General features: G+C 34.6%; 3 protein-coding genes and 2 pseudogenes across 6 annotated transcripts; 3 read left to right on the forward strand and 2 right to left on the reverse strand.

Annotated features, from left to right (window-relative positions):
• The first annotated feature begins 10,690 nt into the window (after positions 1–10,690).
• LOC114299675 (kinesin-like protein KIN-14L) lies at positions 10,691–18,097 on the forward strand. 2 transcript variants are annotated; one of them, XM_082890857.1, is made up of 20 exons: positions 10,691–10,896; positions 11,034–11,119; positions 11,315–11,472; positions 11,795–11,941; positions 12,049–12,304; positions 12,851–12,942; positions 13,035–13,106; positions 13,237–13,344; positions 13,729–13,803; positions 14,169–14,250; positions 14,436–14,531; positions 14,670–14,843; positions 14,934–15,040; positions 15,210–15,374; positions 15,523–15,689; positions 15,767–16,017; positions 16,199–16,362; positions 16,654–17,291; positions 17,572–17,726; positions 17,844–18,097. In XM_082890857.1, exons 2-20 carry the CDS (start codon positions 11,053–11,055, stop codon positions 17,918–17,920), a joined length of 3,051 nt encoding a protein of 1,016 aa, XP_082746983.1. In that variant the 5' UTR covers positions 10,691–10,896; positions 11,034–11,052; the 3' UTR covers positions 17,921–18,097. The 2 variants fall into 2 exon arrangements, with proteins under 2 accessions (XP_082746983.1, XP_082746984.1); XM_082890858.1 differs by having other exon boundaries at positions 17,572–17,708.
• Positions 18,098–22,072: 3,975 nt separating this feature from the next.
• Positions 22,073–24,402, reverse strand: LOC114292259 (xylan glycosyltransferase MUCI21 pseudogene; annotated as a pseudogene).
• Positions 24,403–31,487: 7,085 nt separating this feature from the next.
• LOC145800959 (kinesin-like protein KIN-14L) lies at positions 31,488–38,919 on the forward strand. Of its 2 annotated transcripts, none has more exons than XM_082890859.1 (20): positions 31,488–31,711; positions 31,849–31,933; positions 32,129–32,286; positions 32,599–32,745; positions 32,853–33,108; positions 33,654–33,745; positions 33,838–33,909; positions 34,040–34,147; positions 34,530–34,604; positions 34,971–35,052; positions 35,238–35,333; positions 35,472–35,645; positions 35,735–35,841; positions 36,009–36,173; positions 36,322–36,488; positions 36,566–36,816; positions 37,000–37,163; positions 37,501–38,138; positions 38,403–38,557; positions 38,663–38,919. In XM_082890859.1, exons 2-20 carry the CDS (start codon positions 31,867–31,869, stop codon positions 38,746–38,748), a joined length of 3,060 nt encoding a protein of 1,019 aa, XP_082746985.1. In that variant the 5' UTR covers positions 31,488–31,711; positions 31,849–31,866; the 3' UTR covers positions 38,749–38,919. The 2 variants fall into 2 exon arrangements, with proteins under 2 accessions (XP_082746985.1, XP_082746986.1); XM_082890860.1 differs by having other exon boundaries at positions 38,403–38,539.
• Positions 38,920–51,060: 12,141 nt separating this feature from the next.
• LOC114299671 (kinesin-like protein KIN-14L) lies at positions 51,061–58,690 on the forward strand. 2 transcript variants are annotated; one of them, XM_082890861.1, is made up of 20 exons: positions 51,061–51,363; positions 51,501–51,586; positions 51,782–51,939; positions 52,259–52,405; positions 52,513–52,768; positions 53,315–53,406; positions 53,499–53,570; positions 53,701–53,808; positions 54,191–54,265; positions 54,631–54,712; positions 54,898–54,993; positions 55,132–55,305; positions 55,398–55,504; positions 55,664–55,828; positions 55,977–56,143; positions 56,221–56,471; positions 56,655–56,818; positions 57,161–57,798; positions 58,088–58,242; positions 58,348–58,690. In XM_082890861.1, exons 2-20 carry the CDS (start codon positions 51,520–51,522, stop codon positions 58,422–58,424), a joined length of 3,051 nt encoding a protein of 1,016 aa, XP_082746987.1. In that variant the 5' UTR covers positions 51,061–51,363; positions 51,501–51,519; the 3' UTR covers positions 58,425–58,690. The 2 variants fall into 2 exon arrangements, with proteins under 2 accessions (XP_082746987.1, XP_082746988.1); XM_082890862.1 differs by having other exon boundaries at positions 58,088–58,224.
• Positions 58,691–66,060: 7,370 nt separating this feature from the next.
• On the reverse strand, positions 66,061–68,391 carry LOC114299670 (xylan glycosyltransferase MUCI21 pseudogene; annotated as a pseudogene).
• Between the last annotated feature and the right edge of the window lie 3,698 nt (positions 68,392–72,089).

A 72,089-nucleotide genomic window follows, 5' to 3' on the forward strand; every position in this document is an offset into this window, starting at 1 on the left:
GGTCAATCTAAGAGCATTTTTCTCATTTGCTGATTTTAAAAAGGAGTGTAGTATCAGAGGGGTTAAGGACGTGATCGCCAAAGATGAGGGGGTAAAGTTGCAGTGTTAACATTCAAGTCGGTCGATCATATGAAGGAATGGAAAGTAAAACTAGAGGAATGGATATATGAGTGGTGCATATCAATGGAGGAATGGGAGAAAGGAAAAGTGATTGAAAGTGAAAGGTGTGTTTGGTTATACTGCTTTGGAATTCCTCTTAATTTGTGGAACACAAAAACTTTCAATGACATTGGGAGAGTTTGGGGCGAAGTAGTTCAACATGATTAAGACACCATTAACCAAGTCTCATTTCAATGGGGTAAAGTAAGGATAATAACCACAAGTAGAGAGTTTATTAATACAATGGTAACCCTTGAGTGCAAAGGGACACAATATCCAGTTAGAGTGTGTGAAGAGGTAAGCTTCCCAGTAGGGTCAACCACAAGGCTGGGTAGTTATCCGCTAAATGAGAAAAAGAATTCAAGCTTTGGCAGTTGGCAGAATATGCTTTCAGGTACCATTGAAGGCAGGAAGGAAGAAGCAAAGGAAGATGAAGGTGGTGATGAGGTGTCATTCAATGATGAAGTGGCAAGCAAGGTTAAGAACATAGTGGAGGGTGGTACAGTCGAGTTGGACAGAAGGGAAAAGAGGGTGGCAATATCATCATTGAGGCATGCCGATGGAGGCTTGGGAAACTCAACAGGTGGGGGCTCTGCCAACAGTGGCATGATGAAGACTGTGGAAAGTCCAAGAAAAGAGGTGGTTGAGAGCATGCAAAAGATTGATGATAATATATACTCACCAAGGTTCATGCAGAGTTTGAGTGGGCCCGAGATGGACAAGCCCAATATTAATTTAGAAGTAGTGTTGCAGGAAGCCCATGTTGAAGCTAACCATAGCAGGCCCAATGGGCACATTCATTATCAAACTTGAGTGACTGTGTAGACCAGACTCAACTCCAACAAGTAAGCCCACAATCAGCCCAAAAGATTGGAGCAGCTAGCTGCACGAAGATTAAAAGAAAGGTTGACAGCAAAAAGAAAAGAAACAAGGGGAGAGATAGAGGATTTGTGCTGAAAGGTAAGTTGTTACTATCACAGAGAGGAAGAGTGTTTCCAAAAAGTTTCAATAGAGGTGTTATTTTTAGAGTTGCAGCAGCAACTATATCAAATTCATTGTCAATTAACAGTAAGTCCAGTAGAAGCAATAGAAGGTTGATTATGGAAGCTAGGGCAATAGTCCAAATGGGGAAATCATTGGGCATAAATTTTGAAGGAAAAGAAGATGAAGCTATAGAGAAAATTCTTCAAATGGAAAGCAAGGATTTGGAAAGGATTGAAGGCAGTGAAATGACTGTTGAAGCCTAAGGAATAAACACAGGGGTACAGGTGCAATATATGGTTTCCTATGAAGATAATGACATGGAACGTTAGAGGTCTAAGAAGACCAGAAAATATGAGGAAAATAAGAAGTGTGATAAAAGAGGGAGGAGTGGATGTAGTGTTATTGCAAGAGACAAAAAGGAGTTCATTAGAGGAAGAGCTTATAAAATTGATGTGGCCATACAATAAGATGGATTTCATGGGGGTTGATGCAGAAGGTAGTACAGGAGGTTTGCTATGTATTTGGAATCCAGATAGCTTTAATCTGAGGGAGTGTTGTAGTTCAAGGCATTTTGTTTTGCTGTTAGGTACTGCTGGAGTGGCCTTTCAGTGTACTAGACTTAATGTTTATGCTCTGAATGATATAGTTAAGAGGAGGCAGTTATGGGATTCACTGGGTAGACTGAAAACACTTTATTCTAATCCTTGGTGCATAGGTGGAGATTTTAATGAAATCAGGGTCATCGGTGAAAGAAAAGGATGTTCAAGAAGAGAGAGAGAGACATGAATGATTTTAATGGGTTAATAGATCAGTTAAATTTAGTGGATTTGCCTATGATGGTGAGAATTTTTACATGGTGTAATGCTCTAGATGGGGAGAGATGGAGCAGGATAAATAGGTTTCTATTGAAGAATATGTGGCTTGAGGAGTACTCATTTAAGTAATGGGGGATTCCAAGAAGTATTTCGGATCATTACCCAGTATTATTAAAGGAAGATAATAGAAATTGGGGTCCAAAACCCTTTAGGTTTATTAATGCATTGTTTCTTCATCCGAAGTTCAAAGTAGAAGTAAAGAAGTCATGGGATGGTGCAGTTGAACCTGGATGGGCTGGCTTCAGGCTCATGAGGAAGTTAGCTAATCTTAGAAAATGGAATTCGGAGGTTTTTGGCAATGTGGATATTCAGTTAAAGAAGGCAGAGGAGGAACAACATGAACTTGATTTGGCAGCTGAAGTAAGGAATCTATCAAAAGCAGATCTGATCAAAAGGAGGGAAGTTAGAAGTCAAGTGTTGAGTCTGAATAGGAGAAAAGAGAGTTTATGGTATCAAAAATCTAGAATGGTGTGGGCTAAATGTGGTGATAAGAATACAAGGTTTTTCCATTCGATGGCAAGTGCTAGGCAAAGGAAAAATATGTTGGATTCAGTGTTGAGGGATGGGGAGAGGTTGGTGGATCTATCTAGAGTAAAGCAGGCAGTCCGTAATCATTTTGAAAGAGTATTTGCTGAGGAGTAGTGCTCCAGGCCTAAACTCTCTGGCCCTTTTTTATCCCTTAATTCTTTACAGAAGGATAGTTTGGAAGCAGCATTTACAGAGCAAGAGATTTGGGCAATAATACAAGACTGTGATGGTAATAAGGCTCCGAGGCCAGGTGGGTTTAATTTGGCATGCATTCAAAAGTGCTGGAAGATAATGAAGAAAGAGTTTCTACAATTCATGAGTGAGTTCCATGAAAATGGGAAGTTGGCCTCAGGTCTGAATTGTTCTTTTATCACTTTGATACCAAAAAAAGAGAACTTAAGTGGCTTAGGGGATTACAGGCCAATAAGCTTAGTTAATTCAATTTATAAAGTTCTAGCAAAAGTGTTGTCTAGAAGATTAAAAAAGGTAATGCCAACAATTATAAGTGAAGTCTAGACTGCATTCTTGGGGGGGAGATCCATTCTGGATGGTGTATTGATTGCTAATGAAGTGGTGGATTGGTGGAAATTATCTAAAAGGAAAGGAATCATTCTAAAATTGGATTTTCAAAAAGCTTATGATTCAGTAAATTGGGAGTTCCTTTTTTCAATGATGAAGAATTTTGGCTTTGGAGATAAGTGGGTGAGGTGGATCAAGACATGCACATCTTCAGCCAAGATATCTGTTCTGGTTAATGGATTCCCATCTGCTGAATTTTCACCCCAAAAAGGGCTTAGGTAAGGTGACCCGTTATCACCATTCTTGTTCAATATTGTTGTTGAAGGATTAAATATACTACTTGAAAGGGCAAATGAGTTGGATTTATTAAAAGGTGCCACTGTAAGGCCCAATGAGTTTAAGGTTTCTTACTTGCAATTTGCAAATGATACTATAATTTTCTGTGAAGCTGACAGGGTGGAATTGGTCACTATAAAGAGAATTTTGAGGTGTTTTGAGTTAGTGTCTGGTTTAAAAATCAATTTCCACAAGAGTGTGGTGTGTGGGGTTGGTGTTAATGACGGGAAATTGATGACTTTGTCTCAATCCTGCACTGCCATAGCCAAAAACTTCCCATTACTTATCTGGGTATACCTCTTGGGGCAAATCCTAGAAGAAAAAGCACTTGGAATCCAGTGATCGAGAAAGTTAAGAAAAAATTGGCTTCATGGAAAAGGAAGTTGCTCTCATTTGCTGGTAGATTAACATTAGTGAAGTCAGTTCTGTCTAGTTTACCTTCATATTTCCTATCAATCTTTAAACTACCTGTGGGTATGGCAAATTAGTTAGATAGGATTCAGGCAGCATTTCTGTGGGGTGATTCTGAAACAAAGAAGAAACTTTACATGGTAAATTGGAAGGTGGTATCAGCAAACATTGATCAAGGGAGATTGGAGGTTAGAAATCTTGGAGAAGCTAATGTCTGTATTCTGCTCAAATGGTGGTGGAGGTTTGGGATAGAGGATACCGCTCTGTAGAAAAATATTGTGTAGTAAGTATGGTGTGGTTGGGGGCAGGTGGGTTCCAAGTAATCCAGAGAATGTTGCAGTGTCCAGGATTTGGGGTGATATCCTTCAACTTGGTACACATAGCCCTGCTCTAGTTGATTTTTATTTATCTAATCTAAAACTGATAGTAAGAAATTGGGGTAGAGTTCAATTTTGGGCAGACAAGTGGTTAAATAATATTGGTTTGAATGAAGAATTCCCTAGACTATATAGCTTATTTGAGGAGAAATGTAGCACTGTGCAGTAGATATATCAGAGGAGGGGTCAATCAAATGAGTGGAATTTATGTTTCAGAAGATCATTGTTAGCTTAGGAGGAAGAGGAGACCATCCGATTGCATTATTTGCTAAGGGAAGCTCCTAGTCTTTCTATGGAGACTGAGGATTCGTGTAAATGGATGGACAATTCATGTGGATCATTTACAGTAGCAGCAGCATGAAAGTGGTGGATGTCTTCAAAAAGTCCTTCTCTTAATGTTACTAAGGAGGTATGGAATAATGTTGCTCCACCCAAGGTAAAGTTTTGTGGGTGGTTAACATGGAGAGGTAGACTTAAAACTGCAGCTGTCTTGAAGAGTTTTGGAGTGTTAAATAAGGAATCAAATGCACTATGTTTGTTCTGTAAAACAAAGGAGGAGTCAGTTTAGCATCTTTTGTTATTTTGCCCATTAGCTTGGAAACTATGGACTGATATGATAAAGTGATGGGATCTGGTATGGGTTCTGCCTGGTTTAGTTGAGAATTTGTTGCTTTGGTGGTCAGGAATTAAATTCAGCAAGGTGGTTCTTAGATTGTGGAAAGTGGTTCCCTTAGCAGTTATCTGGTCACTTTGGAAAGCAAGGAATGAATGTTTTTGTTAGTGGCAAACCAGTGGATTGGAATGAACTGTCAGAATTGGTGAAAGTAAGGGTAACACTTTGGGGTAAATCGAATATTAAGGGAATGCAGCATTCAGTGCAAGAAATAGTCATGAATCTTCAACAGATCAACGCATGTGTATGTAGACGAAGGCTGCATCTAGGTTGATGTTAGGAGAATGTGGTAGTTAGCAGTTGGGACTGTGGCCAAGGTTGTTAAGATCGCGATCCAGATCGTAGGATCGTACGATCCTATGATCCAATATACATCATTCGATCCGACTCGTGCTTTGGATCGACCCTAGATCAGGATCGTGGTGGGATCGTGAAAGGATCGTTGGGATCGGTGGGATCGTATCTGGATCACGACTCCATGCTATCCAGGTTTGAAGGGTTTTTTATCAACTTGAAAGCAAAATCAGAAGCAAAAAAAAGAGAGAGGCAGAGAAACAAAGGAAGCAGACTTGCGATTAGGGCAATACAACTTGGGGAAAGAGAAATTCAATATCAAATTTCAGATTTTGTAGCCACAAACCAGGTACGCTGTTCTTCTTCTTCTTCTTCGCATCTTCCTCTCACTTCGCTGTTCTTCTTCGTCTTCGAATCTTCCTCTCTTTTCGATCTTCTCTTCTTTTTCTTTCTTCACTGCGCAGCTCTATTTTGTATCTTCCTCGCATCTTCCTCTCACAAACCAGGTACGTTATTTTGTATATTATATATATATATACTGAATTCGTTGTTTGTTTTTATTTTTTTGTTTTTTTTGTTTTGTTTTTTTTTTGCTCTTATTATTATTATTATTATTATTATTATTATTATTATTATTATTATTATTATTATTATTATTATTATATATACTGAATTCGTTGCTTGTTTTTATTTTATTTTTGCTCTTATTATTATTATTATTACTATTATTATTATTATTATTATTATTATTATTATTATGTATACTCTTATTATTATTTTTTTTTCTTTTTTTTTTGTTTCTGTAAATTTGTATATGATATATATATATATATATATATTTTGTATAAATGATGTGTTGATCACTTGAACATTTGGATTTCAATTCAAATTTTTTTGAGACTAATTCTATATATATATATTGATAGTATTACTTAGTCATATAAAAATTGTTGCATTTTTTTATCATTTTAGTAGGATCTTACGATCCTCGATCCGATCCTACGATCCGATCCGACAGACCCCCAAAACGATCCTGAGTAGGATCCCGATCTTAACAACCTTGACTGTGGCTGATATTACTGATATGGGTCAGTTTTTTGGAGTGGGGTGGAGAGCAAGACAGACTCTACTGTCTGATCACTTTACCAAGGCCAATGGTAAGGTCTGATCTGGATGTGGTGGTGTCTTGGTGTTGTTGCTGTTGTTGGGTTTGTCTGGTGTGGTGTACTGGTTTGGTTTGGTGTAATTGGGCTTTTAAAAAGGCTTTTCAGATATCAGTGCTTTGTGTTGCTGGAGTTGCATTCATCTTGTTATTTCCATAGGCAATCCCATTGGCTTCTTTCTTAGTCTATATGATGGTTAAGGTTTGAGTGTGTGTTTAAAAGGAAGTAATCTAGAATGGTGGAGTTGACTGAATTGGTAAAGATTAGAATTACAGTCTGGTGTAAATCTGATTCTATAGAATGTTCTTATTCAATGCTTGAGCTAGTGTATAATCTGCAGTAGCTATATAGGTGCTTGGGTTAGTTGGAGCCCGGTCCTCTGTTTGATTATGGTGGATTTCGAGATCATGGTGGTGTTGAACTCTTTGCAATTTGTTTTGATCTGCTTCCTACTGCTGTGTCACAGGGTTGATGTTTTGATCTGCTATCTGCTGTTGTGGGTGATGCTTTGCTCCCTCTGGTTTTTTTGTAATGCTGTTGTAGGTTTTTCTATGTGGTAGTTTTTGTTTTTGGTGCTGTGTGGTCCTTCTGCTTTCTTTGTTTTTCTATCGGTTGGCATCTCACCAATTTTGGGTCTTGTGCTGGCATATAATTGGGCTTCCTTTGCAGTACCAACCTAGTTGGGATTGTTTTGTTTAGTTTTGATGCTTTTTGCACAACCCTGCTTTGTTGATTTTAGTCTTGTTTTGTATCTTGATCTTTCACCAATAAAGCTTTTTTTGCTGATAAAAAAAAATAAAAATAAATAAATAGAGAAAGATGAGAGATAGGGGAAGAAAGATCCAACCCTCTATTTGTTTTGACAGAAATATTTTTAGAAAATATATTTTTGTATTTTTTTGTGTTTGGTACAACGAAAAACAAGCATATTTTTGTAGAATATAACTTTCATTTTTAAAAGGTAGAAAATACTTTTTGAACTAAACTTTTACCAATGTCACCACATTGTCATCACCACCATTACCTCCACCGCCACACAACCACCACCACCATCACCGCCATTGCCGTCACCACACCATCACCTCAACCCTATCACTATTATCACCACTACCACTCCCACCACCTCCATATCTACCAACACTTTCTCCTCTACTCCGTTGCCATTACTAATGTAACTATCAGTGCACTAGTTTCGAAAATGTAACCAAACATAAAAAAAAATACTTTTTCTACAGGAAACATTTTCTGGAAAAAAAAATTCTGTAGAAAATATTTTTGTTTGAAAAATGTTTTCCGTCAAAATAAAAGGAGCATAAAATAAAAGATTTGTTTTTAGAATTTTGTTTTTAACTTTTAGGTAATACTAGATTAGAACATCCGAAAAATAGAAGAAAACTTTTATAAGAGAAAATTTGAAAAAAGTGTACTACCCTTAATGAACTTATTTTCAATTTTTTTACTTTTTAAATCTTTTTAAGGTAATTTGGAAATTAATTTTTTTAATGATTTTTTTTTTGACTTTTTAAAAAAGACATACAAAAATAATAATAAAGAGAATAATTTGACAAATTTATAGGGCATGTTTGGTTTTGTCTCTCAAAACATGTTTTTGGAGAAAAAAAATTTCAAAAACATGTTTGTATTACTTTTCTCTCTACTACATATCAATCAATCACATTTTTTCTCTCATCTCTCATTCTCAATCACTTTTTTTCTAACACTCATCTATTCAATTACAAAAAAAAAAATTATCAAATTATCGTAAATTTCAAGGGAAAATCGGTCTAGGGTCCCTCTCACACTTTTCGTAATGGAAAAGATCCACAAAATTATTTTTTGATGTCTGAGGTCCCTAAACATTTCTCTACCCGAAACAACCTCTCGACCTCAATCTGAAGCAGCTTCTGGACCTCACCTCTCTTCATCATCTCCTTCAAATTCGTCTTCATCACCAAATGCCTCTCTCTCGGCATGTTCTTCGTCTTCTCTCTGTCCAATCTCAGGCGTTCGATCTTCTGGCAGATCGCACTCAGCTCCTCCGCTAAGGACACATCGATCGACTCGATCTTCGCCGGAGCGGCGTTGACCAGATGAGGATTCTCCTTATTCGAATCGTTTATCGGTGAGATCATGCCGAAGCTATTCCAAAGTCGCCGCTGCCACACCCTCCTCTACGACCTCTTCCTCAACACCTTCTCCTCCGACTCCTCCCTCCGATTTGCCACCGTCGTAGACTTCCGCGCCGCCCGGATCCGTGACCCGAAAGTTCTTCATCAGATTCTTCAACTTCTTCACTGGATTCAACAGCAGGACTTTCTTTTTGTTTAACAAATAAATCAGAAATAAAAGTAGGCACATCAACATTTTCTAAAATTCTCATTGCCTTCAATGTGGTTTGTGTATGCCATAGTCCTGGCAAGTATATACCAGCACGTGAGGCAATTATGTAACCACAACTTGCAAATAAACTTCTGCTATGATCTGCACAAACCACACCCAATAAACTTCTGCTTTGCAAACCTGTCAGAAATTCTCTGTGAACTGTGAAGTCCAGATTAAATTGGACCAGAGAAAATCTCTGTAAACTAGAATTTCTCTGTGAAGTCCATTAAGCATTCCAGGTTCCAAATTGTGAATTGAATTTTTTTTTCATTTGAAGTTGAAACCAGAGAAATTCTCTCGTTTTTTAACTGAATTTTCTCCGAGTTGAAACCAAAGAAATTCTCTGGTTTTTTAACTAAATTTTCTTTGGGTTGGTCCAGAGAAATTCTTCCCAGAATTTTCTCTGGACCAATTTTTTCTGGGACTAAAATTTCTCTGGACCAAGTTTAAACATGAGTAATTGCAACATTCATTCTATATTTTGAAGGGCATGGTAATAAAGTTCCTATATCGAAGCTTATTCTCTCGGGAGCAACATATGCAGATGTGTCTGAAGCCTTTCTATATGTTGAAACCAGTTCCCTATCCTTCTTGGACATGTCCAACTCTTCTCTTGGCAGATTTTGCTTTTTGTCTCATATGAATGCACTGGAACATTTGGATCTCAGCTCTAGTTTGATTGACGATAATTTTGTGTATGCTCAGTTTTCAAATACCCTTACATTGGATGTGAGTTTACTGTTATGATCGTTTATTTTCCCTTCCTTCCTTAAATCAGAGAAATTCTGAATCTAGACTTTCCAAAGAAATTTGGGCCAGAGAAATTTAAAATTTCTCTGGTCCAGAATTTCTCTGGACCAATTTTCTCTGGACTGAAATTTCTCTGGATCAAGGTTGAGGGACCTTAGACATTATGAAAATTTTGTTGAAGGACCTTAGACATTATGAAAATATTGAATGTCCTTTATGCTATACAACCTTAATATCAGGGACCTTAAAAAAAAAACCCCAAATTTCAAAACTATTTTTAAAATATACAATCAAACAAATTTTTTAATTTTTTAATCTCTCTCCAAAAAATTATTTTTTAAATAATATTTCAAAATACAAACCAAACAAAGTCATAATGACTTTTTTTTTTTTCCCCTAAAATCTCACTTTCCCAAACAAAGCTTAAAAATGCATGAAAACAAAAAACAATGGCATAAATTTAATTTATTTAACTAAAGACAAAAAAAAAATTCCAAAAACAAAATATGATTTTATTTGACTTGGGGCCAATTTTGAATTATATCATTTTTTTATTTTGTTACATAATTTTTAAAAAACTTTCTTTGAAAAAAAAACCTTTGTCAACGAGATCAACCCAAGAAAAAGTCAAGTCATTTTCAAGTAAGGGAAAAGAAATCCCATAAAAATGGTTACAACTACAACTATTTTCCATTCCATATGCACAGCACACTATGAATCAAAACCCAAACCCACGCGCGATTTAAGTACATGCCCAAGTACAACCCAAGCCTCGCACCGAATCTGATCCGTCGGCAGAAATCTTCTAGTATGGAGAGTTGGACGGCTGAGATATGTAGACCCTACCACTTTGAATTCAAAAACAGCACAAAGTTACTAACGTTATAATTTCGTAGCCTCAGCTTCGGCTCCGAACCTAAAGCTACACAATCAAATCAAATAAAAAAAATAAAAAATTGCCAAAACCAATAAAAAACATATGGGCAAATTACATATACACCCCTCCAGGTTTGACAAAATTACAGATACCCCTGAGGTTTGAGAAATTACGAATTCCCCCCTGAATGCTATATTTGCATAAGAAATTAGGGGGTAATTTGTTATGAAATATAAACCTCAGGGGGTAAATTGTTATGAAAATACAAACCTCAGGGGGCGGGATGTAATTTCCGAAACCTCAGGGGTATCTGTAATTTAACCAAACCTGGAGGGGTGTATATGTAATTTGCCCTTAACATATCTAACTTGATTGTCTTGTATCAACTGAAAGAGAATCGACTCATATAGCAAGTACATCAACACTCTGAGATTCACACAATCTCTCTCTTATTGATTGTCTTGTATCAACTGAAAAAGAATCGACTCATATAGCAAGTACATCAACACTCTGAGATTCACACAATCTCTCTCTCTCTAAGAACAGTAAAGATTTGCAGGAAAGAGAAGTATGTTCTTGAATTATTATTCTGTTTCTCTCTCTAAATCTATACCATATATATGTGTGTAATGTGTATAAATTGATGCATTGACGTGTTTGTATATGTTAGGGTTTCTAATATTCTGTTTCTTGATCGAATTACAGAGTAAAATTGGGGGCATTAATGGAGGATACAATAAGAAGCGGGAGGCATGACTCGAAGTTGGCTTCAAGAAAAGCCGAAGAAGCAGGTTCTCATTCGACTTTTTTCTTTTCTCTTACTGTTTGGTTGCTGAGAAAATGTAGGAAGAAAGTAATGTGCATTTTGAATCTTGACGCTTTCTCATTACTCAGAGCAAATATGAAGTTTCTTGGCTACCAAATAGAACTCATTTATGTTGTCCTGTTCGAGAATTCATTCGATTGATTTGTGTTTAATTCTTCAGCTTGGAGGCGTTTCGAAGCAACTCAGTGGCTAGATAGCTTAGTTGGACCACTAGGCATATCAACTCAACCATCAGAGAGAGAGTTCATTTCTTGCTTGGGAAATGGTTTGGTCCTCTGCAATGCCATTAACAAGATCCAACCAGGATCAATCCCAAAGGTAATCATATTACCATTTCATATATATTGATAACTCAGTATCTGGCCCATTGGACCAACTAATCCGGGAACCAATCCCACCGTTCACTTGCGGGGTCTCAATTAAGGAATGGGCAAAAGCCCTGTTTGGACTAGCCCCAAGAAATTGTTTGCAAAAGTTTTGAACTTTAGGTGTGTTTGTATACAAAATTACTTAATTAAGGATATGAATTCAAATGGAATCAATTGAAGAAAATGCCCTTTTGTACCTATCTGTATTTTTGTCTATGATTTTGGTTTAATTTCAATTTTTCTGATTATTGTGGTTTGGGAATTATTGTAAGGTCGTGGAGAGTAACGCACGCTCACAATTCCTGACATGGGATTCTCAACCATTGCCCGCTTATCAGTACTTTGAAAATGTTCGAAACTTTTTGGTAGCAGTTGAAGAATTGAAGCTACCTACATTTGAAGCATCTGATCTTGAAAGAGTAAATTAAGAACCCTGTTGTTAATTTCTATTATGCACAAATAGCTTAATGTGTTTGTGCATGTATACAATCCTTAAATTGAGTTTTCTGTCATTTAATATCTTTAGGATAACTTGGAAGTTGGGTCATCGGCGAAGGTGGTTGATTGCATTCTAGCTCTGAGAGGATACCATGACTGGAAGCAATTGAGTGGAGGAAATGGATTCTTTAAGCCCCCGAGATCTCCTCTGCTTATGCATTCTGCAAATAGGGTTCACTCACGAGCTTCGGAAGCAATCTTCTCAGACACTTGCCAACAATTAGACATGTCCAAAGCCTGTGACGACATTCCACTCACCGAGAGTGGAGTTCAAAAACTTGAAGGTTTTAAGGATTTTTCTTTCCTATGTTTCAGTACATATGCATACTTGCACAAGGCATTTGTCACACATATATAGGAAATATTTAAGTATTACTCCAAATGATGATTACTAAATTTAATGGACTTTGTTATGCATAATCAATTAAGGAAAGGTGGTAAGGAATTGTCTTACATAGCTGAATTCATAATATTCTAAGTACATTAAATATTTGTCTCAAATAGTGACTTAAATATTTCGGCTAGAATTATAATTAATTCTATGTTTGTTGATTGAAGCTCCTAAGTTTGAAACAATGAACCATAATTTGATGAGTCTTTCTTAGTCTGATACTGGTATAATATTTTTATTTGCTATAGTTTATAAACTATTTTATATGGATAAGTTTTATCATAGGAATAATAGGAAATTATTATTTTATTTAATGAAGTCATATTTGAAGTTGTCACTTGCACATGTAGCAGCCTGCAGATATACATATACCTTTTTGGTTTGAATTATTATTATATTTATTTTTAGACTTACTTTTTTTCATCCATTTGATTTGTAGATTTGATTGCCAAGGCCATTGTTGAATGTATGATTGACAAAAAGGAAAACATAGATAATAATCTTATTGCTTCCTTTCGTAGTGGCAATCTGGTAATTGTTAATCCTATTGATACGCAAACTTTCCTTTCATTTCACATTAAACAAATTGAACAATAGCTAGAGCTGAAGTAGTTATTTTACAGGATCCGGGCAAGTTATTCGGCAACATCATGTCTACTTGTTTGGAGGAACAACTCCAAAACAAGCTCCCTGAGGTGAGTAAGCTTAAAGTACCTTTGTAGTACATTATGATCATCACTTAGCTTGGTGGTCTCACTTTCTTTCTTGTTTATGTGTCTCTAAAGTATTAATGACTTACATTAACATCCTTTTGCCCAAATACAGTTGAAATCGATCTTCAAAGATCTCCTTGGAGGAGGTAGCTCACTTGCTCATCCAATATCACCACCACCTCTAGAGCCTCTAGAGAATTTATCTATCAGAAATCCGAAGGTATGTTTTATATTTTAATCATATTAAGTATGTCTTCTATAAGGTAGGTACCATTTTAACTCTAAAATAATGAATTTGATTAACTGATTTCAAAACCTCACTATGTTTTTCAAAGTCTGATCTTGTTTAGAGCACTATCTTTCTTAAAATAATGAGTGCAAAAGCACCTTTTAAGCTTCACTTTATCAATATAACTGAAGTATATCAACATTAAACCTCAGAAAAGGCACATATAGAGTTTAATGAATTGATGAAATGTAAGGATCTCTCTCTCTCTCTCTCTATATATATATATATATATCATGCATGCACACACACAAACAAACAAATATATTTGTTTTGTGAATAATATGTTTTGTGTCATGAATACATTCTTTCTTACAGTGTTGCAGAGCTTGCTTGAAAAAGGGTAGCTGCAACCACTGGTATCTATTTCAAGTGCAAGAAAAAGAACTATCAGTAAGCTTTCTGTGAACCCATCTATGTCATATGTGTGTACAACTTATTGAATGTTGATTTTGTTAGACAATCAATACACCAGTCCTTTTTTCTTCCACTACAGTGTGCGTTTTGTTTCAGTTACCATTCAGTATTTCATCTGTCTTCCTGTACATGCTAAGTACATGATTCAAAAGTTACATCAAATGAGCAAATTAATCAACTAAATTCTATTTACGAACACCATACAATACTTGAGGAAAAAGGGGAATGCTTGATGATGTCCCTTTTTAATGTTCTTGGCTTTACATTGCCAATTTCATTTATTTTGGTGACACGTGTCTGGGTAAGAATGTCTTCCTGAATTTTCTGTGTTTGACATGCAGAATCTCAAGGAATTGCTGTCCAGAACAAAGAGGGAATTCAAAGACTTACAATCTCAATTGCAAAGCGATTTGAAACATTTGGGTAAGTCAGCTATTTAAGAAATTTTCAGCAATATCATCCCCAGAAATCAATTAATCAATCTCTATTCTACTATTAAAAGAAAGGTCAATCAAAAGCTTGTTTTGTGGGATTTGATAAGCATATGCATCCTAGTATGTTTTGCAAGTTCGTAAATGCTAACTAGTTTTAATTTTGCACGAGTTCAGGGAGTCAGGTACAGGAGATGTCTACTGCTGCTCTTGGGTATCACAAGGTTGTGAAAGAGAACAGGAACCTATACAACATGGTTCAGGATTTAAAAGGTTAGTTAATTTCTGAATAACAACCATTTACTGTTTTGATGAAATTATCAGTCTTGCTTATTTTGTTTCTTTAAAAGATTAACTACAAAGCACATAACCAAGTGTGTTTACTCTATCATGGTTGAAAATTTTCTTCAGGGAATATTCGAGTTTATTGCAGAATTAGACCTGCCTTCAGTGCCAAAGCAAGAAATGTGATAGATTTTATTGGAGAAGATGGGTCATTAGTGGTTCTTGACCCATTGAAACCCCAAAAAGATGGGAGGAAAGTTTTTCAATTCAATCATGTGTTTAGACAAACTGCTACTCAAGGTAATACACAGATTCTTCTGTTTTACAAATTTTGTGAATTATCTTCACTTGGCATAATAATCATTCCCGCCCCCCCCAACACACACACAGATGAGATATTTAAGGACACTCAACCAGTAATTAGGTCTGTAATGGATGGATACAATGTATGCATTTTTGCTTATGGTCAAACTGGATCTGGAAAAACACATACTATGGTAAGGTTCTTTTCTGATTTGGCTTCAGATGCAAGTAATTTTTTTTTTTTTTTTTTTTTTCCGCTTTTCCTGCATGATTTACTGTTGATTGTCAAATATATGGTCTCTGTTAATTTATTTTATTTTCAAACCAAGATTTTCTCACTGCATATGTCTTCCTCTGTGACAGTGTGGATCAACTAGGGACCAGGGAATCAATTATCTAGCTCTCAGTGATCTCTTTCGGCTGTCTAATACAAGGAAGAACATCATGAAATATGATATTCATGTCCAAATGGTTGAGATATATAACGAGCAAGTCCGAGATCTTCTTGCCGAAGATTCTAAAAACACAAAATATCCTTTTGCAGTTGCATTTCTGCCACTTGGCACATAAATTTTCTGCCTCTTGGCAGTTAAATTGCTTTCTTTGTTTGAAAGCTGTACTTTTCGTTCCACTTTAATTATTCATTTGCCAAATTTTTGTATTCTTGACTATCAGCAAATTAGAAATTCGAAGCTGTACTAGTGAAAATGGCTTGAGTATTCCTGATGCTTCCATGCATTATGTGGAATCCACCAATGATGTTCTTAGCCTGATGAAACGAGGTGATCTCAATCGTGTTGTCAGTTCCACTGCCATCAACAACCAAAGTAGTCGTTCCCACAGGTCCAACATTTATTTTATTTTTTTCATCTGTTAAATTTGATGAAAAAGTCGATTTACATTAATTGTTTATTTTGCAGTGTCTTGACAGTACATGTGCACGGTAAAGATGTATCTGGAAGTATTCTTCGCAGTTGCCTCCATTTGGTGGACCTTGCAGGAAGTGAACGGGTTGAAAAGTCAGAAGTTAACGGTGATGGCCTCAAGGAGGCACAATACATAAATAAATCTCTTTCCTGTTTGGGAGATGTGATCTCGGCCTTGGCTCAGAAGAGTTCTCACATTCCTTACCGAAACAGCAAGCTTACGCTACTCTTGCAGAACGCATTAGGTTGTAATATGCAATATAAATGTACCTGTCTTTTAAAACTCTTCATTTAATTAGCTTATTATTGCAAATTTTTGCCAAAATCACCTATTCTAAATGTGAAGGGTCACTTCTGATTGTGGAGTGGTAGGCCTTCTCTGTATGAAATTCATGCATGCTTATTGACAGTTTTAATACCGTGCAGGAGGACACGCAAAAACATTGATGTTCGCTCATGTGAGTCCTGAAGCAGATTCTTTTGGGGAGACAATCAGTACTTTGAAGTTTGCTCAGAGGGTCTCGACAGTTGAACTTGGTGTATCTCATATGAACAAAGAGAGCAGTGAGGTTATGGAACTCAAGCAACAAGTAAATGCATCTTCTTACATCACTATTGCATGGCATGTTCACACGTTGCATATCTTAACAGCTTAAGCTTTTGGGACTATGGTAATCTAACATTGCATCAAAGCTTAGGTCTCCGTTAGCATTATTTTTTCTTTGTATGTATGAATATTTGCATCTCCATGTGCAAGACGGGATTGCACATGAGGGAGGGTGATGGAGAGCTTGATTGTTATACATTGTTGAACCCATTTTTTAAAATCTTAAGATTTTGGGACTAGTGGTGATCTAACATGAACTGTTTACACGTTGTAGATTGAGAGCCTCAAGAAGGCATTGGCTAACAAGGAAGCACGGACTGTTCAACCTACTAAACCAAAGGAGCCAAGATCACCACTTGAGAAACCACCGCATGCAATGACTGAACGTACTCCTCCACGCTCCCAAAGGTTGAGCATTGAAAATTCCAACAAAACGGAAATGAAGAGAGCAATCAATTCTGTTGACAAAAGGGGACCTAAAAGCCCTTCTATGCCAACTCACTCACGGAGATTAAGTTTAGAAGGTTCAAGAACTGTTCCCAAGGATCCAGTGCAGATCAAACTATCTGAAACTGTGAGCAATCTCCTACCATCCGAAGCAGTGTTGGTACAGAAATATACCCAATTTCAAGATCCTGAAGCAGCCACAAAGCCATATGGACATGTCAGTAATGGTGAATCCATGATCGACATATATCGTCCAAGGGCTCCTCGGAGTCCAACTCTTCAACCCAAGACACCTGAGCCACCAAAACTTGTTAGAAATGAGGTTCATATCATGATGCACGGTGAGTCTAACTTTTCTACGGAGCCTCGAACCCCTGGCTTGACTAGTAATGCAAATGGAAAAGGATCTCACATAAGGAAATCGCTTCGGACAATTGGGAAGCTGATTAAAGGCTCTGAGAAAAGGTAGTTAAAACCATGAATTGGTGTTATCCTTGGCTCCCTTTGTCTGTTATTTTAGTGCATAACTCGTTAAATGGTGAAATTGGGAGGAATTTAAGGTTGTGTTTGGATCTTGGATTTGGAAAAAGGATTTGTGGTTGAGGGAAAAGTGAATGAAAAATAAGCTAGATTTTTGTCACTTTTCCCTTCTCTTTTCCTTTCCGTCCCCAAATCGTAGTACCAAACATGGTCTAAATGTTCCAAGTTTAGACCACTCTGAAAATCTCAATGCTAAAAATTGCAGGAATCAACAAAAAATGGTTGAAGCATCCCCAGTAAATGGCATGCGCAAGATTCATGATGCAAGGTCACCAGTTTCGTCTAATGCATCCCCACTAACGGGCGTCGTTCAAACATCAAACAGGAGATCTTCTCTTGGAGGTAAATCAACAGACTCTTGTAAGTTAAACTAGCAGAACCCTCATTTGCATACCTTTTTGCTTTGTAGTCTACAACGGGGTATATTTGCTTATATTTGATGATTCCATATTATCAATTGCTTATATTTGTGTGAAGGTACAAATGAAACTAGAAATTCGAAGACACCGCCTCCGGTCCACATATCGGCCAAGGCAACGAATCAGTGGATGTAGATCATTTAGCAATAAGCAAAAGAGGATAATAGTGGTGTGGTGCTTCGGCTCCATACTCAATGCTGAGATTTGATTTAGGACACACTTTTTAATTTAGAGTAGCCATGACTTCTGTTTACAACAAACTATTTGTTGACATTTTGCCAGATTAATAATTCATTCATATGATTTCAGCTTCCTCTTTTTCTTTTTTCCATTTTTCTTTTTTTTTTTTCCCCCTGGGGCCAAGGTTGAACTGCATTTGGCACCATATTGAAGTTCATATTGCCTTTTGGAATGACACATTTCAATTCTTGCCAACAAAATTTGTATATAGTGTTTGGTCGTGGTTTTTAAAAATTAATTCCATACTCACTTTTAAAAACTCAGTCGAAGGCGGGAAAATTTGGGCTAACCGGTCGTCCCACCAATCATCCGGCCGGTTGACCGGAACAGTGCAATATATATATATATGTATGTTGCAATTGACACATGTTAATTTTTCTATATTTAATAAAAAATATTTTCTGAATTTTTTTAAAAAATTTATGTGTTTTAATAGAATTTTGAATTGCGTGTTTAGTTATGAGTTGTAAGTTTTTGTATCAAATATCATATGTCACATCAAAAATTTCTCACTTAATTCAAAACTTTTTTCAAAATTCATTCACCAAACAAATTTTTCACGCTCAAATTATAATTTTAAAACTTACAAACTTAAAATACAACTTTAGTTTCAAATCATGTTTAGAAAATTCTATCAAACGTAACTTTTTATTCTCTCCTCACTTTCTTCTCGCTGGTACTTAAAGTGAGGAGAGAAAAAAAGATGTTGAAATAAAATGAAGAAAAAAAAAAAATTCTCTCCTCTCCTTTCTTTTAACCAAAGAAGAAATGATTTTCCTTTCCAAAAACTATGCAAAGAAACTATGCAAAGAAACCTTCACTTGAAAATTTTTCAGGTGGTTTGTTCAAAAAATACACTTTGTAGGGGAAATGTGGAAGGGGTGAGGATTTGGGTTCTGGTCTATTTTTTCCCCCTTAATTCAGCAAATTTCATATGTTTGTCTATATTTTTCTAATTTTCATGTCCTTTTACAATTATTTTTTATACCCCCTGTAAATTTATTTCTTTTTTTCCAATATTTTCCCCCTCAAAACACGTCTCAAAATCCAAACCAAGAGCAATTCACATTGGCCTTTTCTGAGTTAAAATTTAAAGGCAAAAAAAGAGTGAACATGAAACAACGGTTAGGATTTGGCCCCACAGTATTTAATACAATGGAACTTGAAGGTCAGAGGATAAAATGATAGGGCATTCACAAAGCATATCCCCAACAGATATCAGTACAATGTCCTTCCTAAGCCCCTAGGGCTTTGCCATGCTCAGTTACAATATACTTTACAACTGAAACTTCATTTTCGTGGAAGCCAAACTGTCCCAACGGTCATCCAGTTGGTGTTCAATATGAGAAAAAAGCCAAATCTAATTAAGTGCTGAAAATTTTTCCAGGCCAAAATAGTTTTGGACACTTTCACATCAATGAAACAGCTCCAAATTATGTTCACCTTGGAATGTTTTTGATTGAACCACTTTGTGCCAATAATTTGACACACAAAATCCAACTACAAAAATGTAAGTAGCCCAATGTGAGTGAAGCAGCTTCTTTAGTTATGAGCTTACTATTTGATTTTTATGTTTGCCGTTATTATTTGTGATTGGTTCTATAATCAATATATGACATGAATTAAAGTAGACAAGCAAAGAGATAGAAAGATTTGAGGAAATCAATATAAGAAATTAATTGTATGGTTTGAAAATGTGAGTGAGTGGGTTGGATTGGACCGATTAGATAATAAAAACAAAAATGTTAGAGGTCCCAAAAATTCTACCAAAAGTTTTATCAAATGTCTCACATGGGTGTGGGACCCACATGGGACCCACATTGTGTGAGTCCCACACCCATGTGAGACATTTGGTAAAACTTTTGGTAGAATATTTGGGGTCTCTAGCATTACTCTAATAAAAATTGATGGATTAGTTGGCTTACTACGGGTTAAAATTTGTTAACCTACATACAAACTGACTTGCCCCATCTGCATGTATACGCAAAACTATTTCTAACTCACCCAATTGGCTTAAACCATCGGCAATTTTAAAGATAGGTGAGTTGCCGACAAATTGAAATTTTTTTAATTGTGGACTGTTAATTGATGATTTTCCTTCAAAACCAATCCAAATTGACACCCCTAGCTTTAACAGTTTGTTTTACCCCCCCCCCCAAAAAAAAAAAAAAACAGTTTGACATTTAAAACAATGTGATTAATCATTAATTGTATTGAATTTGATTGATGGTGATTATTTACTGGTTTTGAAATGATTGAACAACCGAGAATAATTTATTTACAAATACTTACATAGCGTTTGGTATCATATATTTTTTTATTTAAGTTTACAAAAATTTTATAAACGTGTTTGGTTTGAACAAAATGTTTAAAAATTTTTAAAAACATAAACTAAAAAATATGTTTATTCAGACCTAAAATATTTATATTTATTTTTTGTTATTTATGACAATGGATAATTTTTAAAAAGTTAGTTTAAAAAAAATTATTTGAAAAAAAATTAATTGGGAAACAAATTAATTGAAAAAAAAAATTGTTTGAAAAAAAAATTTATTTGAAAAAAAAAATTTGTTAGTCAAATTTTTAAATTTCTATTTAAAAATCAGCGTAAACTCATTTTTTAAGTTTACATTTTTTTCTCAAATTTACAAACTGAGACAAACATTTTAAACTAAAAAAATTATCAAACAAGTTTTTATGACAACTTTTAAAATTGTTATAAATATAAATTAAAAACTAAAAACGAAATAATTACTAAATGGTGTTTTGGAAAGTCAGTAAAAAGTTGACTTTTTAATTTTTTTAGTCTATTTTATTTTTTAGTGGATAAAAAATGTGAGAGGTGATGTAACTCAAAATGGATAAAAAGCCAAAACCTCTTTGCCAAAGCATCCCCAAACAAGCATTACATTTTATTTGGAAACCTAGAGCAATTTATCTTTTCTTTTTAAACGGGCTGTTAATAACTTATTGTTAAGTTGACATTCATAGCAAATCATGGTATAGTTGGTATTAAGGTGAGGGTTTAAAGAAAAAATAGAAGAAACTCATTTAACTGGATAGGAATTCAAAAAAGTGAGAGAGCCAAAGAAGAAAAAAAAATAAGGTACTAATGGATGCCCTCTTTAGTTGCAATCTTAAAATTATTAAGTTAGTAATTATGTAAGTGATTGTAATGGTGGGATGTTAGAGATGGAGGTGGTAGGGGGTGGCGACAACGATGACAAGTAAAGATAGTGGTAGTAATAATAATTAGTGGTGGGAGGTGATGGTGATAGTGGTGATAAGATGAGTTGAAAAGCATTTTTCACATTAGGAAAGTAAAAAACTTTTTTATACAAATAATAATTTTTCTATGGACTTCAATTTTTCATCACATCAAACTTCATAAAATGTTAAAAATATTTTATCTAAACAAACAACACACATGTTGAAAATGTTTTTTTGTTTGTTGTCATTTGTTTCTGTCTTTATTTTTGGGCAAATTTCACTTCAAATTCTAAATTCAAACTCAAAACAGTTGAACATTTAGAACATTGTAATTAAAATGACAACAAACAAAAACAAATATTTTTGTTTGTTGTCATTTATATTTTTTATTTTTTGTCTTTTTATTTTTCGGCAAATTTCACTTTAAATTCTAAATTCAAACCCAAACAGTTGAACATTTAGAGCATTGTTATTAAAATGACGTCAAACAAAACAAACAGTTGTGAGAAACCATCATTATTGAACCTTCACAACATTGTTTTATTTGATTTGAGTTTAATCCTATATTTCACAAGTATAAATTGAATCCACTACAACAAAATAAGCCAAATTTACAAGAAAAAACTAATAATAAAACAATAGAATTTTTATTTCAAAAGTGTATATTTACCAGAAGGAAGCATATTTGCTTGTGGTTAAGAATCTACAACTTTCAATGAGCTCAAACAAAAAGAGTGGAGAATGATGTTTCGTTTGTTTGAGTAGAAAGTATTTTTTCTCTGAAAATCATGTTTTTTTATAAAAAAAAAAATATTTTCCGCCAAAACAAAAAGTGTGTTAATGTGATTGTAGATAAAAATCCCGGTTCTTCTTAGCAAATGAGTAGTCGTATGCCCGAAGTAACCGCTTTTGAAACCTCACAAGATTCAACCTCACATTTTGATGATCAAGATAGATCTTCTTAGTGAATTCCCACCATTTCTTCCCCACATTGCTCGGATTAGTTAGAACCGGATCATTCTCGTCATACTCATCGAACAATGAGCTCTCCCTCGGAAGAATTTTGTAGCCAATGTACTTCAAACCGAGCTTTGTCGATGGTTCCCCCAAGGAAGTCTCTGAAGCCCATTCTGTTCCAAGTGGGATCACTTGGATCAACACCAACCCTGGTTTCATAAACAAAAAATGTGTCAAAGCCGCACCGTGGACACCAATTGTAACATCGCTTGAATTAAGCTCCCGGTAAATTCTCTCCAGCTCAAAAGTACAGACAGGCCTCAAAACCTCCACTTCAAATCCAATTTGTTCTGCCATTTTCACCAACAAATCCTCGTTAGCTATCGCTCTAGACTTTTGTCGCAATAAGATAACTAGTTTCGGTTTCTTCAATTCCGTCCTTATTTCAAGTAACTTTTGTGATGAAGACGATGAAGAGAGATTATTCAATTTCGCTTCACGTTCCTCATCCTCAATTAGACCTTTGATTCGAGGCCAATAAGCATGGTCTAAAATGTCACGAAAATCTTTAGTAGTCTTACCCCCTTCCATCAACAAAAGATCGATAGTTAGATCATTGTGGATTCTCAAACCAGCCATGGCTTCAGGGAAACAATGGGTTCTATTATCTCCACTAAAATCAATTGGTGGATAATCCGATAGAATCGAAAGGATATCACCATACTTAGTAAACCACCATTCATGATAATCAAGAATAACAAACACAACCCTCTTGTTGAAATGTTGTGAGGTGATTTACAAAGGCACAATCCCATCATTGAATTCATGGTAAATATTGTCGGTATATCCCCTAGTGGAGAAGAACACCGCGGGAACATCGTGCCATGCATCGCAATGACGGTGGGACCCGATTTTTCACTTTGAAACAAGGTGTAATTCACTAACAGTGTCCACAGTACTTTTCTCCCATTTTCGAGTGTAGGGCTTAATGTTTTCATGTTGGAGTTCTTGTTCATCGTCTTCTTCGCCATCATAGGTGAGGTCAGGAACATAATCTATGAAGCCATTGGCGTTTGTTGAGGAGTAGAGCTAGATTGAAGAGGAGAGAGAGTCTGTTCTCACATTCCCTTTTATGATAAATATCGGATCGAATACTGTTTCTATCACAACATATTGTTCCTGAATTTAAAACATTAACAAAAATTTCCAAATTAGAACACAATGTTGAAAATGTAAAAACATTGCCAAAAAAAATACCCATTTCATTTCAGCTTGATTGAAAGCAAAAATACATGATACAAAAAAACAAAAACTTAAGTCTCAGGAACAAAAGGGTATTGGCTATATCCATACCGCCATGATTAGAAGTTAAATCCCAAAAACAAATAAAAACAAAAGGAAAGGAAAAGAATCATTGGAGATTAATCAAATGACAAAATAAATAAATAAAAAATATATTGAGATTGAAGAAAAAAAATGGTATTTTTCATGGATATTTTACATCAAGACAAAAGAAAAAATGAAAGAAAAATCATTGGAGATTGAAACAAGGAGGGTCATTTTTTTTTTTTAATCCATCACACTGTTACTTCACATTGTAGCACAAAAACTAATCATCTGAGATTGAGATCGGGGTATCTTTCATATGCATCTCACTATGTCTAAAAATATTTGAACTACCAAAAATAATAACCAATAAGTAATTAAAAATAAATAAACAGAGATTAATACCCGTCTCAACATAATTGCATGTTGAAAATGTTGCCAAAATTGAAAATAATAATACAGATAGAGAAAGAAAGAACCAACCATTAGGTATTGAAGAGCAAAGTGGGGTATTTGCATTCATCTCAAAAAGAAGGCTTTGATCTTCATGTCCAAATGAATCTGCAAAAACCCAGAAGAGAGAGGGCATTAAGACCCAAAACAGGAAGAAATCAATGGAAGTAAAGGGAAACCATGAGAGAGAATGAAAGAGCTTTACATAAGAGAGAGAAGTCGGGGGGAAAGTTGAGGAACTGAGAGGCCAAAATCAAGCTGCAGGAGATTAGAGAGAGAATGAAGACAGAGAGAAGCCCGGGTCTCGTTCTCTTGTTGTATAAAATAGAGTTTCCACAGATTAAACCCACAAAGCTACTCTGTGACTCCTTATCTACAACAACTAACTCTAGACCCTTATTCAGTGGATGATATCTCTGATACTGCACCATTGATAGAGACAAAATATTAACAAATAAAGAGAGAGATTCAGAATCAAATTAAGTATGAACAGAGAGAGAAGGAAATGAGCAAGTGAGTATTTGTGGTTTGTTTGAAAGGTGTTTTTGGGGTTGCTCTGTTTCTTCTTCGATGGATGTGTATATTGAGAGAGAGAGAGAGAGTGTGTGTGTGTGACTAGCAGTCAAATTGCGTGTACTATTAAGCTGAGCAAAGCAGAGGATCCAGACTCAAGCAGAGCATAGCAAACCAGAGATGTGAGAGAGAGAGAGAGAATGAGAGGAGAAGTGGTAGCAAGTTAGAAGGCCATCTGGCATTTGCTTAGGTTTGGTGAGAGAGACACCTCGGCGTAGGACCCAACTGAAGGTTCGGTTGGAGAGAGAGAGAGAGTAGCAACCTACACGCGCCTTTGTGCAGAGCTCACTGGGGCCAGCTCAGAGGAGCTGACATTTTAGATTTTTAACCAAAGAGTTTTTCGGTATTTTGGTAAGCGATCGTGTTACGTAGCTCGAAAACGGGGAGCTCAAATGGCTCGATTTTTTTTTTTTCGCAGAAGAAGAACGAAGACCAGGAAGAAGAAGGAAGAAAGGAGGAGGAAGAGGAGGAAGGAGGGAGAAGGAGGAGGAGGAGGAGGACTGGAGGGGGCATAATATTCGGGGGAGGAGGAGGCGGAGGCGGTCGGAGGCTGCGGCGGGGCTGGACTGGGCGACGATCGGCGAATCGGCGGATGGGAGGGGCGACGATCGGCGGCTGGCTGGGGCGACGATCGTTTTCTCTCTCTCTCTCTCTTCCTCTCTGCTTCTCTCTTTCTCTCCCTCTGCTTTTCTCTGCGTCTTCTCCCTCGAGCCATTCGGGGCAAAATGTTTCGAGCTACAAAACATTTTCCTTTGGTAAGATTTTGAATGGTAAGTTCTGAGATCTCTAAACCCAGCGGTCGTGGCATTGTGGTAAGGCCTTGGGGTTTAAGCCCTAAGGTCACAAGTTTAATTTTTTTGGGGGGCCAATCTCCTGGACGAAGTACTGTTGGTTAAGAGATAGGACTTCAAAGATGCCTAATCAGCTACTTGGAAGCACTGTTAGTTAGGAGGTTGGACCTCAAAGATGTCTAATCAGCTACTTGGTGTGGGTTTAATGTTCCCTGCTGTGCGAGTCCTGACTTAAACCAATATTAGATAATTGATTCTAAAATTAACAAAAGACATGTTTGAAAATTTACTTGTTAACCAAAAAAAAATACATTTTAGATTTTCACCATCTGTTGGAAGACTGATTTGACTTTTATACTATAATTTTATTTTTATAAAATTAAACAAAAATATAAAACATTAAAAAAAAGTTAATAATTTAATTGGGATATATATATATATATATATAATTTATTCTCGTTCTGCAACATTCATCTGTGCATTTGAATTTTCCTTTGAAATATTGTCGAATTACGTTGCATAAAATTATGAATATTGTGTAATTAAGGCCTATTTTAGTAAAGAAAAAAAATTAATTTATTAGCTTATTAGCTTATTTAAGTTACATTATTTTTCTATTTTTTTTATATATATTTTTTTAAAAAAAATTAAAAAGTTAACTTTTTTCTTCCTTACCAGAATAGACCTAAGCAATGTGCTTATTAAAATAAAATTATTATATGAAATTTTATAAGTATTAATAACTATTATGTAAAATTAAGTCAATATTATGAGTATTGTGTACTATGTTAAAATTTCATTATATAAAAAATAACTTTGTTATTTTTTATAAAGTGAGGGTATAATAATCTTTAGAAAAATGTTTGGTAGTTCGAATTTGTGTGATCTAAATGGCTCAAATATATCAAAACGACGCCATTTTGAGACATTTAAGCCATTCAGACTATGAAAATTTGAGTTATCAAGTATTGTTGTAATCTTTAATTATTCTATGTCCCACCTCTTTTATGGGAATGGTGAAATTTGTGAGCTCATGGACCATGAAATTACTAGGCCAAACACACAGCCTTGGTATTGATATATATATATATATTTGACAAATGCATTTTAAAAAATAATAACAGATATGAACCTAATTTTTTTAAATATTTTAAACATGAGAAAAATATAGTAAAAAATTTAAAATTAAGAAAATAACAACTTCGTAAATTATAAAATTGGAGAAATGGTATTATTGTAAATATACGATAAACAAAATTTATTGCTCAAAATTAACAAATGTCAAAATTCGACAATAGCTATACTTCTTGTTAGATAGATGGTAATCATCGACTAATTAAAATAGAATTGAAATTACATAATAAGCCTTCGTTTGAGATATGAGTTAGCTTTTTGGCTATTTGATTTTTTGGTTATTTTAATCTGGGGCTAAAAAGTCTCATTTAGGATGAGTTTTTTTGGTTTTTTTAACTTTTATAAGAGAAAAAATAAAATGATTATAGTTTGAATGTTACATTTTATCATATTGACTTTTTAGTCTATTTTATCTTTTTGTAACTAAAATAACTCCAACCCAAACCAAACCTTCATGCCAAATAAATCCTAAGTCAAGTATAGTTAGTTAAGTGAAGTCTGAGATTAGACCCATTCCACTTGTTTTGATTAATTCTCTTCATGGATAAACTATTTAGCTTGTTTGGTTTTAGTTTTTTGAAAATTGAATTTTTTATTTTTCGTATTTTTTGTTTTTAATAAATTTTTTAAAATTTTAAACATTTTTTTTTTACTTTTTTAGATATACCTTAGATATATCTAAATAGAATAATATTTATGAAAAAATATTTTAAAAAATTAATAAATATACAAAAATACAAAAAATGTATAGAATTTTCATTTTTTTAAAAATATTTTTGGTATTTAGTGAATTTTTTAAAGATCTTTTTCACAAATATAATACTTTTTAAATGTATTTATGTTAAGTGTGTTTAAAAATTTTAAAAATTACGTAAAATATTTTTAAAATTCAGTGAAAACAAAAAAATACAAAAATGAAAGTAGCATGTAATGCTGAATTTGTTTAGTGTTTTTCCATTTTTTCCCTCAGTTTTCTTGGTAGCCAAACGGAATCTAAAACGAAATTCACCCATATTTGTAGGAAGTAACTAGATAATCGGCATGTAATGCTGGATTTTTAGTTTTTTTTTCCCATATTTTAACTTAATTTTCTTGGTAAATTACAACCTCAAACACTAAATTTTATCATAAATTACACATTATGTTTGAAATTTATCATAAATTATAGCCCCAAACACTACGTTTTGAATAAACCCTAAAGCAACAATGTGAAAATAGGGGGAAACAAAGCAAGGGGGATAGAGAGAGAGAGAAAGAGAGAGAGCGAGAAAGAGCGAGAGAGACACAGAGACAGAGAGAGACTGTGCGTGAGAGAGCTCAAGAGAGAGAGAGACGCCTGCAATACGTGTACAAATCATTATATACACACACACACATATATTAAACATCATCTTTCAGATTTTTAATAAATTAAAAGCACATACATTCAAATTTGAATAAACCCTAAACCAACAATGTCAGAAGAGGGACAAGCAGAGTATAGAAGAGAGAGAGAGACTGTGTGAGAGAGCTCAAGTGACAGAGAGAGAGAGACGCACGGACAAACCGTGAGTGAGACCGATAGCGCGAGAGATACAGAGAGAGAGAGAAAGAGAGAGGTACCTGCGATGTGCGACTATGACAGTGGTGAGTTGTGACGGTGGTGATTTGTGCGGGGGGCGGTGGCCGTTGTAATGTCAACCGTACGGTGGGCTACGGTGAAAGGGATGGTTTTTGTGAGGTTTGGTGAAGGACGGTATGTGTGTGTGTTACAAAGTGTGATGTTGTATAACAAAGAAAAGAGCGCAGGCAGAAGGGTTGAAAATTGAACATTTAACAACTAATTTCTGTATTAGTCGGCAAAGAAATAGATCTGCCGAGTAAATTTTTTTGTAGCCAAAAGATTAATGAACAGAGACGAAAATATTAGTCGCCAAAAGTACTATTTGGCGACTAATTTTAATTTTAGTCGGGAAAAACCAATATTGCAGATTAATTTATTTTTTTGGGCCTAAAATTTGGACTAACAGCGACTGATCAAATTTTAAGTCGTTGAAAGTGGAGTTTTTACTGACTAAATTAAAATTTAGTCGCCAATAAGTAATATTTACTGACTAAAATATTTTAGTAGCGATATCTTGAACCAACGTCGACAAATTTAAATTTTAATCGCCAAAAGGTGTACTTTCGGTGACTAAAATTTGTTTAATCGCCAAAAATGATCGCCAAATTGTGTGATTTATTGTAGTGTAAATAAACTTTGAAATGGAAACTTCTTGTAGAATCATTTAGCTTTTCTTAGAATATATATAAATGTATGTATGTATGTATGCAAGAAATGTCCAAATGCACCACGAAATTATTGAAATTGTTGCATCAAACATCTTACCTTTCTTTTCCTTTTTGTCCTTTATTAATTTTTTTATTTTATTTTGCTTGTTTTAGTAAAGTTATTTCTTGCGGAAACATGACTATACTGCCATTAAACCTTAAAGTATGCCATTTTTATTTCGATATGTCCCATTTAGTTTATTTTCTTTCTTTTTTTATTTTTTTAACAAGGTTATTCCTTTTGTAGTATATATCACGATCAAACTTGTCAGTCAACTATCTCATTAAAGTTAATATGGTCGGTTGAATTGCCATAATATTGCACCAAAAGGCTGGAATTTGAACCACATCGGTACCAAATTTGCCTAAATAACATTTGTATCGCTCTATTTTCAGTAAATCCCAACAAAGATAAGTAACTAAAAAAATAAAACATCTATCTTGATGAAGATAACTGAATTAACGGTTTTCTTCTTCTTCTTTTTTTTCCCCTGTTAAATGTCAGAATTTCCAATATTGCAAGTTGCCCCTAATTCTGAACTCTTTCGGCATATTTGTGCATGATGGGTTTCTCCTTTTATTTCAATGATTAGAAAATTTAACCAAAATAAGCAGTCTGATATTGAGAATATATAGAAAGCAGCTTTGGTAAATAACTGAAAATATAAAAAGGAAATCAGATCCGTTTCGGAAGTGGGTTGGCTTTTTGATTTTTTTTGACTATTTTAGCCTAGGCTAAAAAACTTGGTTTAGGAAGGGCTTTTTAGATTTTTGGCTTTTTTGATTTTTTTTTTGTGAGAGAAGAGTGTAATGATTATGGGTTGGATGTGATGTTTTGTTTGTTGTGGTTAAAATAGCCTATTTTGTCTTTTGTGGCTAAAATAGCCAAAAAAGCTCTTGCCAACGGAAGTATCCCAAATATTATTTATATATTAAAAATAAAAGGTTAAAATACAAATTTACCCTTGAAGTTTATGAAAAATGCAATTAAATATTCTGAAAATTACATCTTACTCCTCAAGTTTCAAATTAATCGCATTACAATTTCTCTCACTCATCACCTCCAGTTAAAGTAACAAATTTTGATAATGTTAACATTAAAATCAAAATACCAATTTTAACCTTAATAATCCAAACCAAATTCCTCACCCTCATAACTCACTCAAACATGGTCGCAACCCTAAAAATAAGAAATATTGTGAAGCAATAAATAGAGAAAGATGAGAGATAGGGGATCAAAGCTCCCAACCCTCTATTTGTTTTGACATAAATATTTTTAGAAAATATTTTATTGCATTTTTTGGTGTTTGGTACGACAAAAAACAAGCATATTTTGGCAGAATATAACTTTCACTTTTAAAAGATAGAAAATGCTTTTCGAACTAAACTTTTATCAATGCCACTACATTGCCATCACCACCATTACATCTACCACCACACAACCACCACCGCCATCATCGCCATTGCCGTCACCACACCATCACCTCCACCCTATCAGTATCACCATCCCCACTACCACCACCACTAATGTAACTATCAATGCATTAGTTTCGAAAATGTAACCAAACATAAAAAAAAAAAAAAAAACTTTTTCTACAGGAAACATTTTCTGGAAAAAAAAATTCTGTAGAAAATATTTTTGATTGAAAAATGTTTTCCGTCAAAATAAAAGGAGCATAAAATAAAAGATTTGTGTTTAGGATTTTGTTTTTAACTTTTAGGTAATGCTAGATTAGAACATCCGAAAAATAGAATAAAACTTTTATAGGAGAAAATTTGAAAAAAGTGTACTATCCTTGATGAACTTATTTTGAATTTTTTTACTTTTTAAATCTTTTTAAGGTGATTTGGAAATTAATTTTATTAATGATTTTTTCTTTTACTTTTTAAAAAAGACATACCAAAAAAAAATAAAGAGAACAATTTGACAAATTTATAGGGCATGTTTGGTTTTGTCTCTCAAAACATGTTTTTGGAGGAAAAAATTTCAAAAACGTGTTTGTATTACTTTTCTCTATACTACACATCAATCAATCATTTTTTCTCTCTCATCTCTCATTCTCAATCACTTTTTCTCTCACACTCATCTATTCAATTACAAAAAAAAATTTAACAAATTATCCTAAATTCCAAAACTATTTTTAAAATATACAATCAAACAAATTTTTAAATTTTTTAAACTCTCTCCAAAAAATTATTTCTTAAATAATATTTCAAAATACAAACCAAACAAAGTCATAATGACTTTTTTTTTTATATACTGAAATCTCACTTTCCCAAACAAAGCTTAAAAATGCATGAAAACAAAAAACAATGGCATAAATTTAATTTATTTAACTAAAGACAAAAAAAAAATTCCAAAAGCAAAATATGATTTTATTTGACTTGGGGCCAATTTTAGAAACATGGTAAAAGTTATTTTTGACTTTTAACTTATTTTAAATCATATCATTTTTTTATTTTGTTACATAATTTAAAAAAAAAAGTCAAAAAAACCCAATTTTTAACGAACTTTCCTTAAAAAAAAAAATGCTTTGTCAACCAGATCAATCTAAGAAAAAGTCAACTCAATTTCAAGAAAGGGAAAAGAAATCCCATAAAAATGGTCACAACTACAACTATTTTCCATGCCATATGCACAGCACACTATGAGATTCACACTACAACTATTTAACTAAAGACAAAAAAAAAATTGCCAAAACCAATAAAAAGCATATCTACCTTGATTGTCTTGTATCAACTGAAAGAGAATCGACTCATATAGCAAGTACATCAACACTCTGAGATTCACACAATCTCTCTCTTATTGATTGTCTTGTATCAACTGAAAAAGAATCGACTCATATAGCAAGTACATCAACACTCTGAGATTCACACAATCTCTCTCTCTCTCTCTCTCTCTAAGAACAGTAAAGATTTGCAGGAAAGAGAAGTATGTTCTTGAATTATTATTCTGTTTCTCTCTCTAAATCTATACCATATATATGTGTGTAATGCGTATAAATTGATGCATTGACGTGTTTGTATATGTTAGGGATTCTCATATTCTGTTTCTTGATCGAATTACAGAGTAAAATTGGGGCATTAATGGAGGATACAATAAGAAGCGGAAGGCATGACTTGAATTTGGCTTCAAGAAAAGCCGAAGAAGCAGGTTCTCATTCGACTTTTTTCTTTTCTCTTACTGTTTGGTTGCTGAGAAAATGTAGGAAGAAAATAATGTGCATTTTGAATCTTGACGCTTTCTCATTACTCAGAGCAAATATGAAGTTTCTTGGCTACCAAATAGAACTCATTTATGTAGTCCTGTTCGAGAATTCATTCGATTGATTTGTGTTTAATTCTTCAGCTTGGAGGCGTTTCGAAGCAACTCAGTGGCTAGATAGCTTAGTTGGACCGTTAGGCATATCAACTCAACCATCAGAGAGAGAGTTCATTTCTTGCTTGGGAAATGGTTTGGTCCTCTGCAATGCCATTAACAAGATCCAACCAGGATCAATCCCAAAGGTAATCATATTACCATTTCATATACTTTGGTAACTCTGTATCCACCCATTGGACCAACTAATCCGGTGCAAATCCCACCGTTGGGTCCCAATAAAAGAATGGGCAAAAGCCCCGTATGGACTAGCCCCAATAAATTGTTTGCAAAAGTTTTGAACTTTAGGTGTGTGTGTATACAAAATTACTTAATTAAGGATATGAATTCAAATGGAATCAATTGAAGAAAATGCCCATTTGTACCTATATGTATTTTTGTCTCTGATTTTGGTTAAATTTCAATTTTTCTGATTATTGTTGTTTGGGAATTATTGTAAGGTCGTGGAGAGTAACGCATCCTCACAATTCCTGACATGGGATTCTCAACCATTGCCCGCTTATCAGTACTTTGAAAATGTTCGAAACTTTTTGGTAGCAGTTGGAGAATTGAAGCTACCTACATTTGAAGCATCTGATCTTGAAAGAGTAAATTAAGAACCCTGTTGTTAATTTTTATTATGCACAAATAGCTTAATGTGTTTGTGCATGTATACAATCCTTAAATTGAGTTTTCTTTCATTTAATATCTTTAGGATAACTTGGAAGTTGGGTCATCGGCGAAGGTGGTTGATTGCATTCTAGCTCTGAGAGGATACCATGACTGGAAGCAATTGAGTGGAGGAAATGGATTCTTTAAGCCCCCGAGATCTCCTCTGCTTATGCATTCTGCAAATAGGGTTCACTCACGAGCTTCGGAAGCAATCTTCTCAGACACTTGCCAACAATTAGACATGTCCAAAGCCTGTGACGACATTCCACTCACCGAGAGTGGAGTTCAAAAACTTGAAGGTTTTAAGGATTTTTCTTTCCTATGTTTCAGTACATATGCATACTTGCACAAGGCATTTGTCACACATATATAGGAAATATTTAAGTATTACTCCAAATGATGATTACTAAATTTAATGGAGTTTGTTATGCATAATCAATTAAGGAAAGGTGGTAAGGAATTGTCTTACATAGCTGAATTCATAATATTCTAAGTACATTAAATATTTGTCTCAAATAGTGACTTAAATATTTCGGCAAGAATTATAATTAATTCTATGTTTGTTGATTGAAACTCCTAAGTTTGAAACAATAAACCATAATTTGATGAGTCTTTCTTAGTCTGATACTGGTATAATATTTTTTTTTCTATAGTTTATAAACTAATTTATATGGATAAGTTTTATCATAGGAATAATAGGAAATTATTATTTTATTTAATGAAGTCATATTTGAAGTTGTCACTTGCACATGTAGCAGCCTGCAGATATACATATACCTTTCTGGTTTGGATTATTATTATATTTATTTTTAGACTTACTTTTTTTCATCCATTTGATTTGTAGATTTGATTGCCAAGGCCATTGTTGAATGTATGATTGACAAAAAGGAAAACATAGATAATAATCTTATTGCTTCCTTTCGTAGTGGCAATCTGGTAATTGTTAATCCTATTGATACGCAAACTTTCCTTTCATTTCACATTAAACAAATTGAACAATAGCTAGAGCTGAAGTAGTTATTTTACAGGATCCGGGCAAGTTATTCGGCAACATCATGTCTACTTGTTTGGAGGAACAACTCCAAAACAAGTTCCCTGAGGTGAGTAAGCTTAAAGTACCTTTGTAGTACATTATGATCATCACTTAGCTTGGTGGTCTCACTTTCTTTCTTGTTTATGTGTCTCTAAAGTATTAATGACTTACATTAACATCCTTTTGCCCAAATACAGTTGAAATCGATCTTCAAAGATCTCCTTGGAGGAGGTAGCTCACTTGCTCATCCAATATCACCACCACCTCTAGAGCCTCTAGAGAATTTATCTATTAGAAATCCGAAGGTATGTTTTATATTTTAATCATATTAAGTATGTCTTCTATAAGGTAGGTACCATTTTAACTCTAAAATAATGAATTTGATTAACTGATTTCAAAACCTCACTATGTTTTTCAAAGTCTGATCTTGTTTAGAGCACTATCTTTCTTAAAATAATGAGTGCAAAAGCACCTTTTAAGCTTCACTTTATCAATATAACTGAAGTATATCAACATTAAACCTCAGAAAAGGCACATATAGAGTTTAATGAATTGATGGAATGTAGGGATCTCTCTCTCTCTCTCTATATATATATATATATCATGCATGCACACACACACAAAGAAACAAATATATTTGTTTTGTGAATAATATGTTTTGTGTCATGAATACATTCTTTCTTACAGTGTTGCAGAGCTTGCTTGAAAAAGGGTAGCTGCAACCACTGGTATCTATTTCAAGTGCAAGAAAAGGAACTATCAGTAAGCTTTCTGTGAACCCATCTATGTCATATGTGTGTACAACTTATTGAATATTGATTTTGTTAGACAATCAATACACCAGTCCTTTTTTCTTCCACTACAGTGTGCGTTTTGTTTCAGTTGCCATTCAGTATTTCTTCTGTCTTCATGTACATGATAAGTACATGATTCAAAAGTTACATCAAATGAGCAAATTAATCAACTAAATTCTATTTACGAACACCATACCAATACTTGAGAAAAAAGGAGAATGCTTGATGATGTCCCTTTTTAATGTTCTTGACTTTACATTGCCAATTTCATTTATTTTGGTGACACGTGTCTGGGTAAGAATGTCTTCCTGAATTTTCTGTGTTTGACATGCAGAATCTCAAGGAATTGTTGTCCAGAACAAAGAGGGAATTCAAAGACTTACAATCTCAATTGCAAAGCGATTTGAAACATTTGGGTAAGTCAGCTATTTAAGAAATTTTCAGCAATATCATCCCGAGAAATCAATTAATCAATCTCTATTCTACTATTAAAAGAAAGGTCAATCAAAAGCTTGTTTTGTGGGATTTGATAAGCATATGCATCCTAGTATGTTTTGCAAGTTCATAAATGCTAACTAGTTTTAATTTTGCACGAGTTCAGGGAGTCAGGTACAGGAGATGTCTACTGCTGCTCTTGGGTATCACAAGGTTGTGAAAGAGAACAGGAACCTATACAACATGGTTCAGGATTTAAAAGGTTGGTTAATTTCTGAATAACAACCATTTACTGTTTTGATGAAATTATCAGTCTTGCTTATTTTGTTTCTTTAAAAGATTAACTACAAAGCACATAACCAAGTGTGTTTACTCTATCATGGTTGAAAATTTTCTTCAGGGAATATTCGAGTTTATTGCAGAATTAGACCTGCCTTCAGTGCCAAAGCAAGAAATGTGATAGATTTTATTGGAGAAGATGGGTCATTAGTGGTTCTTGACCCATTGAAACCCCAAAAAGATGGGAGGAAAGTTTTTCAATTCAATCATGTGTTTAGACAAACTGCTACTCAAGGTAATACACAGATTTTCTGTTTTACAAATTTTGTGAATTATCTTCACTTGGCATAATAATCATTCCCGCCCCCCCCAACACACACACAGATGAGATATTTAAGGACACTCAACCAGTAATTAGGTCTGTAATGGATGGATACAATGTATGCATTTTTGCTTATGGTCAAACTGGATCTGGAAAAACACATACTATGGTAAGGTTCTTTTCTGATTTGGCTTCAGATGCAAGTAATTTTTTTTTTTTTTTTTTTTCCGCTTTTCCTGCATGATTTACTGTTGATTGTCAAATATATGGTCTCTGTTAATTTATTTTATTTTCAAACCAAGATTTTCTCACTGCATATGTCTTCCTCTGTGACAGTGTGGATCAACTAGGGACCAGGGAATCAATTATCTAGCTCTCAGTGATCTCTTTCGGCTGTCTAATACAAGGAAGAACATCATGAAATATGATATTCATGTCCAAATGGTTGAGATATATAACGAGCAAGTACGAGATCTTCTTGCCGAAGATTCTAAAAACACAAAATATCCTTCTGCAGTTGCATTTCTGCCACTTGGCACATAAATTTTCTGCCTCTTGGCAGTTAAATTGCTTTCTTTGTTTGAAAGCTGTACTTTTTGTTCCACTTTAATTATTCATTTGCCAAATTTTTGTATTCTTGACTATCAGCAAATTAGAAATTCGAAGCTGTACTAGTGAAAATGGCTTGAGTATTCCTGATGCTTCCATGCATTATGTGGAATCCACCAATGATGTTCTTAGCCTGATGAAACGAGGTGATCTCAATCGTGTTGTCAGTTCCACTGCCATCAACAACCAAAGTAGTCGTTCCCACAGGTCCAACATTTATTTTATTTTTTTCATCTGTTAAATTTGATGAAAAAGTCGATTTACATTAATTGTTTATTTTGCAGTGTCTTGACAGTACATGTGCACGGTAAAGATGTATCTGGAAGTATTCTTCGCAGTTGCCTCCATTTGGTGGACCTTGCAGGAAGTGAACGGGTTGAAAAGTCAGAAGTTAACGGTGATGGCCTCAAGGAGGCACAATACATAAATAAATCTCTTTCCTGTTTGGGAGATGTGATCTCGGCCTTGGCTCAGAAGAGTTCTCACATTCCTTACCGAAACAGCAAGCTTACGCTACTCCTGCAGAATGCATTAGGTTGTAATATGCAATATAAATGTACCCGTCTTTCAAAGCTCTTCATTTAATTAACTTATTATTGCAAATTTTTGCCAAAATCACCTATTCTAAATGTGACGGGTCACTTCTGCTTGTGGAGTTTAGGCCTTCTCTGTATGAAATTTATGCATGTTGTATACTGACAGTTTTAATACCGTACAGGAGGACACGCGAAAACATTGATGTTCGCTCATGTGAGTCCTGAAGCTGATTCTTTTGGGGAGACAATCAGTACTTTGAAGTTTGCTCAGAGGGTCTCGACAGTTGAACTTGGTGTATCTCATATGAACAAAGAGAGCAGTGAGGTTATGGAACTCAAGCAACAGGTAAATGCATCTTCTTACATCACTATTGCACGGCATGTTCACACGTTGCATATCTTTTAGGCCATTTCCTAACAGCTTAAGCTTTTGGGACTGTGGTAATCTACCATTGCATCAAAGCTTAGGTTGGGGAGGTTTTGGGTTCTAGTTTCTCCGTTTGCATTTGGTTTCAGTTTGCATTATTTTTTCTCTGTATGTATGAATATTTGCATCTCCATGTGCAAGACGGGACATGAGGGAGGGTGTTGGAGAGCTTGATATACGTTGTTGAGCCCATTTTTTAAAATCTTAAGATTTTGGGACTAGTGTTGATCTAACATGAACTTTTTACACATTGTAGATTGAGAGCCTCAAGAAGGCATTGGCTAACAAGGAAGCACGGACTGTTCAACCTACTAAACCAAAGGCGCCAAGATCACCATTTGAGAAACCACCGCATGCAATGACTGAACGTACTCCTCCACGCTCCCAAAGGTTGAGCATTGAAAATTCCAACAAAACGGAAATGAAGAGAGCAATCAATTCTGTTGACAAAAGGGGACCTAAAAGCCCTTCTATGCCAACTCGCTCACGGAGATTAAGTTTAGAAGGTTCAAGAACTGTTCCCAAGGATCCAGTGCAGATCAAACTATCTGAAACTGTGAGCAATCTCCTACCATCCGAAGCAGTGTTGGTACAGAAATATACCCAATTTCAAGATCCTGAAGCAGCCACAAAGCCATATGGACATGTCAGTAATGGTGAATCCATGATCGACATATATCGTCCAAGGGCTCCTCAGAGTCCAACTCTTCAACCCAAGACACCTGAGCCACCAAAACTTGTTAGAAATGAGGTTCATATCATGATGCACAGTGAGTCTAACTGTTCTACGGAGCCTCGAACCCCTGGCTTGACTAGTAATGCAAATGGAAAAGCATCTCACATAAGGAAATCGCTTCAGACAATTGGGAAGCTGATTAACGGCTCTGGGAAAAGGTAGTTAAAACCATGAATTGGTATTATCCTTGGCTCCCTTTGTTATTTTAGTGCATAACTTTTTAAATGGTGAAATTGGGAGGTGCTTAAGGTAGTGTTTGGATCTTGGATTTGGAAAAAGGATTTGTGGTTGAGGGGGAAAAGTGAATGAAAAATCACTTTTCCCTTCTCTTTTCCTTTCCCTCCCCGAATCATAGTACCAAACATGGTCTAAAGTTCCAAGTTTAGACCGCTCTCTGAAAATCTCAATGCTAAAAATTGCAGGAATCAACAAAAAAAAGTTGAAGCATCCCCAGTAAATGGCATGCGCAAGATTCATGATGCAAGGTCACCAGTTTCGTCTAATGCATCCCCACTGACGGGTGTCGTTCAAACATCAGACAGGAGATCTTCTCTTGGAGGTAAATCAACGAACTCTTGTAAGTTAAACTAGCAGAACCCTCATTGGCATACCTTTTTGCTTTGTGGTCTACAACGGGGTATATGATGATTCCATATTATCAATTGCTTATATTTGTGTGAAGGTGCAAATGAAACTAGAAATTCGAAGACACCGCCTCCGGTCCACATATCGGCCAAGGCAACGAATCAGTGGATGCAGATCATTTAGCAATAAGCAAAAGAGGATAATAGTGGTGCGGTGCTTCGGCTCGAAGCATACTCTGCTGAGATTTGATTTAGGACACACTTTTTAATTCAGAGTAGCCATGACTTCTGTTTACAACAAACCATTTGTTGACATTTTGCCAGATTAATAATTCATTCATATGATTTCAGCTTCTTCTTTTTCTTTTTTCCATTTTTCTTTTTTTTCTTTTCCCCCTGGGGCCAAGGTTGAACTGCATTTGGCACCATATTGAAGTTCATATTGCCTTTTGGAATGACACACAAAATTCTTGCCTTTTGGAATGACACATTTGTATATAGTGTTTGGTTGTGGTTTTTAAAAATTAATTCCACACTCACTTTTAAAAACTCAGTCGAATGCGGGAAAATTTGGGCTAACCGGTCGTCCCACCAATCATCCGGCCGGTTGACCGGAACAGTGCAATATATATATATATATATATGTTGCAATTGACACATGTTAATTTTTCTATATTTAATAAAAAATATTTTTTGAATTTTTTAAAAAAATTTATGAGTTTTAATAGAATTTTGAATTGCGTGTTTAGTTATGAGTTGTAAGTTTTTGTATCAAATATCATATGTCACATCAAAAATTTCTCATTTAACTCAAAAAAAATTTCAAAATTCATTCACCAAACAAATTTTTCACACTCAAATCATAATTTCAAAACTTACAAACTTAAAATACAACTCTATTTTCAAATCATGTTTAGAAAATTCTATCAAACGCAACTTTTTATTCTCTCCTCACTTTCTTCTCGCTGGTACTTAAAGTGAGGACAGCAAAAAGATGTTGAAATAAAATGAAGAAAAAAAAAAATTTCTCTCCTCTCCTTTCTTTTAACCAAAGAAGAAATGATTTTCCTTTCCAAAAATACTTAACCCTCATCTAGAAATGAGGTAAAAACTATGCAAAGAAACCTTCACTTGAAAATTTTTCAAGTGGTTTGTTCAAAAAATACACTTTGTAAGGGAAATGTGGAAGGGGTGAGGATTTGGGTTCTGGTCTATTTTTTCCCCCTTAATTCAGCAAATTTCGTATGTTTGTCCATATTTTTCTAATTTTCATGTCCTTTTACAATTATTTTTTATACCCCTTGTAAATTTATTTCTTTTTTTCCAATATTTTCCCCCTCAAAACACGTCTCAAAATCCAAACCAAGAGCAATTCACATTGGCCTTTTCTGAGTTAAAATTTAAAGACAAAAAAAGGGTGAACATGAAACAATGGTTAGGATTTGGCCCCACAGTATTTAATACAATGGAACTTGAAGGTCAGAGGATTAAATGATAGGGCATTCACAAAGCATATCCCCAACAGATATCAGTACAATGTCCTTCCTGAGCCCCTAGGGCTTTGCCATGCTCAGTTACAATATACTTTACAACTGGAACTTCATTTTCGTGGAAGCCAAACAGTCCCAACGGTCATCCAGTTGGTGTTCAATATGAGAAAAAAGCCAAATCTAATTAAGTGCTGAAAATTTTTCCAGGCCAAAATAGTTTTGGACACTTTCACATCAATGGAACAGCTCCAAATTATGTTCACCTTGGAATGTTTTTGATTGAACCACTTTGTGCCAATAATTTGACACACAAAATCCAACTACAAAAATGTAAGTAGCGCAATGTGAGTGAAGCAGCTTCTTTAGTTATGAGCTTACTATTTGATTTTTATGTTTGCCGTTATTATTTGTGATTGGTTCTATAATCAATATATGACATGAATTAAAGTAGATAAGGAAAGAGATAGAAAGATTTGAGGAAATCAATATAAGAAATTAATTGTATGGTTTGAAAATGTGAGTGAGTGGGTTGGATTGGACCGATTAGATAATAAAAATTGATGGATTAGTTGGCTTACTACATGTAAAAATTTGTTAGCCTACATACAAACTGACTTGCCCCATCTGCATGTATACGCAAAACTATTTCTAACTCACCCAATTGGCTTAAACCGTTGGCAATTTTAAAGATAGGTGAGTTGCTGACAAATTGAAAATTTTTTAATTGTGGACTGTTAATTGATGATTTTCCTTCAAAAACCAATCCAAACCGACACCCCTAGTTTTAACAGTTTGTTTGACACCCCCCCTCAAAAAAAAAAAAAAAAAAAGTTTGACATTTAAAACAAGGAAAATGGCTCATACACCCACTGGGGGTCGACCCCCAGTGAGGTGTCACTCCGGGATTGGCCGAAAAAAAAAACTGTTTTTTTTTTTTTTTTTTTTTGAGTTTTTAGCCAGTGGGGGCGCGCCACGTCACTGGGGGCGCGACCCCCACTGGGGGTATGCAGCGCGGTTGTTAAAACAATGTGATTAATCATTAATTGTATTGAATTTGATTGATGGTGATTATTTACTGGTTTTGAAATGATTGAACAACCGAGAATAATTTATTTACAAGTACTTACATAGCGTTTGGTATCATATTTTTTTTATTTATGTTTACAAAAATTTTAAAAACGTGTTTGGTTATTATTTGAAAAAAAATTAATTGGGAAACAAATTAATTGAAAAAAAAAGTTGTTTGAAAAAAAAAATTATTTGAAAAAAAAATTTGTTAGTCAAATTTTTAAATTTCTATTTAAAAACCAACGTAAACTCATTTTTTAAGTTTACATTTTTTCTCAAATTCACAAATTGAGACAAACATTTTAAACTAAAAAAATTATCAAACAAGTTTTTATGACAACTTTTAAAATTGTTATAAATATAAATTAAAAACTAAAAATGAAATAGTTACTAAGTGGTATTTTGAAAAGTTAGTAAAAAGTTGACTTTTTAATTTTTTTAATCTATTTTATTTTTTAGTGGGTAAAAAATGTGAGAGGTGATGCGACCAAAAATGGATAAAAAGCCAAAACCTCCTTGCCAAAGCATCCCCAAACCAGCTTTACATTTTATTTGGAAACCTAGAGCAATTTATCTTTTCTTTTTAAACGGGCTGTTACAATAACTTATTGTTAAGTTGACATTCATAGCAAATCATTGTACAACATCTTTCTTGGAAAATACTTCAAGTTCCAACTGAAACATCATTTTCATGGAAAATTACAATAACTTATTGGTTGTACCTTATTAACAAATATGGGAAGGCAGATCCAAATTGTGCAGAAGTACGTGATCTGTTGTTATTTCTTCCAAAAAATATATAAAATTTTTATAAAAACAAAAAAAACTTTTTTTTTACGTTTAGCTGCGCTTTTAAAATTAATGTATGAGTTGTTATATTAGTGATGATAGTGATGCCCAATAGTATTAATGTTGAAAATATTGTATAATGTAGAAATAATTAATAGCTATTATTGCTACTATGATAATTTTAGAAATTTTATGGGGGCAATTGTCCTTGTTGCCCTCCTTTAATTGGTATATCACTTGCCTTAAACAAGATAAAAATAAAGGAAATTCCAATTTATGGTCTTATGAAAAAATATTGACAAATATATGAAAAATTTTAAAATTTTAATTATAAATATTTATAAAATTTACCACTAATGCATATATATATTTCTAAATTTGTACTGAATTGTAATATCCCCATAACAATATCAATATATAGAGAGTTTTGAAGAAATCAATATAGGAAAAACTGGCAAATTTCACTATTCTATGAACATAATAGGGTGCTACTTAGGGCTAGACATAAGGTTATCCGACCTGCACAACCCATCCTACCCAACCCGACCTGCATACGTATGGGCGGTTTCACAAATACAATAGGGTAGGGTGCGGTTTGAAATATAGAAAGTTTTCGGGTTGCGGGTTTGAACTGCACCTGTCACAACCCGCCTGTACTTAGAATATATAATTTTTTATTTTATTTTATAAAATATGAACCGTTCATCTATGACCTATCCTAGATATTTTTTGATTTCATCCCATTTGTTATCAAAAATAAAAATCTTGTAACTTAGACTATTATAATTATTTGATTTTTCTTAGATTGTTTACCCATTGTGGCTTTAAAAAATTATGACTTAAAAAATAAAGAACAGATCGTCAAACTGGGCTCTGTATGTAGTGGTGCCACTAAATGGGACAACTCTCCAAATGGATTTAAACAATTTCAAAATTATTAATATTAGTGTTCATTTTTGTGCAGCTGAAACATTGGGAGTGCCCTACTTGAGTGCATACCTAGACTCAATTAGGACAAATTTTAGTCATGGTGCTAATTTTGCAACAGGAGGTTCATCTATCAGACCAGGAGGATATAGTCCATTCCACGTGGGCCTCCAAATCTTTCGTTTTGTTGTGTTTTTAATTTTATAAGTTTTAGTTCATTAATTATTAATGTTGAAATATTTTAAAATAAATTTAGAATAGGATTCAAAATAAATATTTACAAAATGGAAAAAAAAATTAAAAAAGAAGAAGTCCAATCCACAAACTGCTTGCAACCGCCTGCATATCCATGAATCCTATCTGCACAAACCGCAAGCTGCACTATGGACGGTTACTGGTTGACTTTTCTCCAAATCGCATTGGTGCAGACAGGTCTAAACCGACCTGCAAACTGCTCAAATCCGAACCGTGACCACCCCTAGTGCTACTAGCTTGTCCAAACAGTTTGTTTGACTACCAAAAAAAAAAATGTGTGAAATTTTAAACAAAAATGCCCTAGACCCCCTGTACATCCCCACCCCCACGGGGGTGGGGGTTGGTGATTGAAAAAAAAAAAAAAAAAAAAAAAAAAAAAAAAAAAAAACTAGCCAATGAAATGCCAGTGGGAGTGCTGGGGGTCCCTAGCATAATTGCATTTTATAAGAAAGAACCAACCATTAGGTATTGAAGAGCAAAGTGGGATATTTGCATTCATCTCAGAAAGAAGGCTTTGATCTTCATGCCCAAATGAATTTGAAAAAACCCAGAAGAGAGAGGGCATTAAGACCCAAAACAAGAAGAAATCAATGGAAGTAAAGGGAAACCATGAGAGAGAATGAAAGAGCTTTACATAAGAGAGAGAAGTCGGGGGGAAAGTTGAGGAACTGAGAGGCCAAAATCAAGCCGCAGGAGATTAGAGAGAGAAGGAGGACAGGAGAAGCCCGGGTCTCGTTCTCTTGTTGTATAAAATAGAGTTTCCACAGATTAAACCCACAAAGCTACTCTGTGACTCCTTATCTACAACAACCAACTCTAGACCCTTCTTCAGTGGATGATATCTCTGATAATGCACCATTGATAGAGACAAAATATTAACAAATAAAGAGAGAGATTCAGAATCAAATTAAGTATGAACAAAGAGAGAAGGAAATGAGCAAGTGAGTATTTGTGGTTGCTCTGTTTCTTCTTCGATGGATGTGTATATTGAGAGAGACAGAGAGAGAGAGAGAGACAGAGAGAGTGTGTGTGACTAGCAGTCAAATTGCGTGTACTATTAAGCTGAGCAAAGCAGAGGATCCGGACTCGAGCAGAGCATAGCAAACCAGAGAGAGAGAGAAAGAGAGAATGAGAGGAGAAGTGGTAGCGAGTTGGAAGGCCATCTGGCATTTGCTTAGGTTTGGTGAGAGAGACACCTCGGCGTAGGACCCAACCGAAGGTTCGGTTGGAGAGAGAGAGAGAGTAGCAACCCACACGCGCCTTTGTGCAGAGCTCACTAGGGCCAGCTCAGAGGAGCTGACATTTTAGATTTTTAACCAAAGAGTTTTTCGGTATTTTGGTAAGCGATCGTGTTACGTAGCTCGAAAACGGGGAGCTCAAATGGCTCGATTTTTTTTTTCCGCAGAAGAAGAACGAAGACCAAGAACAAGAAGGAAGAAAGGAGGAGGAGGAGGAGGAGGAGGAAGAGGAGGAAGGAAGGAGGAGGAGGAGGAGGAGGACTGGAGGGGGCATAATATTCGGGGGAGGAGGAGGCAGAGGCGGAGCGACGGCGGTCGGAGGCTGCGGCGGGGCTGGGCTGGGCGACGATCGGCGAATCGGCGGCTGGCTGGGGCGACGATCGTCTTCTCTCTCTCTCTCTTCCCCTCTGCTTCTCTTTTTCTCTCCCTCTCCCTCTGCTTCTCTCTTTTTCTCCCTCTGCTTCTCTCTGCGTCTTCTCCCTCGAGCCATTCGGGGCAAAATGTTTCGAGCTACGAAACATTTTCCTTTGGTAAGATTTTGGATGGTAAGTTCTGAGATCTCTAAACCCAGCGGTCGCGGCATTGTGGTAAGGCTTTGGGGTTTAAGCCCTAAGGTCACAAGTTTAATTTTGTTTTGGGGCCAATCTCCTGGACGAAGTACTGTTGGTTAGGAGGTTGGACCTCAAAGATGCCTAATCAGCTACTTGGAAGCACTGTTAGTTAGGAGGTTGGACCTCAAAGATGTCTAATCAGCTACTTGGTGTGGGTTTAATGTTCCCCGCTGTGCGAGTCCTGACTTAAACCAATATTAGATAATTGATTCTAAAATTAACAAAAGACATGCTTGAAAATTTACTTGTTAACCAAAAAAAAATACATTTTAGATTTTCACCATCAGTTGGAAGACTGATTTGACTTTTATACTATAATTTTATTTTTATAAAATTAAGCAAAAATATAAAACATTAAAAAAAAAGTTAATAATTTAATTGGGATATATATATATATATAAAATTTATTCTCGTTCTGCAACATTCATATGTGCATTTGAATTTTCCTTTGAAATATTGTCGAATTACGTTGCGTAAAATTATGAATATTGTGTAATTAAGGCCTATTTTAGTAAAGAAAAAAAATTAATTTATTAGCTTATTAGCTTATTTAAGTTACATTATTTTTCTATTTTTTATATATATATTTTTTTTAAAAAAATTAAAAAGTTAACTTTTTTTCTTCCTTACCAGAATAGACCTAAGCAATGTGCTTATTAAAATAAAATTATTATATAAAATTTATAAGTATTAATAACTATTATGTAAAATTAAGTCAATATTATGAGTATTGTGTACTATGTTAAAATTTCATTATATAAAAAATAACTTTGTTATTTTTTATAAAGTGAGGGTATAATAATCTTTAGAAAAATGTTTGGTAGTTCGAATTTGTGTAATCTAAATGGCTCAAATATATCAAAACGACGCCATTTTGAGACATTTAAGCCATTCAGACTATGAAAATTTGAGTTATCAAGTATTGTTGTAATCTTTAATTATTCTATGTCCCACCTCTTTTATGGGAATGGTGAAATTTGTGAGCTCATGGACCATGAAATTACTAGGCCAAACACACAGCCTTGGTATTGATATATATATATATATATATATATTTGACAAATGCATTTTAAAAAATAATAACAGATATGAACCTAATTTTTTTAAATATTTTAAACATGAGAAAAATATAGTAAAAAATTTAAAATTAAGAAAATAACAACTTCGTAAATTATAAAATTGGAGAAATGGTATTATTGTAAATTTAAGATAAACAAAATTTATTGCTCAAAATTAACAAATGTCAAAATTCGACAATAGCTATACTTCTTGTTAGATAGATGGTAATCATCAACTAATTAAAATAGAATTGAAATTATGGTGTCGTTTGGGAAGAGTTCATTTGGGTTCTTTTGGCTATTTGAGCCACAACAGACAAAACATCACATCCAACCCATAATCATTACACTCTTCTCTCATAAAAAAAGTCAAAAAAGCCAAAAAACCAAAAAATCCTTCCCAAACCAAGCTTTTGAGCCCAGGCTCAAATAGCCAAAAAAGTCAAAAAGTCAAAAAGCCAACTCACTTCCCAAACGGAGGCGTAATAAGCCTTCGTTTGAGATATGAGTTAGCTTTTTGGCTATTTGATTTTTTAGTTATTTTAGTCTGGGGCTAAAAAGTCTCATTTAAGATGAGTTTTTTTTGGTTTTTTTAACTTTTATAAGAGAAAAAAATAAAATGATTATAGTTTGAATGTGACATTTTATCTTATTGACTTTTTAGTCTATTTTATCTTTTTGTGACTAAAATAACTCCAACCCAAACCAAACCTTCATGCCAAATAAATCCTAAGTCAAGTATAGTTAGTTAAGTGAAGTCTGAGATTAGACCCATTCCACTTGTTTTGATTAATTCTCTTCATGGATAAACTATTCAGTTTGTTTGGTTTTAGTTTTTTGAAAATTGAATTTTTTATTTTTCGTATTTTTTGTTTTTAATAAATTTTTTAAAATTTTAAACATTTTTTTTTTACTTTTTTAGATATACCTTACTTAGATATATCTAAATAGAATAATATTTGTGAAAAAATATTTTAAAAAATTAATAAATATACAAAAAAATGAAAAATGTATAGAATTTTCATTTTTTAAAAAATATTTTGGTATTTAGTGAATTTTTTAAAGATCTTTTTCACAAATATAATACTTTTTAAATTTATTTATGTTAAGTGTGTTTAAAAATTTTAAAAATTACGTAAAATATTTTAAAAATTCAGTGAAAACAAAAAAATACAAAAATGAAAGTAGCATGTAATGCTGAATTTGTTTAGTGTTTTTCCATTTTTTCCCTCAGTTTTCTTGGTAGCCAAACGGAATCTAAAACGAAATTCACCCATATTTGTAGGAAGTAACTAGATAATCGGCATGTAATGCTGGATTTTTAGTTTTTTTTTTTCCCCATATTTTAACTTAATTTTCTTGGTAAATTACAACCTCAAACACTAAATTTTATCATAAATTACACATCATGTTTGAAATTTATCATAAATTATAGCCCCAAACACTACATTTTGAATAAACCTTAAAGCAACAATGTGAGAATAGGGGGAAACAAAGCAAGGGGGATAGAGAGAGAGAGAAAGATAGAGAGCGAGAAAGAGCGAGAGAGACACAGAGACAGAGAGAGACTGTGCGTGAGAGAGCTCAAGAGAGAGAGAGACGCCTGCAATACGTGTACAAATCATTATATACACACACACACATATATTAAACATCATCTTTCAGATTTTTAATAAATTAAAAGCACATACATTCAAATTTGAATAAACCCTAAACCAACAATGTCAGAAGAGGGACAAGCAGAGTATAGAAGAGAGAGAGAGACTGTGTGAGAGAGCTCAAGTGATAGAGAGAGAGACGCACGGACAAACCGTGAGTGAGACCGATAGCGCGAGAGATACAGAGAGAGAGAGAAAGAGAGAGGTACCTGCGATGTGCGACTATGACAGTGGTGAGTTGTGACGGTGGTGATTTGTGCGGAGGGCGGTGGCCGTTGTAATGTCAACCGTACGGTGGGCTACGGTGAAAGGGATGGTTTTTGTGAGGTTTGGTGAAGGACGGTATGTGTGTGTGTTACAAAGTGTGATGTTGTATAACAAAGAAAAGAGCACGCGGAAGGGTTGAAAAATGAAGATTTAGCGACTAATTTCTGTATTAGTCGGCAAAGAAATAGATCTGCCGAGTAAATTTTTTTGTAGCCAAAAGATTAATGAACAGAGACGAAAATATTAGTCACCAAAAGTACTATTTGGCGACTAATTTTAATTTTAGTAAGGAAAAACCAATATTGCAGATTAATTTATTTTTTTGGGCCTAAAATTTGGACTAACAGCGACTGATCAAATTTTAAGTCGTTGAAAGTGGAATTTTTACCGACGAGATTTAAATTTAGTCGCCAATAAGTAATATTTACTGACTAAAATATTTTAGTAGCGATGTCTTGAACCAACGTCGACAAATTTAAATTTTAATCGCCAAAAGGTGTACTTTCGGTGACTAAAATTTGTTTAATCGCCAAAAATGATCGCCAAATTGTATGATTTATTGTAGTGTAAATAAACTTTGAAATGGAAACTTCTTGTAGAATCATTTAGCTTTTCTTAGAATATATATAAATGTATGTATGTATGTATGCAAGAAATGTCCAAATGCACCACGAAATTATTGAAATTGTTGCATCAAACATCTTACCTTTCTTTTCCTTTTTGTCCTTTATTAATTTTTTTATTTTATTTTGCTTGTTTTAGTAAAGTTATTTATTGCGGAAACATGACTATGCTGCCACTAAACCTTAATGTATGCCATTTTTATTTCGATATGTCCCATTTAGTTTATTTTCCTTCTTTTTTTATTTTTTTAACAAGGTTATTCCTTTTGTAGTATATATCACGATCAAACTTGTCAGTCAACTATCTCATTAAAGTTAATATAGTCGGTTGAATTGCCATAATATTGCACCAAAAGGCTGGAATTTGAACCATATCGGTACCAAATTTGCCTAAATAACATTTGTATCGCTCTGTTTTCAGTAAATCCCAACAAAGATAAGTAACTAAAAAAATAAAACATATATCTTGATGAAGATAACTGAATTAACGGTTTTCTTCTTCTTCTTTTTTTCCCCTGTTAAATGTCAGAATTTACAATATTGCAAGTTGCCCCTAATTCTGAACTCTTTCAGCATATTTGTCCATGATGGGTTTCTCCTTTTATTTCAATGATTAGAAAATTTAACCAAAATAAGCAGTCTGATATTGAGAATATATAAAAAGCAGCTTTGGTAAATAACTGAAAATATAAAAAGGAAATCAGATCTGTTTCGGAAGAGGGTTGGCTTTTTGATTTTTTTGGCTATTTTAGCCTAGGCTAAAAAACTTGGTTTAGGAAGGGCTTTTTAGATTTTTGGCTTTTTTGGATTTTTTTTTTTTTTTGTGAGAGAAGAATGTAATGATTATGGGTTGGATGTGATATTTTGTTTGTTATAGTTAAAATAGCCTATTTTGTCTTTTGTGGCTAAAATAGCCAAAAAAGCTCTTGCCAATGGAAGTATCCCAAATATTATTTATATATTAAAAATAAAAGGTTAAAATACAAATTTACCCTTGAAGTTTATGAAAAATACAATTAAATATTCTGAAAATTACATCTTACTCCTCAAGTTTCAAATTAATCGCATTACAATTTCTCTCACTCATCACCTCTAGTTAAAGTAACAAATTTTGATAATGTTAACATTAAAATCAAAATACCAATTTTAAAACCAAATTCCTCACCCTCATAACTCACTCAAACATGGTCGCAACCCTAAAAATAAGAAATATTGTGAAGCAATAAATAGAGAAAGATGAGAGATAGGGGATCAAAGCTCCCAACCCTCTATTTGTTTTGACATAAATATTTTTAGAAAATATTTTATTGCATTTTTTGGTGTTTGGTACGACAAAAAACAAGCATATTTTGGCATAATATAACTTTCACTTTTAAAAGATAGAAAATGCTTTTCGAACTAAACTTTTATCAATGCCACTACATTGCCATCACCACCATTACATCCACCACCACACAACCACCACCACCATCATCGCCATTGCCGTCACCATACCATCACCTCCACCCTATCACTATCACCATCACCACCACCACTACCACTGTCGCCGCCACCATCACCACTCCCAACACCTCCACATCTACCACCACCTTCTTCTCCACTCCGTCGCCACCACTAATGTAACTATTAGTGCATTAATTTCGAAAATGTAACCAAACATAAAAAACTTTTTCTACGGGAAACATTTTTTGAAAAAAAAAAAATTCTGTGGAAAATATTTTTGATTGAAAAATGTTTTCCGTCAAAATAAAAGAAGCATAAAATACAAGATTTGTTTTTAGAATTTTGTTTTTAACTTTTAGGTAATGCTAGATTAGAACATCCGAAAAATAGAAGAAAACTTTTATAGGAGAAAATTTGAAAAAAGTGTACTATCCTTGATGAACTTATTTTGAATTTTTTTACTTTTTAAATCTTTTTAAGGTGATTTGGAAATCAATTTTATTAATGATTTTTTCTTTTACTTTTTAAAAAAGACATACCAAAAAAAAATAAAGAGAACAATTTGACAAATTTATAGGGCATGTTTGGTTTTGTCTCTCAAAACATGTTTTTGGAGGAAAAAATTTTCAAAAACCTGTTTGTATTACTTTTCTCTCTACTACACATCAATCAATCACTTTTTTTCTCTCATCTCTCATTCTCAATCACTTTTTCTCTCACACTCATCTATTCAATTACAAAAAAATATTTATCAAATTATCCTAAATTCCAAAACTATTTTTAAAATATACAATCAAACAAATTTTAAAATTTTTTAAACTCTCTCCAAAAAATTATTTCTTAAATAATATTTCAAAATACAAACCAAACAAAGTCATAATGACTTTTTTTTTATATACTAAAATCTCACTTTCCCAAACAAAGCTTAAAAATGCATGAAAACAAAAAACAATGGCATAAATTTAATTTATTTAACTAAAGACAAAAAAAAATTCCAAAAGCAAAATATGATTTTATTTGACTTGGGGCCAATTTTAGAAACATGGTAACTTGATTGTCTTGTAACCAATAAAAAGCATATCTAACTTGATTGTCTTGTATCAACTGAAAGAGAATCCACTCATATAGCAAGCACATCAACACTCTGAGATTCACACAATCTCTCTCTTATTGATTGTCTTGTATCAACTGAAAGAGAATCGACTCATATGGCAAGTACATCAACACTCTGAGATTCACACAATCTCTCTCTTATTGATTGTCTTGTATCAACTGAAAAAGAATCGACTCATATAGCAAGTACATCAACACTCTGAGATTCACACAATCTCTCTCTCTCTCTAAGAACAGTAAAGATTTGCAGGAAAGCGAAGTATGTTCTTGAATTATTATTCTGTTTCTCTCTCTAAATCTATACCATATATATGTGTGTAATGTGTATAAATTGATGCATTGACGTGTTTGTATATGTTAGGGATTCTAATATTCTGTTTCTTGATCGAATTACAGAGTAAAATTGGGGGCATTAATGGAGGATACAATAAGAAGCGGGAGGCATGACTTGAATTTGGCTTCAAGAAAAGCCGAAGAAGCAGGTTCTCATTCGACATTTTTCTTTTCTCTTACTGTTTGGTTGCTGAGAAAATGTAGGAAGAAAATAAGGTGCATTTTGAATCTTGACGCTTTCTCATTACTTAGAGCAAATATGAAGTTTCTTGGCTACCAAATAGAACTCATTTATGTTGTCCTGTTCGAGAATTCATTCGATTGATTTGTGTTTAATTCTTCAGCTTGGAGGCGTTTCGAAGCAACTCAGTGGCTAGATAGCTTAGTTGGACCACTAGGCATATCAACTCAACCATCAGAGAGAGAGTTCATTTCTTGCTTGGGAAATGGTTTGGTCCTCTGCAATGTCATTAACAAGATCCAACCAGGATCAATCCCAAAGGTAATCATATAACCATTTCATATATATTGATAACTCAGTATCTGGCCCATTGGACCAACTAATCCGGGAACCAATCCCACCGTTCACTTGCGGGGTCTCAATTAAGGAATGGGAATTATTGTAATCAATTGAAGAAAATGCCCTTTTGCGAAAGTTTTGAACTTTAGGTGTGTGTGTATACAAAATTACTTAATTAAGGATATGAATTCAAATGGAATCAATTGAAGAAAATGCCCTTTTGTACCTATCTGTATTTTTGTCTATGATTTTGGTTTAATTTCAATTTTTCTGATTATTGTGGTTTGGGAATTATTGTAAGGTCGTGGAGAGTAACGCACCCTCACAATTCCTGACATGGGATTCTCAACCATTGCCTGCTTATCAGTACTTTGAAAATGTTCGAAACTTTTTGGTAGCAGTTGAAGAATTGAAGCTACCTACATTTGAAGCATCTGATCTTGAAAGAGTAAATTAAGAAACCTGTTGTTAATTTCTATTGTGCACAAATAGCTTAATGTGTTTGTGCATGTATACAATCCTTAAATTGAGTTTTCTTTCATTTAATATCTTTAGGATAACTTGGAAGTTGGGTCATCGGCGAAGGTGGTTGATTGCATTCTAGCTCTGAGAGGATACCATGACTGGAAGCAATTGAGTGGAGGAAATGGATTCTTTAAGCCCACGAGATCTCCTCTGGTTATGCATTCTGCAAATAGGGTTCACTCACGAGCTTCGGAAGTAATCTTCTCAGACCCTTGCCAACAATTAGACATGTCCAAAGCCTGTGACGACATTCCACTCACCAAGAGTGGAGTTCAAAAACTTGAAGGTTTTAAGGATTTTTCTTTCCTATGTTTCAGTACATATGCATACTTGCACAAGGCATTTGTCACACATATATAGGAAATATTTAAGTATTACTCCAAATGATGATTACTAAATTTAATGGAGTTTGTTATGCATAATCAATTAAGGAAAGGTGGTAAGGAATTGTCTTACATAGCTGAATTCATAATATTCTAAGTACATTAAATATTTGTCTCAAATAGTGACTTAAATATTTCGGCAAGGATTATAATTAATTCTATGTTTGTTGATTAAAACTCCTAAGTTAGAAACAATGAACCATAATTTGATGAGTCTTTCTTTGTCTGATACTGGTATAATATTTTTATTTGCTATAGTCTATAAACTAATTTATATGGATAAGTTTTATCTTATGAATAATAGGAAATTATTATTTTACTTAATGAAGTCATATTTGAAGTTGTCACTTGCACATGTAGCAGCCTGCAGATATACATATACCTTTCTGGTTTGGATTATTATTATATTTATTTTTAGACTTACTTTTGTTCATCCATTTGATTTGTAGATTTGATTGCCAAGGCCATTGTTGAATGTATGATTGACAGAAAGGAAAACATAGATAATAATCTTATTGCTTCCTTTTGTAGTGGCAATCTGGTAATTGTTAATCCTATTGATACGCAAACTTTCCTTTCATTTCACATTAAACAAATTGAACAATAGCTAGAGCTGAAGTAGTTATTTTACAGGATCCGGGCAAGTTATTCGGCAACATCATGTCTACTTGTTTGGAGGAACAACTCCAAAACAAGTTCCCTGAGGTGAGTAAGCTTAAAGTACCTTTGTAGTACATTATGATCATCACTTAGCTTGGTGGTCTCACTTTTTTTCTTGTTTATGTGTCTCTAAAGTATTAATGAGTTAAATTAACATCCGTTTGCCCAAATACAGTTGAAATCGATCTTCAAAGATCTCCTTGGAGAAGGTAGCTCACTTGCTCATCCAATATCACCACCACCTCTAGAGCCTCTAGAGAATTTATCTATTAGAAATCTGAAGGTATGTTTTATATTTTAATCATATTAAGTGTGTCTTCTATAAGTTAGGTACCATTTTAACTCTAAAATAATGAATTTGATTAACTGATTTCAAAACCTCACTATGTTTTTCAAAGTTTGATCTTATTTAGAGCATTGTCTTTCTTAAAATAATGACTGCAAAAGCACCTTTTAAGCTTCACTTTATCAATATAACTGAAGTATATCAACATTAAACCTCAGAAAAGGCACATATAGAGTTTAATGAATTGATGAAATGTAGGGATCTCTCTCTCTCTCTCTATATATATATATATATCATGCATGCACACACACACAAACAAACAAATATATTTGTTTTGTGAATAATATGTTTTGTGTCATGAATACATTCTTTCTTACAGTGTTGTAGAGCTTGCTTGAAAAAGGGTAGCTGCAACTACTGGTATCTATTTCAAGTGCAAGAAAAAGAACTATCAGTAAGCTTTCTGTGAACCCATCTATGTCATATGTGTGTACAACTTATTGAATATTGATTTTGTTAGACAATCAATACACCAGTCCTTTTTTCTTCCACTACAGTATGCGTTTTGTTTCAGTTGCCATTCAGTATTTCTTCTGTCTTCCTGTACATGATAAGTACATGATTCAAAAGTTACATCAAATGAGCAAATTAATCAACTAAATTCTATTTACGAACACCATACAATACTTGAGGAAAAAGGAGAATGCTTGATGATGTCCCTTTTTAATGTTCTTGACTTTACATTGCCAATTTCATTTATTTTGGTGACACGTGTCTGGGTAAGAATGTCTTCCTGAATTTTCTGTGTTTGACATGCAGAATCTCAAGGAATTGTTGTCCAGAACAAAGAGGGAATTCAAAGACTTACAATCTCAATTGCAAAGCGATTTGAAACATTTGGGTAAGTTAGCTATTTAAGAAATTTTCGGCAATATCATCCCCAGAAATCAATTAATCAATCTCTATTCTACTATTAAAAGAAAGGTCAATCAAAAGTTTGTTTTGTGGGATTTGATAAGCATATGCATCCTAGTATGTTTTGCAAGTTCATAAATGCTAACTAGTTTTAATTTTGCACGAGTTCAGGGAGTCAGGTACAGGAGATGTCTACTGCTGCTCTTGGGTATCACAAGGTTGTGAAAGAGAACAGGAACCTATACAACATGGTTCAGGATTTAAAAGGTTGGTTAATTTCTGAATAACAACCATTTACTGTTTTGATGAAATTATCAGTCTTGCTTATTTTGTTTCTTTAAAAGATTAACTACAAAGCACATAACCAAGTGTGTTTACTCTATCATGGTTGAAAATTTTCTTCAGGGAATATTCGAGTTTATTGCAGAATTAGACCTGCCTTCAGTGCCAAAGCAAGAAATGTGATAGATGTTATTGGAGAAGATGGGTCATTAGTGGTTCTTGACCCATTGAAAACCCAAAAAGATGGGAGGAAAGTTTTTCAATTCGATCATGTGTTTAGACAAACTGCTACTCAAGGTAATACACAGATTCTTCTGTTTTACAAATTTTGTGAATTATCTTCACTTGGCATAATAATCATTCCCGCCCCCCCCCCAACACACACACAGATGAGATATTTAAGGACACTCAACCAGTAATTAGGTCTGTAATGGATGGATACAATGTATGCATTTTTGCTTATGGTCAAACTGGATCTGGAAAAACACATACTATGGTAAGGTTCTTTTCTGATTTGGCTTCAGATGCAAGTAATTTTTTTTTTTCCCGCTTTTCCTGCATGATTTACTGTTGATTGTCAAATATATGGTCTCTGTTAATTTATTTTATTTTCAAACCAAGATTTTCTCACTGCATATGTCTTCCTCTGTGACAGTGTGGATCAACTAGGGACCAGGGAATCAATTATCTAGCTCTCAGTGATCTCTTTCGGCTGTCTAATACAAGGAAGAACATCATGAAATATGATATTCATGTCCAAATGGTTGAGATATATAACGAGCAAGTACGAGATCTTCTTGCCGAAGATTCCAAAAACACAAAATATCCTTTTGCAGTTGCATTTCTGCCACTTGGCACATAAATTTTCTGCCTCTTGGCAGTTAAATTGCTTTCTTTGTTTGAAAGCTGTACTTTTTGTTCCACTTTAATTATTCATTTGCCAAATTTTTGTATTCTTGACTATCAGCAAATTAGAAATTCGAAGCTGTACTAGTGAAAATGGCTTGAGTATTCCTGATGCTTCCATGCATTATGTGGAATCCACCAATGATGTTCTTAGCCTGATGAAACGAGGTGATCTCAATCGTGTTGTCAGTTCCACTGCCATCAACAACCAAAGTAGTCGTTCCCACAGGTCCAACATTTATTTTATTTTTTTCATCTGTTAAATTTGATGAAAAAGTCGATTTACATTAATTGTTTATTTTGCAGTGTCTTGACAGTACATGTGCACGGTAAAGATGTATCTGGAAGTATTCTTCGCAGTTGCCTCCATTTGGTGGACCTTGCAGGAAGTGAATGGGTTGAACAGTCAGAAGTTAACGGTGATGGCCTCAAGGAGGCACAATACATAAATAAATCTCTTTCCTGTTTGGGAGATGTGATCTCGGCCTTGGCTCAGAAGAGTTCTCACATTCCTTACCGAAACAGCAAGCTTACGCTACTCCTGCAGAATGCATTAGGTTGTAATATGCAATATAAATGTACCCGTCTTTCAAAGCTCTTCATTTAATTAACTTATTATTGCAAATTTTTGCCAAAATCACCTATTCTAAATGTGACGGGTCACTTCTGCTTGTGGAGTTTAGGCCTTCTCTGTATGAAATTTATGCATGTTGTATACTGACAGTTTTAATACCGTACAGGAGGACACGCGAAAACATTGATGTTCGCTCATGTGAGTCCTGACGCAGATTCTTTTGGGGAGACAATCAGTACTTTGAAGTTTGCTCAGAGGGTCTCGACAGTTGAACTTGGTGTATCTCATATGAACAAAGAGAGCAGTGAGGTTATGGAACTCAAGCAACAGGTAAATGCATCTTCTTACATCACTATTGCACGGCATGTTCACACGTTGCATATCTTTTAGGCCATTTCTTAACAGCTTAAGCTTTTGGGACTGTGGTAATCTACCATTGCATCAAAGCTTAGGTTGGGGAGGTTTTGGGTTCTAGTTTCTCCGTTTGCATTTGGTTTCGGTTTGCATTATTTTTTCTCTGTATGTATGAATATTTGCATCTCCATGTGCAAGACGGGACTGCACATGAGGGAGGGTGTTGGAGAGCTTGATATACGTTGTTGAGCCCATTTTTTAAAATCTTAAGATTTTGGGACTAGTGTTGATCTAACATGAACTTTTTACACGTTGTAGATTGAGAGCCTCAAGAAGGCATTGGCTAACAAGGAAGCACGGACTGTTCAACCTACTAAACCAAAGGCGCCAAGATCACCATTTGAGAAACCACCGCATGCAATGACTGAACGTACTCCTCCACGCTCCCAAAGGTTGAGCATTGAAAATTCCAACAAAACGGAAATGAAGAGAGCAATCAATTCTGTTGACAAAAGGGGACCTAAAAGCCCTTCTATGCCAACTCGCTCACGGAGATTAAGTTTAGAAGGTTCAAGAACTGTTCCCAAGGATCCAGTGCAGATCAAACTATCTGAAACTGTGAGCAATCTCCTACCATCCGAAGCAGTGTTGGTACAGAAATATACCCAATTTCAAGATCCTGAAGCAGCCACAAAGCCATATGGACATGTCAGTAATGGTGAATCCATGATCGACATATATCGTCCAAGGGCACCTCAGAGTCCAACTCTTCAACCCAAGACACCTGAGCCACCAAAACTTGTTAGAAATGAGGTTCATATCATGATGCACGGTGAGTCTAACTTTTCTACGGAGCCTCGAACCCCTGGCTTGACTAGTAATGCAAATGGAAAAGGATCTCACATAAGGAAATCGCTTCGGACAATTGGGAAGCTGATTAACGGCTCTGGGAAAAGGTAGTCAAAACCATGAATTGGTATTATCCTTGGCTCCCTTTGTCTGTTATTTTAGTGCATAACTTGTTAAATGGTGAAATTGGGAGGTGCTTAAGGTAGTGTTTGGATCTTGGATTTGGAAAAAGGATTTGTGGTTGAGGGGGAAAAGTGAATGAAAAATAAGCTAGATTTTTGTCACTGTCACTTTTCCCTTCTCTTTTCCTTTCCCTCCCCGAATCATAGTACCAAACATGGTCTAAAGTTCCAAGTTTAGACCGCTCTCTGAAAATCTCAATGCTAAAAATTGCAGGAATCAACAAAAAAAAGTTGAAGCATCCCCAGTAAATGGCATGCGCAAGATTCATGATGCAAGGTCACCAGTTTCGTCTAATGCATCCCCACTGACGGGGGTCGTTCAAACATCAGACAAGAGATCTTCTCTTGGAGGTAAATCAACGAACTCTTGTAAGTTAAACTAGCAGAACCCTCATTGGCATACCTTTTTGCTTTGTGGTCTACAACGGGGTATATGATGATTCCATATTATCAATTGCTTATATTTGTGTGAAGGTGCAAATGAAACTAGAAATTCGAAGACACCGCCTCCGGTCCACATATCGGCCAAGGCAACGAATCAGTGGATGTAGATCATTTAGCAATAAGCAGCAGAGGATAATAGTGGTGCGGTGCTTCGGCTCGAAGCATACTCTGCTGAGATTTGATTTAGGACACACTTTTTAATTCAGAGTAGCCATGACTTCTGTTTACAACAAACCATTTGTTGACATTTTGCCAGATTAATAATTCATTCATATGATTTCAGCTTCTTCTTTTTCTTTTTTCCATTTTTCTTTTTTTTCTTTTCCCCCTGGGGCCAAGGTTGAACTGCATTTGGCACCATATTGAAGTTCATATTGCCTTTTGGAATGACACAAAATTCTTGCCTTTTGGAATGACACATTTGTATATAGTGTTTGGTTGTGGTTTTTAAAAATTAATTCCACACTCACTTTTAAAAACTCAGTCGAATGCGAGAAAATTTGGGCTAACCAGTCGTCCCACCAATCATCCGGCCGGTTGACCGGAACAGTGCAATATATATATATATATATATGTTGCAATTGACACATGTTAATTTTTCTATATTTAATAAAAAATATTTTTTGAATTTTTTAAAAAAATTTATGAGTTTTAATAGAATTTTGAATTGCGTGTTTAGTTATGAGTTGTAAGTTTTTGTATCAAATATCATATGTCACATCAAAAATTTCTCATTTAACTCAAAAAAAATTTCAAAATTCATTCACCAAACAAATTTTTCACACTCAAATCATAATTTCAAAACTTACAAATTTAAAATACAACTCTATTTTCAAATCATGTTTAGAAAATTCTATCAAACGCAACTTTTTATTCTCTCCTCACTTTCTTCTCGCTGGTACTTAAAGTGAGGAGAGCAAAAAGATGTTGAAATAAAATGAAGAAAAAAAAAAATTTCTCTCCTCTCCTTTCTTTTAACCAAAGAAGAAATGATTTTCCTTTCCAAAAATACTTAACCCTCATCTAGAAATGAGGTAAAAACTATGCAAAGAAACCTTCACTTGAAAATTTTTCAGGTGGTTTGTTCAAAAAATACACTTTGTAAGGGAAATGTGGAAGGGGTGAGGATTTGGGTTCTGGTCTATTTTTTCCCCCTTAATTCAGCAAATTTCATATGTTTGTCCATATTTTTCTAATTTTCATGTCCTTTTACAATTATTTTTTATACCCCTTGTAAATTTATTTCTTTTTTTCCAATATTTTCCCCCTCAAAACACGTCTCAAAATCCAAACCAAGAGCAATTCACATTGGCCTTTTCTGAGTTAAAATTTAAAGACAAAAAAAGGGTGAACATGAAACAATGGTTAGGATTTGGCCCCACAGTATTTAATACAATGGAACTTGAAGGTCAGAGGATTAAATGATAGGGCATTCACAAAGCATATCCCCAACAGATATCAGTACAATGTCCTTCCTGAGCCCCTAGGGCTTTGCCATGCTCAGTTACAATATACTTTACAACTGGAACTTCATTTTCGTGGAAGCCAAACAGTCCCAACGGTCATCCAGTTGGTGTTCAATATGAGAAAAAAGCCAAATCTAATTAAGTGCTGAAAATTTTTCCAGGCCAAAATAGTTTTGGACACTTTCACATCAATGGAACAGCTCCAAATTATGTTCACCTTGGAATGTTTTTGATTGAACCACTTTGTGCCAATAATTTGACACACACAAAATCCAACTACAAAAATGTAAGTAGCGCAATGTGAGTGAAGCAGCTTCTTTAGTTATGAGCTTACTATTTGATTTTTATGTTTGCCGTTATTATTTGTGATTGGTTCTATAATCAATATATGACATGAATTAAAGTAGATAAGGAAAGAGATAGAAAGATTTGAGGAAATCAATATAAGAAATTAATTGTATGGTTTGAAAATGTGAGTGAGTGGGTTGGATTGGACCGATTAGATAATAAAAATTGATGGATTAGTTGGCTTACTACGTGTTAAAATTTGTTAACCTACATACAAACTGACTTGCCCCATCTGCATGTATACGCAAAACTATTTCTAACTCACCCAATTGGCTTAAACCGTTGGCAATTTTAAAGATAGGTGGGTTGCCGACAAATTGAAATTTTTTTAATTGTGGACTGTTAATTGATGATTTTCCTTCAAAACCAATCCAAACCGACACCCCTAGTTTTAACAGTTTGTTTGACCCGCCCCCCACCTCCCCCCCCCCCCCAAAAAAAAAAAAAAAAAAAGTTTGACATTTAAAACAATGTGATTAATCATTAATTGTATTGAATTTGATTGATGGTGATTATTTACTGGTTTTGAAATGATTGAACAACCGAGAATAATTTATTTACAAGTACTTACATAGCGTTTGGTATCATATATTTTTTTATTTATGTTTACAAAAATTTTATAAATGTGTTTGGTTTGAACAAAATGTTTGAAAATTTTTAAAAACATAAACTAAAAAATATGTTTATTCAGACCTAAAATATTTGTATTTATTTTTTATTATTTATGACAATGGATAATTTTAAAAAAGTTAGTTTAAAAAAAAATTATTTTAAAAAAAATTAATTGGGAAACAAATTAATTGAAAAAAAAATTGTTTGAAAAAAAAAATTATTTGAAAAAAAAATTTGTTAGTCAAATTTTTAAATTTCTATTTAAAAACCAACGTAAACTCATTTTTTAAGTTTACATTTTTTTCTCAAATTTACAAACTGAGACAAACATTTTAAACTAAAAAAATTATCAAACAAGTTTTTATGACAACTTTTAAAATTGTTATAAATATAAATTAAAAACTAAAAACGAAATATTTACTAAGTGGTATTTTGAAAAGTTAGTAAAAAGTTGACTTTTTAATTTTTTTAATCTATTTTACTTTTTAGTGAGTAAAAAATGTGAGAGGCGATGTGACCCAAAATGGATAAAAAGCCAAAACCTCCTTGCCAAAGCATCCCCAAACAAGCTTTACATTTTATTTGGAAACCTAGAGCAATTTATCTTTTCTTTTTAAACGGGCTGTTACAATAACTTATTGTTAAGTTGACATTCATAGCAAATCATGGTACAACATCTTTCTTGGAAAATACTTCAAGTTCCAACTGAAACATCATTTTCATGGAAAATTACAATAACTTATTGGTTGTACCTTATTAACAAATATGGGAAGGCAGATCCAAATTGTGCAGAAGTACATGATCTGTTATTTCTTCCAAAAAATATATTAAATTTTTATAAAAACAAAAAAAAACTTTTTTTTACGTTTAGCTGCGCTTTTAAAATTAATGTATGAGTTGTTATGTTAGTGACGATAGTGATGCCCAATAGTATTAATGTTGAAAATATTGTATAATGTAGAAATAATTAATAGCTATTATTGCTACTATGATAATTTTAGAAATTTTATGGGGGCAATTGTCCTTGTTGCCCTCCTTTAATTGGTATATCACTTGCCTTAAACAAGATAAAAATAAAGGAAATTCCAATTTATGGCCTTTTGAAAAAATATTGACAAATATATGAAAAAATTTAAAATTTTAATTATAAATATTTATAAAATTTACCACTAATGCATATATATATATATATATATTTCTAAATTTGTACTGAATTGTAATATCCCCATAACAATATCAATATATAGAGAGTTTTGAAGAAATCAATATAGGAAAAACTGGCAAATTTCACTATTCTATGAACATAATAGGGTGCTACTTAGGGCTAGACATGAGGTTATCCGACCTGCACAACCCGTCCTACCCAACCCGACCTGCACACGTATGGGCGGTTTCACAAATACAATAGAGTAGGGTGCGGTTTGAAATATAGAAAGTTTTTGGGTTGCGGGTTTGAACTGCACCCGTCACAACACGCCCGTACTTAGAATATATAATTTTTTATTTTATTTTATAAAATATGAACCGTTCATCTATGACCTATCCTAGATATTTTTTGATTTCATCCCATTTGTTATCAAAAATAAAAATCTTGTAACTAAGACTATTATAATTATTTGATTTTTCTTAGATTGTCTACCCATTGTGGCTTAAAAAAATTATGACTTAAAAAATAAAGAACAGATCATCAAACTGGGCTCTGTATGTAGTGGTGCCACTAAATGGGACAACTCTCCAAATGGATTTAAACAATTTCAAAATTATTAATATTAGTGTTCATTTTTGTGTAGCTGAAACATTGGGAGTGCCCTACTTGAGTGCATACCTGGACTCAATTAGGACAAATTTTAGTCATGGTGCTAATTTTGCAACAAGAGGTTCATCTATCAGACCAGAAGGATGTAGTCCATTCCACGTGGGCCTCCAAATCTTTCGTTTTGTTGTGTTTTTAATTTTATAAGTTTTAGTTCATTAATTATTAATGTTGAAATGTTTTAAAATAAATTTAGAATAGGGTTCAAAATAAATATTTACAAAATGGAAAAAAAATAAAAATAAAATTAAAAAAGAAGAAGTCCAATCCACAAACTGCTTGCAACCGCCTACACATCCATGAATCCTATCCGCACAAACCGCAAGCTGCACTATGGACGGTTACTGGTTGACTTTTCTCCAAATCGCATTGGTGCAGACAAGTCTAAACCGACCTGCAAACTGCTCAAATCCAAACGGTGACCACCCCTAGTGCTACTAGCTTGTCCAAACAGTTTGTTTGACTACCCAAAAAAAAAATGTGTGACATTTTAAACAAAAATGCCCCAGACCCCCTGTACATCCCCACCTCCACCCCCACCTGGGGGTGGGTGATTAAAAAAAAAAAAACTAGCCAATGAAATGCCAGTGGGGGTGCTGGGGGTCCCTAGCATAATTGCATTTTAAAAGAGTTTGATTGATGAAATAGTATTGAATAAGATTATGAGTGATGATTTACTGGTTTTGAAATGATTGAACACATGGTTTTGCTTCAAGTGGGAAAGACCAAGCACCACTTGCGAAAACCATGAAATCCTTAAAAGAAGCCCTCACGAGCCAGAGGCTGAATGAAAGGGCTTTCGAGGATAATTTGTTTGGTAGTGATGGAAAAACCACCTGCTGTTGTTAGATTCCAGAATGTAGTTGATATGGTGGGGATGGAATATTAGAGGCTCTAGCCTCTGTTTTCCCCCCACCTTGTTTGTTTGTTTGTTTGTTTGTCCTGTTTCTGGTTGGTTCCTTTCCTGTTTCTGCTGTACCAAAAAAAGAAAAAGAAAAAAAAAAGATAAATGATTGAACAACCCTGGAAGAAGCTGAATTTATTTTAGAATAATTTGGTTGACATTTTCATTCATAATATAGCTAGATAGTTCCATGCTTTTGCCATGCCGCTAAGATAGTGACAACAAATAATACTTCCCCAAGTTCCCAACTGAAATAACATCATTTTCATTGGAAAATTGATGATAACATAATGGTCTTACCTAATTATTAAAGTATATATATGCGAAAAAGGCAAATTTAAAGTGAACTATTAATACACAAATTTTTAAATGTGCAAGTGTATATCATATGTATTTATGTAAATTCTCATAAATATATGTAAGTTATCTCACAAAATTATATAAGTTTTCACAAATATATATAAGTTAACCTATAAAAATTTGATAAATCACAACTTAAGTATATTTGTGACAACTTACGCAATTTTGTGAGGTAACTTATGTATATTTGTGAGAACTTATACAAATGCATATAGTATGCACTTTGTACATCCAAACACTTCCATTCCATAAAGCATTATTTTCTTGAATTTAGTTGAAGGACTGCTATTAGCACATACCTTATTTCTTTGAACCCCCTCTCTTTCTCTTTTTCTTTTTTTTTAATTTTAATTTTGTCCAAAAATAAAATTTCATTTCTACCTGCATCCCTAACCCTAATCCTCTAACCCTAATTTCCCAAACCTGTCAACCACTGTCCATCTTTCAGTGGACTCTGAATCCTCAATCTCCAAACCCATAGCTTTTTCTCTCTCTTCACCTCTGAAAATATCTCTCACTCTTTTTCCTCCCAGACCCAAATCCTCTTTTCTTAACCCAAGGACACCTATGCTATGTTTGGTTGGGAGATTTGCAAAGGGATTTGTAAAGAGAAAGGAAAAAACATATGTGAAATGTGAATAAAATAAAATATACCTATATTTCATTTAGTTTCACACATATATATTTTTTTTTTTACTTTTCAATTTCCGTCCCAAATCCCTCAACCAAACATAGCGTTCATCATCTTTTGTGACAATCCCTAACGACCCATCAACCATATGAGCTTGCATCGATTCAAACCCTTCAAGATAACTTGGTTTGCACTGTTAGATCCTTGTTTTTTGATGCTCTGAAGGACCGTCCTAGTGGGTACTTGAACACTCTATTGATGGTAGTTGCATCGAGAATGTCAAAATAGCTTGATATATACAGTGGTGTTTTGATGAATAGGGTTTTGCTCAATTGGTTCCTAAACATTCCATGGGATCGTAATGGGAAGAAGAAGAAGAGGAGAAGGCAGTAAGGTGCGATGGTGGTTTGCTGGAGTTGTGGCAAAGGGGGTGGTAAAGAAGAAGGATGGCAACGATAGTGGTGGGACTATCGGCGATGAAGGCTCCGGTGAATGAGTTGCCAAAGGTAGTGGTTGGGAGTAAGGGCTAGGGTTTGGGTTTGGGTTTGAGTTTGGAATTAGGGGTATAGTTGGTATTAAGGTGAGGGTTTAAAGAAAAAATAGAAGAAACTCATTTAACTGGATAGGAATTCAAAAAAGTGAGAGAGCCAAAGAAGAAAAAAAAATAAGGTACTAATGGATGCCCTCTTTAGTTGCAATCTTAAAATTATTAAGTTAGTAATTATGTGAGTGATCGTAATGGTGGGATGTTAGAGATGGAGGTGGTAGGGGGTGGCGACAACGATGACAAGTAAAGATAGTGGTAGTAATAATAATTAGTGGTGGGAGGTGATGGTGATAGTGGTGATAAGATGAGTTGAAAAGCATTTTTTACATTAGGAAAGTAAAAAACTTTTTTATACAAATAATAATTTTTCTATGGACTTCAATTTTTCATCACATCAAACTTCATAAAATGTTAAAAATATTTTATCTAAACAAACAACACACATGTTGAAAATGTTTTTTTGTTTGTTGTCATTTGTTTCTGTCTTTATTTTTGGGCAAATTTCACTTCAAATTCTAGATTCAAACTCAAAACAATTGAACATTTAGAACATTGTAATTAAAATGACAACAAACAAAAACAAATATTTTTGTTTGTTGTCATTTATATTTTTTATTTTTTGTCTTTTTATTTTTCGGCAAATTTCACTTTAAATTCTAAATTCAAACCCAAACAGTTGAACATTTAGAGCATTGTTATTAAAATGACGCCAAACAAAACACACAGTTGTGAGAAACAATCATTATTGAACCTTCACAACATTGTTTTATTTGATTTGAGTTTAATCCTATATTTCACAAGTATAAATTGAATCCACTACAACAAAATAAGCCAAATTTACAAGAAAAAACTAATAATAAAACAATAGAATTTTTATTTCAAAAGTGTATATTTACCAGAAGGAAGCATATTTGCTTGTGGTTAAGAATCTACAACTTTCAATGAGCTCAAACAAAAAGAGAGGAGAATGATGTTTCGTTTGTTTGAGTAGAAAGTATTTTTTCTCCGAAAATCATGTTTTTTTATGAAAAAAAAATATTTTCCGCCAAAACAAAAAGTGTGTTAATGTGATTGTAGATAAAAATCCCGGTTCTTCTTAGCAAATGAGTAGTCGTATGCCCGAAGTAACCACTTTTGAAACCTCACAAGATTCAACCTCACATTTTGATGATCAAGATAGATCTTCTTAGTGAATTCCCACCATTTCTTCCCCACATTGCTCAGATTAGTTAGAACCGGATCATTCTCATCATACTCATCGAACAATGAGCTCTCCCTCGGAAGAATTTTGTAGTCAATGTACTTCAAACCGAGCTTGTCGATGGTTCCCCCAAGGAAGTCTCTGAAGCCCATTCTGTTCCAAGTGGGATCACTTGGATCAACACCGACCCTGGTTTCATAAACAAAAAATGTGTCAAAGCCGCACCGTGGACACCAATTGTAACATCGCTTGAATTAAGCTCCCGGTAAATTCTCTCCAGCTCAAAAGTACAGACAGGCCTCAAACCCTCCACTTCAAATCCAATTTGTTCTGCCATTTTCACCAACAAATCCTCGTTAGCTATCGCTCTAGACTTTTGTCGCAATAAGATAACTAGTTTCGGTTTCTTCAATTCCGTCCTTATTTCAAGTAACTTTTGTGATGAAGACGATGAAGAGAGATTATTCAATTTCGCTTCACGTTCCTCATCCTCAATTAGACCTTTGATTCGAGGCCAATAAGCATGGTCTAAAATGTCACGAAAATCTTTAGTAGTCTTACCCCCTTCCATCAACAAAGGATCGATAGTTAGATCATCGTGGATTCTCAAACCAGCCATGGCTTCAGGGAAACAATGGGTTCTATTATCTCCACTAAAATCAATTGGTGGATAATCCGATAGAATCGAAAGGATATCACCATACTTAGTAAACCACCATTCATGATAATCAAGACTAACAAACACAACCCTCTTGTTGAAATGTTGTGAGGTGATTTACAAAGGCACAATCCCATCATTGAATTCATGGTAAATATTGTCGGTATATCCCCTAGTGGAGAAGAACACCGTGGGAACATCGTGCCATGCATCGCAATGACGGTGGGACCCGATTTTTTCACTTTGAAACAAGGTGTAATTCACTAACAGTGTCCATAGTACTTTTCTCCCATTTTCGGGTGTAGGGCTTAATGTTTTCATGTTGGAGTTCTTGTTCATCGTCTTCTTCGCCATCATAGGTGAGGTCAGGAACATAATCTATGAAGCCATTGGCGTTTGTTGAGGAGTAGAGGTAGATTGAAGAGGAGAGAGAGTTTGTTCTCACATTCCCTTTTATGATACAAATATCGGATCGAATACTGTTTCTATCACAACATATTGTTCCTGAATTTAAAACATTAACAAAAATTTCCAAATTAGAACACAATGTTGAAAATGTAAAAACATTGCCAAAAAAAATACCCATTTCATTTCAGCTTGATTGAAAGCAAAAATACATGATACAAAAAAACAAAAACTTAAGTCTCAGGAACAAAAGGGTATTGGCTATATCCATACCACCATGATTAGAAGTTAAATCCCAAAAACAAATAAAAACAAAAGGAAAGGAAAAGAATCATTGGAGATTAATCAAATGACAAAATAAATAAATAAAAAATATATTGAGATTGAAGAAAAAAAATGGTATTTTTCATGGATATTTTACATCAAGACAAAAGAAAAAATGAAAGAAAAATCATTGGAGATTGAAACAAGGAGGGTCATTTTTTTTTTTAATCGATCACACTGTTACTTCACATTGTAGCACAAAAACTAATCATCTGAGATTGATATCGGGGTATCTTTCATATGCATCTCACTATGTCTAAAAATATTTGAACTACCAAAAATAATAACAAATAAGTAATTAAAAAAAAATAAACAGAGATTAATACCCATCTCAACATAATTGCATGTTGAAAATGTTGCCAAAATTGAAAATAATAATACAGATAGAGAAAGAAAGAACCAACCATTAGGTATTGAAGAGCAAAGTGGGGTATTTGCATTCATCTCAGAAAGAAGGCTTTGATCTTCATGTCCAAATGAATCTGCAAAAAACCAGAAGAGAGAGGGCATTAAGACCCAAAAAAGGAAGAAATCAATGGAAGTAAAGGGAAACCATGAGAGAGAATGAAAGAGCTTTACATAAGAGAGAGAAGTCGGGGGGAAAGTTGAGGTACTGAGAGGCCAAAATCAAGCTGCAGGAGATTAGAGAGAGAATGAGGACAGAGAGAAGCCCGGGACTCGTTCTCTTGTTGTATAAAATAGAGTTTCCACAGATTAAACCCACAAAGCTACTCTGTGACTCCTTATCTACAACAACCAACTCTAGACCCTTCTTCAGTGGATGATATCTATGATAATGCACCATTGATAGAGACAAAATATTAACAAATAAAGAGAGAGATTCATAATCAAATTAAGTATGAACAGAGAGAGAAGGAAAGGAGCAAGTGAGTATTTGTGGTTTGTTTGAAAGGTGTTTTTGGGGTTGCTCTGTTTCTTCTTCGATGGATGTGTATATTGAGAGAGAGAGAGAGAGAGTGTGTGTGTGTGTGACTAGCAGTCAAATTTCGTGTACTATTAAGCTGAGCAAAGCAGAGGATCCGGACTCGAGCATAGCATAGCAAACCAGAGATGTGAGAGAGAGAGAGAGAGAATGAGAGGAGAAGTGGTAGCAAGTTGGAAGGCCATCTGGCATTTGCTTAGGTTTGGTGAGAGAGACACCTCGGCGTAGGACCCAACCGAAGGTTCGATTGGAGAGAGAGAGAGAGTAGCAACCCACACGCGCCTTTGTGCAGAGCTCACTGGGGCCAGCTCAGAGGAGCTGACATTTTAGATTTTTAACCAAAGAGTTTTTCGGTATTTTGGTAAGCGATAGTGTTACGTAGTTCGAAAACGGGGAGCTCAAATGGCTCATTTTTTTTTTTCGCAGAAGAAGAACGAAGACTAGGAAGAAGAAGGAAGAAAGGAAGAGGAGGAGGAGGAGGAGGACTGGAGGGGGCATAATATTCGGGAGAGGAGGAGGCGGAGGCGAAGCGACGGCGGTCGGAGGCTGCGGCGGGGCTGGGCTGGGCGACGATCGGCGAATCGGCAGCTGGGAGGGGCGACAATCGGCGGCTAGCTGGGGTGACGATCCTCTTCTCTCTCTCTCTCTTCCCCTCTGCTTCTCTCTTTCTCTCCCTCTGCTTCTCTCTGCGTCTTCTCCCTCGAGCCATTCGAGGCAAAATGTTTCGAGCTACGAAACATTTTCCTTTGGTAAGATTTTGGATGGTAAGTTCTGAGATCTCTAAACGCAGCAGTCGTGGCATTGTGGTAAGGCCTTGGGGTTTAAGCCCTAAGGTCACAAGTTTAATTTTTTTGGGGGCCAATCTCCTGGACGAAGTACTGTTGGTTAGGAGGTTGGATGTAACGCCCTCAAAATAATAACATTAAACCATCAATATAATAACATTAAACCCTCAATTGAGACATTCATTGACATGCAAAATATCCACATTCTTCTATTAATCAGAGTTTCATTACAAAAGTATTACATGTTAACAACAAAAGCAAAATGCCCTACGGGCTTACAGCTTTCCAAGTTAACACTTGGTTACAACAAAAGAGTGCTAACTCATCTACACATTAAGCCCTTGGCTTGAATATACATGTAATATATCAAAAGAAACTAAACAGCAAAAATCTGCTCGCATCTAGCCTCCCAAGCTATGTCCTTGGAGGTGGCATGCTACCTGTACCTGAAAATGATATTCCCATATAGGGTGAGCCACAGCCCAGTAGAAATGCACTAAACCAACCATGAACAATGACTAAAAGATTAGCAACTGATAGATGGCCAAACTGATACATCCACATAAACCACATTTTATGTCATATGACTTACAAGTCCACATTACTTTTCATTTTCCCTTTTTCAACAGATAAGCATATTAGCTCTATCATCATCTCAACAGATATGTATAAAAACTATATCCCACATTCACAGATAAGCATATGAGCTACATCCACATTTCACAAAGATAAACATATGAGCTACATCCACATTTCACAAAGATAAGCATATTAGCCATATCTTCACTTCTCTAGACAAGCATATGAGCTGTATCTACACTTCTCAAAGATAAGCATATGAGCTCTATCTTTATTTCTCTAGACAAGCATATGAGCTGTATCTCCGGAGTTCATCCCCAATATCCTCCCCAACACTATCCGGTTTAGAGGTACATCCCCCATCTTCCCCTAAACCGCGGAGTACATCCCCCATCTCCACCTCTACACATAACGTATACAAACACATTGGTTCTATATACAATCACTCAATACATATAGTTAATGTATTCTATCAACCGTCAAATTCCATGACACATTCCATTGATTAGTTTTCGTTTGCCTAATCATCATGCATTGTCTACAACAATCACGACTATCCTCCACCGATAGCCCAAAGCAGTTATTTCTAAACAGAAAATAAATGCACAAATGGATATTCAATCAACATTTCAATTCGGTGAGTGATAAATAATTCAACTACACCCTTTAACCCCATACATTCCCAATCTCAACAATTTCATTTCATTTCCTCATTTCTCACAATTAATTATCCCAATTAATCAAACAATGTAATTAGGTCATTTCCCTTAATTAACATTTCAACCCTTAGGTCCCATTTTCATCAATGATTCAACATCTATTCCATTTCTCTATGCCAAACATGCATCTAGGTTTATTATAAATGAAACCCTAACTTTTGTAAAATAACACAAAAGCACCAAACTTTCACAAAATTACCAAACCAACCCGAACATCTCAAAATACCAAAATTTAAAGACAAAATCCATAGAGAGGAGTAGGATATCCCTACCTCAAATCCGGAGCCCCAAGAGAGAAGATGACAAAACCCAACGTGCTCCAAAACCCGAAATTTTCAGATTAAAATGTAGCCCTCGACGATCAACAACCTTTTTGTAAAGGCCAAAGGTGAGCAAATCACTCCTACTAGATCAAAACCTAGAGAGAAGGTAGAGTTCTAGAGTGAGAGGCTCAACAATGGTGTTTTTGGAAAAGTAGGAGAGAGAAGAGAAAGTGAAAAAGTGATTTGAAAAGTCAAAACTCGGAACTTAAACCCAGTCGCCCCGCTCGAGCGTCAAAAACCCCGCTCGAGCGTCACTCACAGACTCCCGCTCGAGCGTCAACAATCCCGCTCGAGCGGCGGATGCACACTCCCAGAACTTTTTACAGAACTAGGTCTCCGCTCGAGCGTCAACTCTCCCGCTCGAGCATTACACACAGAACCCCGCTCGAGCGGCCAATCCCACGCTCGAGCTTCCAACACTGCACAGGAAATACTGGATGGGTGCAATTCCCGCTCGAGCGCCAAAACCCCCGCTCGAGCGGACAGGTCAAAATCTGGGCAACTAGTTTTGGTTTCTAAACTCAACCAACCTGTAACAAACCTGCCCAACACATCCCATAACTCAAATACAAAGTAAAAAGGATGTAAACAAGATAATTATCAACTACCAACATCCACGGACATATGTCCGGGTCACTGTACAACAAGGGTAAACCCGGGATCGCTATAACCTTCCCCCCTTAAAGAATTTCGTCTCCGAAATTAAGCACAAGTTTTCAAAAACAGGTTTTCCTCCATTTAAACAATGTTACATTTTAACATTTAACAATTCGACCCATTACCGGTCATCCCATCCCTTTAACAAGAGGCATTTCACAATATGTAAACAACATATGTACTTTCAATATGCATCAACATTACGCATTTCCTTTCCAATTTCAATAATATATTCAACATATATAATGTTACATTCAACTTCCTTATGAGGCAAGTCCCAAAACATACTTCCAATAAACCAAACATTTTCAATGTTTCACAACTTAAGACATATATAAAAGCTCTTAAGTTCAACAATAGTTCAAAATCTAAATACAAGATTACATATCAACAAACAAGTCCGGATATTTCTTACGGACTTCCAACTCACGTTCCCAAGTGGCTTCCTCCACTCCGTGATGTTTCCACAAGACTTTCACCAAAGGAATGGTCTTGCC

Source organism: Camellia sinensis, chromosome 10, assembly GCF_055761805.1.
Source record: "Camellia sinensis isolate YWXY chromosome 10, ASM5576180v1, whole genome shotgun sequence".
NCBI lineage: Eukaryota > Viridiplantae > Streptophyta > Magnoliopsida > Ericales > Theaceae > Camellia > Camellia sinensis.

Coding starts and splice junctions, on each gene's coding strand:
- LOC145800959 (XM_082890859.1), top strand. CDS start 31,867: ATGGAGGATACAATAAGAAGCGGAAGGCATGACTTGAATTTGGCTTCA. Junction 36,174..36,321: donor CCGAAGATTCTAAAAACACA/AAATATCCTTCT, acceptor TTGACTATCAGC/AAATTAGAAATTCGAAGCTG. Junction 36,489..36,565: donor CAAAGTAGTCGTTCCCACAG/GTCCAACATTTA, acceptor TTTATTTTGCAG/TGTCTTGACAGTACATGTGC.
- LOC114299671 (XM_082890861.1), top strand. CDS start 51,520: ATGGAGGATACAATAAGAAGCGGGAGGCATGACTTGAATTTGGCTTCA. Junction 53,407..53,498: donor CCTTTTGTAGTGGCAATCTG/GTAATTGTTAAT, acceptor GTTATTTTACAG/GATCCGGGCAAGTTATTCGG. Junction 53,809..54,190: donor TATCTATTAGAAATCTGAAG/GTATGTTTTATA, acceptor TCTTTCTTACAG/TGTTGTAGAGCTTGCTTGAA.
- LOC114299675 (XM_082890857.1), top strand. CDS start 11,053: ATGGAGGATACAATAAGAAGCGGGAGGCATGACTCGAAGTTGGCTTCA. Junction 14,844..14,933: donor TAGACAAACTGCTACTCAAG/GTAATACACAGA, acceptor ACACACACACAG/ATGAGATATTTAAGGACACT. Junction 15,375..15,522: donor CCGAAGATTCTAAAAACACA/AAATATCCTTTT, acceptor TTGACTATCAGC/AAATTAGAAATTCGAAGCTG.